We start from the raw sequence: 72,089 nt of genomic DNA on the forward strand, positions 1-72,089 counted from the left end.
ACTTGTTGAAAAGGGGCAATAACATTACTAAGTTGGAGTTCACACGAGGGAAAGGAGACCCAGAAGAAAAATTGTGGAAGGGACAGGGAAGAGACTTAAGGGCCTCGGATATAAGGTTACCAGGTTAATGTGCTAGTTCTATGAGATAAAATGGACTGACAAATCCGGAACCAGGGGGAGGGGACGCTGGATGGAGACTGGATTGTTTCACTCTCTTTATTGGACTATTAGGACTGTTTTATATATTTGATGAACGCTAGAAGGATGTTTGAAAGGAAATGATTTGGCTTTAGTATAAATGTTTATAGGATTAGGTAAGAATATAATGGATATGAGAAATTAGTAAAAATAAGTTTAAAGTTTTGAATTTTAAGGTTTTTCTTCTTTATGGAATAAGATAATGATGAAAATAGATTAAGACAATGAAAGATTAAGATAAGGAAAGTGGGAAAGGATTTGCTGAATCAACAAATGGAATTGGAATACAAAAAAGGGAGATGCGAGGAAGTCTGGGAAATAAGTAAATGAAAGTTAAGTGAAAGAAGGTGGAATTGTTTTTAATCACTGTTTTATTTTTGTATTTTGCTTTTTGTGTTTTTTCTTCCCCCCCCCTCTTTTTTCTTTTTACACTTTTGTAATTCTTTGAAAATTTCAATAAATATGTTTGGGGGGGGGGAAGCAAACAGTCTGTGAGCACCTAGAAAGGAATGCTGTGATCACCAATAGTCAGCATGGATTTCTGAAAAATAAGTCATGTCAGACTAACCTGATCTCGTTTTTTGACAGAATTACAAGCCTGGTAGATGAAGGGAACGCAGTGGATGTAGCCTACCTTGATTTCAGCAAGGCATTTGACAAGGTGCCCCATGATATTCTTGTAAAGAAGCTGGTAAAATGCAGTCTTGACTATGCTACCACTCAGTGGATTTGTAACTGGCTGACTGACCGAACCCAAAGGGTGCTCATCAATGGTTCCTCTTCATCCTGGAGAAGAGTGACTAGTGGGGTGCCACAGGGTTCTGTCTTGGGCCCGGTCTTATTCAACATCTTTATCAATGACTTGGATGATGGACTCAAGGGCATCCTGATCAAATTTGCAGATGACACCAAACTGGGAGGGGTGGCTAACACCCCAGAGGACAGGATCACACTTCAAAACGACCTTGACAGATTAGAGAACTGGGCCAAAACAAACAAGATGAATTTTAACAGGGAGAAATGTAAAGTATTGCACTTGGGCAAAAAAAATGAGAGGCACAAATACAAGATGGGTGACACCTGGCTTGAGAGCACTACATGTGAAAAGGATCTAGGAGTCTTGGTTGACCACAAACTTGACATGAGCCAACAGTGTGACGTGGCAGCTAAAAAAGCCAATGCAATTCTGGGCTGCATCAATAGGAGTATAGCATCTAGATCAAGGGAAGTAATAGTGCCACTGTATTCTGCTCTGGTCAGACCTCACCTGGAGTACTGTGTCCACTTCTGGGCACCACAGTTCAAGAAGGACACTGACAAACTGGAACGTGTCCAGAGGAGGGCAACCAAAATGGTCAAAGGCCTGGAAACGATGCCTTATGAGGAACAGCTAAGGGAGCTGGGCATGTTTAGCCTGGAGAAGAGGAGGTTAAGGGGTGATATGATAGCCATGTTCAAATATATAAAAGGATGTCACATATAGGAGGGAGAAAGGTTGTTTTCTGCTGCTCCAGAGAAGCGGACACAGAGCAATGGATCCAAACTACAAGAAAGAAGATTCCACCTAAACATTAGGAAGAACTTCCTGACAGTAAGAGCTGTTCGACAGTGGAATTTGCTGCCAAGGAGTGTGGTGGAGTCTCCTTCTTTGGAGGTCTTTAAGCAAAGGCTTGACAACCATATGTCAGGAGTGCTCTGATGGTGTTTCCTGCTTGGCAGGGGGTTGGACTCGATGTCCCTTGTGGTCTCTTCCAACTCTATGATTCTATGATTCTATGAACATCTCCAGTTAACAAGTGTGAATCGATGTGGACTGCTGACAAATGCATACTTATTACAACCACATCCTGGCCACAAACTCTAAATATCTTCAGCTGACAAATGTGAGTTGATCTGGACTGCTGACAGTTGTCTACTTATTACAACCACATCCTGACCACTAACAGGTGTAAACGAGTTCTATACTTGCTGAAGAGTACAAAGAAATTGTATTCCAGCTGCAGGCTGCCCTATCTATTGCGGTTATCTAACAGTTGAAGCATTTTGGCTTCTTGTAAAAAAGCAAAATTATCATTACTCACATACTATTTGATGAGACAGCCCCGGCAGAGACATAAAATCACAAGACATGCAGCATAGTAAAGTGTGGAAATATAGGCTGTTAGAGCTTTAAAATGTCCCCTTGTAAGTTCTTTCCAAAGCCACACAATTCTCTTAGCATGGAAAGAGACTGTTGGTGTAATTTGGAAAAATGGGTGAAATTGTGCTAAGTGCTTGGGGCATGTTTTGAATAGCCCATCCTCCATGTCTGGATTCTGCTTAGAGCTAGAGTTAGCATGCCAGCTGCACTGGGTGGCTCAGAAACAGTCCAAGACTAAATATCTGGAGCATGACTCATCCACCTTCCTTTTCTCTAAGGAATGTATGGAGGTGCAGAGGCAGCTATAAGGCCTGTCTCTTCTTATTATGGAGAGAGGCAGTCCTTGGGACGCTGTGGTCCTCAGCCGTTTAAGGCTTTATAGCTCGAAACCAGCACTTCGAATTGGGCCTGGAAACTAACTGGCAGCCAGTGCAGTCTGACAAGGATCCGTGTAATATGCTCAAACCATCTTGCCCCGATGAAGAACCCGATCACTTAAATTTGCACTAGCTAAAGTTTCCAAACCGTCTTCAGAGGCAGCCCTATGTATAACACATTGCAATAATCTAACCTAGAGGCTACCAAAGCATAGACAACAGGAGTTAGACTGTCCTGGCTCAGATAAGAGCGCAGCTGGGCCACCAGCCAAAGTTAATGGAAGGCACTCCATGCCACTAAGACCACCTGAGCTTTGAGTGACAGCAAAGGATCCAGGAGTACCCCAAAGCTATGTGCCTGCTTCTTCAAAGGGAGTGTGACCCCATCAAGAGCAGGCAACCTCCCAGCCATCAGGTTTAGAGAACCACCCACTAACAGTGCCTCAGTTCTTATATGGATTGAGCTTCAGTTTGTTGGCTCTCATCCAGTCCATTATTGGGGAAAGATGTGAAGTAGAATCAGAACTGTGTGTCATCAGCATATTGCTGACAATGTATCCAAACCTCTGGATCTAGTTTTAACAATGAGTCCGTAAGTGACTGTGGAGGCCAATTCTGGATCCACATGTCCTTCCACAGTGGGCACATTGGTTTCAGGGCGGGAGTTGAACACGGTGTGGATTTGCCAAGCATGCCTTCCTCTTAGCATATTTCTCCCTTTTGTCCTGTGTTTGAGCATCTTCAAAGCCCATGACACCTTTGGTAAAGGCTGTTCTCCAATTGGAGAGCTCACAGGCAAGTGTTTCCCAATTGTTGGTGTTTATACTACATTTTTAAAAATTTGCCTTGAGACAGTCTTTAAACCTCTTTTGTTGACCACCAGCATTACACTTTCCATTTTTAAGTTCAGAATAGAGCAGATGCTTTGGAAGACGATAATCAGGCATCTGCACAACATGACCAGTCCAGTGAAGTTGATGTTGAAGAATCATTGCTTCAACACTGAAGATCTTTGCTTCTTTCAGTACATTGGCATTAGTTTGCCTGTCTTCCCAAGTGATGTGTAAAAATTTTCAGAGTCACTGTTGATGGAATCTTTCGAGGAGTTGGAGATGGTGTTTATAAGTGGTCCATGTTTCCCAAGCATACAGTAAGGTTAGTAGTACAATAGCTTTGTAAACAAGCGTTTTGGTTTCCCTGCAAATGTTCCGGTCCTTCAATCAGGAGAAAGCTGCACTTGCAGAGCTCAGGTGATGCTGGATTTTGGTATCAATGTCGGCCCTTGTGGAAAGATAATGGCCCAGTAGGAGAAGTGATCGACATTTTCCAACGTTACACAATTGAGTTGGATGTGTGGTGCTGCAGAGGGGTTATGTTGGTGTCACACTTTGTTTTTTTGGATGTTGAGTGACAGGCCAAGCTTTATGTAAGCTTCTGTGAAGATATTTAGGATGGTTTTTAGGTCATCCTCTGAGTGTGCACACACTACATTGTCATCAGAATACTGAAGCTCTACGATAGAAGTTATAGTAATCTTACTCTTTGCTTTCAGCCTGCTCAGATTGAAGAGCTTTCTATCTGTTCTATATACAATTTCTACTCTGGTGGGGAGTTGCCCTTCGACAAAGTGTTGCTGTAATATTTTCATGGAGGAGCCGAATGATGTTCACAAATTTATCTGGCCAGCCAATTTTCAGAAGGACAATCCACAGGGCTTTACAATTTACAGTGTTGAAGGCCTTAGTCAGGTCAATAAACGCCATATACAAGGGTTGGTTTTGCTCTGTGCATTTTTCTTGAAGTTGTCAAGCAGTGAAAATCATGTCCACTGTCCCCCTAGAAGGCTGAAAACCATTTGGGAAGGGTCACCTCGGAAATTGTTAAGAAACTGTTGGCTAAGAATTTTGCTGGCCGCAGCTAATACAGAGATGTCTTGATAGTTTCCATAATCATGTCTGTCACCTTTTCTTAAAGAGATTGATAATCTTGGCATCCCTAAAGTCTGCTGGGATCTCTTTTCTCTTCCAGACTTTTTCAATAAGCTTGTGAAGTTGTTGTGTAAGTTCAATTCCACCCACTTTGAAGACTTTGGCAGGCATCCCATCAGGTCTGCTGGCTTTGTTGTTTTTCATCTGATTAATAGCTGTACACAACTCTCCCAGATATGGAGATACTGCAAGCTCATCTCTAACTTGGTTTTGCAGAATTTGTGAGAGGACCTCAGCAGCTATGGGGGAGTTGTTGGTAATATTCTTTCCAGTGTAATGCAATAGCTTCTTTATCTTTTAGAAGTATGGTACCGTCTGCTGAGCGTAGGGGGCATATGCCATGATTTATTGGCCCATAGATGGTCTTTGTGGCTTTAAAGAAACTCTGTGCATCATGAGTGTCAGCTAAGTGCTGGATCTCTTGAGCTTTTTTAATCTACCATGTGTTTTTTAGTTCTCTGGCTCTTCTTTGAACCTCAGCCTTAGCATTGGCATAGGTCTTTTTCTTAGTGGCACAGTTTCTATCTCATCATAGCTCTGATAAGGAGCACATCATAGCGATCTTTAGCACCGAATGGTTCCTCTTCATCCTGGAGAAGAGTGACTAGTGGGGTGCCACAGGGTTCTGTCTTGGGCCCGGTCTTATTCAACATCTTTATCAACAACTTGGATGATGGACTCAAGGGCATCCTGATCAAATTTGCAGATGACACCAAACTGGGAGGGGTGGCTAACACCCCAGAGGACAGGATCACACTTCAAAACGACCTTGACAGATTGGAGAACTGGGCCAAAACAAACAAGATGAATTTTAACAGGGAGAAATGTAAAGTATTGCACTTGGGCGAAAAAAATGAGAGGCACAAATACAAGATGGGTGACACCTGGCTTGAGAGCAGTACATGTGAAAAGGATCTAGGAGTCTTGGTTGACCACAAACTTGACATGAGCCAACAGTGTGACGCGGCAGCTAAAAAAGCCAATGCAATTCTGGGCTGCATCAATAGGAGTATAGCATCTAGATCAAGGGAAGTAATAGTGCCACTGTATTCTGCTCTGGTCAGACCTCACCGGGAGTACTGTGTCCAGTTCTGGGCGCCACAGTTCAAGAAGGACACTGACAAACTGGAACGTGTCCAGAGGAGGGCAACCAAAATGGTCAAAGGCCTGGAAACGATGCCTTATGAGGAATGGCTAAGGGAGCTGGGCATGTTTAGCCTGGAGAAAAGGAGGTTAAGGAGTGATATGATACCCATGTTCAAATATATAAAAGGATGTCACATAGAGGAGGGAGAAAGGTTGTTTTCTGCTGCTCCAGAGAAGCAGACACGGAGCAATGGATCCAAACTGCAGGAAAGAAGATTCCACCTAAACATTAGGAAGAACTTCCTGACAGTAAGAGCTGTTCGACAGTGGAATTTGCTACGAAGGAGTGTGGTGGAGTCTCCTTCTTTGGAGGTCTTTAAGCAGAGGCTTGACAACCATATGTCAGGAGTGCTCTGATGGCGTTTCCTGCTTGGCAGGGGGTTGGACTCGATGGCCCTTGTGGTCTCTTCCAACTCTATGATTCTATGATTCTATGTATGTGTTCTTATATCACAGTAGACATTCCTAAGGAGAGCGTAATATCCTCTGCCTATTCTTTTCTAAAACTGAGCAACTAGGCAGGACCCATGTCAGTCTGTCGAGGCAGCATTGAGCATCAGATAAATTTGTGGGAATGTAGTTATAACTTCTTTGATTACACGTGAAAAACCAGCCATTTGGAAGGGTTGAGAGTTGCTCATTAATGCCGGTAAGGACTTCACTCAGCAGTGGGGTTTAAAAGCATAGGGGATATAATTGAACCCTACGGAACCCCACAGTGAAGGCCCCATGGGACTGAATCACTCTCCAAGCAACACCCTCTGAGAACAACCATCCAAGTAGGACTGGAAGAACCACATAGTGGTGACACCCACACCTAACTTAGACAGCTGCTCTAGAAGGATACCAAGATCAATGGTATCAAAAGCCACCGAGAGGTCGAAGAAAATTAACAGGGACTCGTTTTTCCTGTCTCTCTACTGCCAGTGGTCATCATACAGGGCAACCTGTTGGATGTATCCATTGGTACAGTCAAATGCAACATTCCCTATTTCCCTAGAGTGGGCACAGGCAGGGGAATATCCAGTCAGTGTGACTTCCTGTTCCACTGACTGGATCATCCTCCCCCTGCATGTGACCTGGGAGATGGGCGTGGCTCTAGCTGACTCCACAAAAGAGCCGAGTCACGCAACCATTTTCTCACTTGCGCTTTTGTCTTGAAGTTGTCTTGTTCTATCTTTTGCTGCCATGCTGCTCTCCTGCAGCCATTTTGTTGTATTACTGTAATTTTGTTCTCTGCAGCTCTGCAGCTTTCAAAGAGGGAATCTTTCCCAGCCCTACCTTGAGTTACCCTACAGTGTGTTCATTTGACAACAGATACAGACTATCCCAGCACTGGTGCTGCAGGAAGTATCTACACCTGACCAGTGGCATTTTGGAAGGGTGTATAGCATGATCACCATCACCATTTCCTTCTTGATGTTCATTTGGGGCATGTGCACAGAAGAAAAAGCATGAAAAACATAATCAAGAGGAGGGTTTTCACATATTAAGTAGCCACCCCTAGGCTTGTGGATGGCAGGATCTAGAATCCGCCTACTTTGAAAGCAGTGTGTTGAGGACAAGCATGAAGAATTCTGGATTGAGGGGGGAAATATTAAATTAATAAAGTTTAAATAAAACATTGTTAGACCTCTGGGTCTTCTCTTGACCTCGGGTCCCTGGCAAATTTCCCCAACTTGCCACCCTCTGAAGTGGGACCTGGATATTCAATTAAGTTTTACTCAGAGTAGAACCATTGAAATTAATAGTCATGACTGACTTGGGGCCCTTAATTTGAATGGGCCATTTCTGAGTAAAACTTGCTTGTATACCACCCCATAAAACCATTTATAAAATCATACAGTTGTTATTGAGTAAAATGATAGGGTTACATGCATTAGCCTTTTTTCAATAAGGTGCCTAAATATCAAAATACTAGGTGCTTTTCTGATTTCGGCTGGCAACTTATTCCAGACGGCTGGAGCTGCGTTACTAAAAACCCAATTTCTATACATACTAAGTATAGAAAATGCACTGGTCAGGCAGGGAGATACGAAACTTGTAAGTTAAAACAGAAGTAAAGCTGTTGCTAGGGAGTGGGGAGAAGCATCTAGGAAGCCCCAATATTTCCTTTTCCTCTTCACTGCTTTACAGTGGCATTTTCCCCACCTACACAGGTAAAGCGGCTCAGGAGGAAGAGAAGCCTGGCTGACAGACTGCCCTTACATCCTGGAAAGAGATAACCATTCTCATCCACATGATACACAGGTCACGTGGAATCCACTGAGAAGTGGCACCAGAACTGGCCTTGCCACCAAGAGCCAATGCCAGGACCAAACTAGACATAGCAGCAGGCAGCTCCATCTCATGTTTCCCCTAACTATTCACAGGGATGGGAGAGCCTAACTCTCACGGAAATGGCATCCCAGGGGAAAGGCGAGACTTATGGCAGATTTCATTCTTTCTCTCTCTGCTTCTGCTTCGTTTTGGCAGGCCATGGTGTGTGTGAAAAGTCAGCAATGGCCTTATTCTGGAGGCATGTTAAAAGTCCTCCAAGCCCTTTGCAAAGAGGAAAGCAAAGAGGAGGTTAATAAAAATCAAGGAAAATCGTCTTCCTTTTGGTTTTGTAGTATCTTAAATCCATGCTTCAGTGAGCAATAAGGTACTATAGTACGTCATTTATTGCCAGAGACGTTGCCCTGTTAATCTTGCAGCATCAACAAAGAGCCTTGGGATACTTTAAAAATACAACACTTTCCTACGTTTGTTCTGAAAACGGTGTGTAAACCTGGGTGTAAGCATTACTTCTAAGAGCTACTGAATACAAAGGGAGGTGCACAGCGGATGTGGAAGTGGACAGTACCAGTGCAACCTCCAACCATCTGGTGTAGGAGTCCACCACTATGAAGAATGTTTTTCCCTGGAAAGGGCCAGCGAAGTCCACCTGCAGGCGTGACCATAGTTCCTGGGGGGACTCCCAGGACTGGGCTGGGGCCCTTGGGGAATCCAGGCGGGATTCTTGGCAGGTCTGGAAATGTTTGACCCAGGCCTGTATCTCTCCATCGATCCCCGGCCACCACACATAATTCCTGGCACAGGCCTTCATTCTCACTACCCCTGGGTGTGTCTCGTGTAGGGCTGTGAGGACTCTTTTGCAGAGGGGCTGGGGAATGACAATCCTGCTTCTCCATAACAGGAACCCCTTGTGGGCTGATAGTTCATGTTTGCAGGTTGTGTAGCCAGTGAATTCTGGCCTGGGGCTGCTGCTGGGCCATCCCCTCCACACACAGTCCAGGACCCAGGAGATGACCCTATCTTTCATGGAATGGTCTGCAACTTCTTGTGCCTGAATGGGGCGGTCAGGAAGCAGCTCCAGGCTCATAACCTCTTGCGCGGGCGCTGGGTCAGGGCCTGTTTCTGGTAGTGGTAGGCTGCTGAGGGCGTCTGCATGGCCAATCCCTTCCCAGGGTGGTGGATCAGGGCATACTGGTATCTGGTGAGGAAAATTGACCACCTGAGGATGCGGGGAGACAGCACTTGGGGGGGTCTGCTTCTTGGGGGCAAACAGGCCGAGCAATAGCTTGTGAAGAAGAGAAGAAGAGTTTGGATTTGATATCCCATCTTTCACTCCCCTTACGGAGTCTTAAAGTGGCCAACATTCTCCTTTCCCTTCCTCCCCCACAACAAACACTCTGTGAGGTGAGTGGTGGGGCTGAGAGACTTCAGAGAAGTGTGACTAGCCCAAGGTCACCCAGCAGCTGCATGTGGAGGAGCAGAGACGTGAACCCGGTACACCAGATTACAAGTCCACTGCTCTTAACCACTACACCACACTGGCTCATTACCATGGTTAGTCACCATGGTAAAGGTCAGTCCTGGTCAGTCACCATGGTAAAGGGTCGCTCATACAAGAAAGAAATCATGGATTTTTTTTACTCCCTTCACGTTTGCCAGACCCACCTTGTTGATTTGTGAGTAGTTCCACTCGGCTGCGGTGAGCATCTGGGAAAAGTATATACCGGCACCTCTCTTCCGTCCGGGAGTTGGTGTCCCAGGACAGTACTGATGCCTTAGGGTGAGGTGCCACATGCTAGCACCACCGGCAGCCTCTCGTTGAAGTGTGCCAAGACTGAGTTCAAGACGAGCAAGTCCTTGACTGCCTGGAAAACGGCCTCCTGGCACTAGCCCCACACCCAAGGGGCCCACTTGTCTAGGAGTCTGTGTAGAGGCTCCGCTACTGCCGCCTTATGAGGAAGGAAGGTGAGGTAAAAGTTCAATAGTCCCAAGAAGGCCTGAAGTTCAGTCTTGCCCTTGGGCGCTGGGTCATCATAAATGGCCCATACCTTGTCACTGGTTAGGTGGACCCCTTCTGCATCCACCGCAAATCCCAGAAAGTCCACCTGGGGCACTCCTAGTAGACACTTTTCCTGCTTCACCTTGAGGCCTGTCGTCCGGAAACGGTGCAGGACGGTGCGGAGGCAGTTCCCGAGCTCCTCTGGCGTGGGCCCGGCGATCAACAAATCATGAAAGAAGGGGGTGGCACCAGGAGTCCCTTTAAGGTGAGAGTCCATTACATTCTGGAATATGCCTGGCACCACACTGACGCCAAATTGCAGCCGCCTTACCCTGAATGCTCCTCTGTGCGTCACAATCGTCTGTGCCTCTGCTGTGGCCTCGTCCACCAGCAACTGTTGATAGGCTTGCCAAAAAAAATTGACCCAGCTTGCCAAAAAGTTTCACCCAGCCAGGTTGGTGAGGACCTGGCTGACTACTGGGACTGGGTATGCATGGGCCGTGAGGGCCTTGTTTATGGTACATTCGTAGTCTGCGCAGATGCGGACCCAACCATTAGGCTTGACAGGTGTATTGGTGTTTCCCAGGGGGCATTAGGCACCGGGTCCAGCACTCCTTGCTCCATAAGCCGGTCCAATTCCTTGTCTATACAGGGTTTCATGGCAAATAGGACCCAGTGGGCCTTGAGCCTGATGGGTCATACGGTGGGGTCTAGCTGTAGGGCATTGGGGGGGTATATTGTCCCAATGCCTCGTCAAAAAACCCCAGAAACACTTTGCATATGGCATCCACGTCCACTTGTAAGCTAGTGCGGGTCACCCCAGTGACGGCTTGCCCCAGCGGTCCAAACCATGCCAATCCTAGCAAGCTAATGTAGGGGCCACAAGAAAGTCCTCAATATTGCACCCTGAAGGTCCCCACCCCCATTGTGGGGACCTTACGTTTCTGGAAGTCCCAGAGGGTGAATGAGGCCGGCTTGAGTTTGGGACCCCCGCTAGGGCACAGTTCCCTTAAGGTTTATGCCGAGATTATGGATAGAGTTGAACCCGTGTCAAGCTCCATGCAGCACAGGGCCCCCTCTATCTGTAACTCTACATAAATTTTCTCTGTGTTGGAATGGGGCAACTGGTATACCTGGCAGTCCATGATCTCCGTCGAGTTGCCTTGGTGTGTTGGGCACCGGGACCTGGGCCTCTTGGGTCAGTTATCTGATGCCCCCACAAAGTCAATGGGCAAAGTTGAAGCCCTTCTTTGCAGGCACCTACTATCTTCAGTGTGAGAAGGCACCTATGATGACCCCAACCTGATTTTTTAAACCACAGGGGATCCATTCATGTCCCTCACTCTGTTTAATCAACATTGACCATCAGTTTGTTTGAAACATGCTGCTAAAACATGACCATAAATTATTTCTACGTTTACCTGCTTCAAATGGCAAAAATTCTTCTCTAGACCTAAAATTTCCATCCTTGTCCAAAAAGTGGCTTGGGTTGAACTCTTCAGGTTTTTCCATCGCGTGGGATCGACAAGAACAGAGTTCAGATCTGGAGCAACAAATGCCCCCTGAAAAGGAAAAACAGCTGTCTCAGAATGCATCTGGAACAGCAGAAAACAGTTTTGCCATTCACTGCCCCAAATCTTAACACATTTCTCACATACAGTGGTACCTTGGGTTACAGATGCTTCAGGTTATGTGTTTTCGGGTTGCGCACCGCGGTGCACCCGGAAATACTGGAACGGGTTACATCTGGGTTTCGGCACTCGCGCATGCACAGAAATGCTAAAACACGCTTTGTGCATGCGCAGAAGTGCCAAATCGCAACCCGCATGTGCGCAGGCGCAGCACTGCGGGTTGCAAATGTGCCTCCTGCACAGATCACGTTAGCAACCCAAGATTCCACTGTAGAGAGATAAAGTCAATAAGCACAATATTTCATTCAAATCTTGATTTGGTGCATCAGAAGATAGCATGTATTTCTCATAATAGAATTTATTAAGTTTCAGATTATTAATCTTCAGATTTCTTTTTGAGAGAGGGGAGATCCTTCTCCCTCAGATTTTGTGCTGCATATGTGCATTTAAAGTGCCACTCTCAAGTACTCTTTGCTCTCAAAATATACAACTGCTGCCTTATCTATATCCTGTACCTTTGGAACATGAAAACCATGCATTTCCAAATCCTTTGCATTTAGTCTGGGAATCCCAACTAATAAGGGATATTTTGCACACAAAATTTCATGCATCACCGCGTTGGTGTAAGGCAGTTTCTTTCGATCTTCATAGCAAATGGGAAGGGAGGAACCTAAAACATCTTCCATCTCCTTGTAGATTTTATCTGCAGTGAAAAGTGGGAAATGAAGCTTTATTTTAAAATAAGGTAAAGGTAAAGGTACCCCTGCCCGTACGGGCCAGTCTTGACAGACTCTGGGGTTGTGCGCCCATCTCACTTAAGAGGCCAGGGGCCAGCGCTGTCCGGAGACACTTCCAGGTCACGTGGCCAGCGTGACAAAGCTGCATCTGGCGAGCAAGCGCAGCACACGGAAACGCCGTTTACCTTCCCGCCAGTAAGCGGTCCCTATTTATCTACTTGCACCCGGGGGTGCTTTCGAACTGCTAGGTTGCAGGCGCTGGGACCGAGCAGCGGGAGCGCACCCTGCCGCGGGGATTCGAACCGCCGACCTTTTGATCGGCAAGCCCTAGGCACTGAGGCTTTTACCCACAGCGCCACCTGGTTTAAATCTGAGAAACTTCTGACAATCAAGCTGTATAGGGTGGGGTGAAAAGACCCTGGTATATTAAGTGAGGCTCATTGGTATATGCTGGCAGCACCCTGAAAATAAGAAGTTAACAATTAAATACCTTGAATGCAGCTGCATGTGGGAAAGGTCTATTGCTCTGTGGTAGAACATCTGCTTTGCATGCAGAAGGTCCGTGATTCAATTCCCAGAATCTCCAGGTAGGGCTGGGAATGTTCCTTCCCTGAAATCCCGGAGAGCTGATGGCAGCCAGTGTAGGCAATACTGAGCTGGATGGACCCTGGCCCTGACTCAGCAGCAGCCAGTTTCTCATGTTTCCACAAATTCATAGGGGAGTTCCTTACTCTCTGGGAAGACTATTTCACCAGGAGCCAGATCAAATGTTTCTTTCACCCACTCAGTTCTGCCCTTACTGAAACTCAGTGCCTGGCTTCTCTCCCACACAGAACAGGATTGCAGCCAGTGCATGGAGGCTAGTTAGCACAAATCTATGACTGGCCATTTCTCCCTGTCTTCCTCCTGGCAGAGTGGCCACAGTGGCGACCCACACTGTGCCCTGCTCAGCCATACCCCAAGGAAAACACCTCTGTGGTGAAATCTGCAAAGCAGGCACAAGCATGTGGCAGAGGAGGAGAGCTGGCGATGATGCTCCTGAGTCGGATTGAGGGCCAATCAACCCTCCTGCTGCTGCCATCTTTGGATGCAATGTAAAAAACGCCAAGGAGGTGGCAGGAGTAGCAGGGATTAAGCAGCTTGCCACAGCAGCAAAATGGCATTTGGCCACAACTAGAGCCCACAGATACTGTAGCACCCTGCTTGTGGTTAACGCTTAGCTGGAATGAAATATTCAACGCAGCAATAGAGAAATTAAAATAATAATTTATTTGTCAGACAAATAAATGAGAGGCACAGTGGTATATGGTTACCAAGCTCTGGCCTGGCCTCCTGCCATTATGGCCAGCACTTATATTTCCTTAACCCAGCCCCCTTGCTCCTCCTTTGGCTGCCTCTGTCCAATCAGCCTGGTTGAAATTCCTATTGGCTGTTTGCTAGAACCAATCATAAAAGATACACCCATTTTCTATTACCTTTTATGGGAGACAAAGAGCTATATTTCCTTCTATTTATAAATGGCAAACAAGTAGCCATACATCTCACATTAACCTCGACAAGGCACCTTAATTACCAGATCACCTTTGCCCCCTTCATTCTAAAATAGAGCAGATGGCTAAAATAGATGGTGGCTATTTTTATCTAACAGATCTTTTGTTCACCTTTTCACACACAGCATCAATGAAATAATAATCTAACATAAGAATCTAATATTTCTTACTTTCCTTTGCCTACTGCATTCAGACAACAGATACAATATCATAAAAACTTTTTAAAAGGAAAAGAAACCTTTGCAGAGTAAAAAGAGGAACTCAGTTTAAAAGGAAACGGCTTAAAAAAGGCTCCCCATATTACTCCCCCTCTTGCCAGCCAGATGCTTAGCCTTTTGACCTTTAGGCAAATATGGCTCTTTGTATGATGAGAGGCCAAATGGCATTACTTTCTATTAAACAATAAACCTTACTATTTACCAACTCTTAATCTAGCAGCTTTTACAGCTTAATTGCACTCTGCAACATGTAGGGTCAGTGACCTTGCTCTCAGCCTTTTTTTATGACTGCCATAAACCAGAGGGCCCCTCCGTCTCAGAGCTGGCAGCTGGTGTCCTGCCTGGCATGAAATATTTGTGAATTTAAGCTCATTTTAAAATACAACCTTGATCAAAAATACAGGCTTTGATCAGATGCCTCAATACTAAAGGAGGAATGAAGGTGCCCCACAGAGTCCTCTGGGGCCTCTCCTCACTTTTTTTTTACCTCAGGAATGTAACCAGCACCAGCCTGGTCACTCTGGCCTGCCTTTTCCTCTCAGTGCCTCAGAGAGACAGGGCAGGAAAGGGGAAAAGGATGGCTAACAGCCTAACAGCAGGACTGAGTGAAAATTAGTAGCACTCTTGGTTAATTGGGGGTTCATATCGGGGGGGGATTGCTTCCCAGTGGATGGAGTGTGAGGGGGGAAACAAGCATCTCCTTGTGGTGGTACTTAAAATGGTTGTTTGGAATTAAGTATAATGAGGGGATTCTAGAGAGTTCTGGCTCCCTATTCCTGGAGAACAGGCAAAGTCCCAGCAGACTGGAGGAGGGCAAATGTTGTCCCTATTTTCAAAAAGGGGAAAAGAGAGGACCCAAATAATTACTGCCCAGTCAGTCTGACATCAATACCAGGGAAGATTCTGGAGCAGATCATTAAGCAAACAGTCTGTGAGCACCTAGAAAGGAATGCTGTGATCACCAATAGTCAGCATGGATTTCTGAAAAATAAGTCATGTCAGACTAACCTGATCTCATTTTTTGACAGAATTACAAGCCTGGTAGATGAAGGGAACGCAGTGGATGTAGCCTACCTTGATTTCAGCAAGGCATTTGACAAGGTGCCCCATGATATTCTTGTAAAGAAGCTGGTAAAATGCGGTCTTGACTATGCTACCACTCAGTGGATTTGTAACTGGCTGACTGACCGAACCCAAAGGGTGCTCATCAATGGTTCCTCTTCATCCTGGAGAAGAGTGACTAGTGGGGTGCCACAGGGTTCTGTCTTGGGCCCGGTCTTATTCAACATCTTTATCAACAACTTGGATGATGGACTCAAGGGCATCCTGATCAAATTTGCAGATGACACCAAACTGGGAGGGGTGGCTAACACCCCAGAGGACAGGATCACACTTCAAAACGACCTTGACAGATTAGAGAACTGGGCCAAAACAAACAAGATGAATTTTAACAGGGAGAAATGTAAAGTATTGCACTTGGGCAAAAAAAATGAGAGGCACAAATACAAGATGGGTGACACCTGGCTTGAGAGCACTACATGTGAAAAGGATCTAGGAGTCTTGGTTGACCACAAACTTGACATGAGCCAACAGTGTGACGTGGCAGCTAAAAAAGCCAATGCAATTCTGGGCTGCATCAATAGGAGTATAGCATCTAGATCAAGGGAAGTAATAGTGCCACTGTATTCTGCTCTGGTCAGACCTCACCTGGAGTACTGTGTCCACTTCTGGGCACCACAGTTCAAGAAGGACACTGACAAACTGGAACGTGTCCAGAGGAGGGCAACCAAAATGGTCAAAGGCCTGGAAATGATGCCTTATGAGGAACGGCTAAGGGAGCTGGGCATGTTTAGCCTGGAGAAGAGGAGGTTAAGGGGTGATATGATAGCCATGTTCAAATATATAAAAGGATGTCACATAGAGGAGGGAGAAAGGTTGTTTTCTGCTGCTCCAGAGAAGCGGACACAGAGCAATGGATCCAAACTGCAGGAAAGAAGATTCCACCTAAACATTAGGAAGAACTTCCTGACAGTAAGAGCTGTTCGACAGTGGAATTTGCTGCCAAGGAGTGTGGTGGAGTCTCCTTCTTTGGAGGTCTTTCAGCAGAGGCTTGACAACCATATGTCAGGAGTGCTCTGATGGTGTTTCCTGCTTGGCAGGGGGTTGGATCCGATGGCCCTTGTGGTCTCTTCCAACTCTATGATTCTATGATTCTCCTGAGAGAGCAGCTGCCTCTTCCCTTCCTTCCTGAGGAGAAGAGTTAGTGGCTGACAAAGACCAAGCACTGAGGCGACCACAGAAGGGAAAGGAAGGGCAGCTCTGTGTTCCTCCTATCCTTAGCAGCTATCCCTTGAGGCAAGGACAAAATGGGGCCTTCCCCTCTTGGCAAAGCTGCCTATCCTCCCATTTCTGAGAGCGAAGCAGATGCTGCCCAAGAGCTGAAGCATATCTAGGAAGCAGACTAACCCTGAAATGAATTCAAGTCATTGACACCCCCTTCCCAAGTTTCTGAAGGGGTTCTTTTTATAGGGGTTTTGTGTATCATCAGCCTGTCAGCAAGACTGGGCAGAATCCCCTTTCCCTGAAGACAGGCCTCTCTTCTGGAGTCTGCTGGGATATAGAGGGGCCTAGAGGTTAAATGCCAAACAAAATCCCAAAATAAAAGCATTTTTATGCATTTTTTCCCACATAGAACTAGGAAATGGCACACTCTATACTTGTCTGTGAGGTAATCCTAGTGTTACTAGAAAATCTGGAATCAAACAACGTTCCCAGTTTTCTGGGAATGATCTCTTGATTACTGTGGAAATAGGTCACTGTTTGTTCTAAGCACTGGAGAACAAATGTTAGTCAAAACTAGAAGAAACAAGTCAGCAGATCTTGGTGACTGAGCAGAAGTAAACAACACCTAAGTTTGGAGTATTATGCCTAGCAGCATTTTACCTTTATAAGAAATAGTAAAACGTTTTGTTTGGAATCAGAAGTCCAGCAATCTTAAAACAAAACAATACAGTCACCACAAGGACAAGAAAACACATTCACAACAGAGAAACAGGTTTTGGGTGAGTTGCCGATTTCCATCATACTAACTACTAACTACTTTTATAAAAAAGGTTCAGAAAAAGGCAACACACAATGATTATGGGGCTGGAGTAACACCCCATGAGGAAGGTTTGTACCATTTGGGTGCAACTGTGAACAAATATCTGTCATCCACCCATTATGAAACCTTGGAAGAATTACAATCAGCTACTAAAAAGCAAATAAATCTAAGTTCTTCTTTACAGGGATCCAGGGAGATGCTTGCTTCCAGTGCAAAGTTCTCCCTCACCTTGAACATCTGGATAAGACACCATGAGGAGCAGTGCCCATTGCAGAGTAGCAGCAGTCATCTCTGTCCCTGCGATAAAGAGGTCAAGAACACACTCTGCTAGGTTGTCTTCATCAAAGGTAGGGTTGGGGTCATCCTTGCTCTGTTGATGATAATGGAAAAGGTGAAATGTTGGAATTAATTGCAGGCTACACAAAATCTCTCTGACCTTGGGGCGGGGGAGCTTCCTAGCGCAACACCTAGTACTTTGTTTTACAGGTGAATTTGCAGGAAGAGAGCCAGTGTGGTGTAGTTGTTAAGAGCGGTAGTCTTGTAATCTGGGAACCGGGTTTGCGTCTCCACTCCTCCACATGCAGCTGCTGGGTGACCTTGGGCCAGTCACACTTCTTTGACGTCTCACACCCCACTCACCTCACAGAGTGTTTGTTCTGGGGGAGGAGGGGAAAGGAGAATGTTGGCCGCTTTGAGACTCCTGAAGGGGAGTGAAAGGCGGGATATCAAATCCAAACTCTTCTTCTTCTTCACACAGTCATGGACTGGAGTAGTCATCTAAAATGCCCGTTGCTCACCACCCCAATCTCCAAGTGGTGCAAGATTCCAAGAGCTCCAGGCACTTACCCAGGGTTCGTGTTTCCTTTGGAACGAGGCACAACAGAGACTGTGGTGTCTTTATGATATATGTTTTACTTACACATATATACAGCCTGAGCCTACAATGGAGGAATTCACAGCACCAGCCCCCCAATATGGCCTTGTTTCCCCCATAGCCACAGCCTTGGATTCAAATCAAACATTGTTGTTTCTCTCGCTTCCCAGCTTGCTGCTTCTAGCATTCAAGCTCATCACTTCACTTTCCGCTCCCAATCCTGCCTTTGTCTTCCTAACAACTTGTGAGTTGGAGGAGGGCCCCCCACCCATTTCCCATCTTGCACAGACCCACTTCCTATGTTACCTTAACCACCCATTTTCTCAACAGGAAACTAGTCTGGCTATTCCAAAAATTATAAGCAGGGCCGAGGCATTAGAAGGGTATCGGCATTCAGTCTACTCCCCCTCAAACTCATAACATGGCATTGTAAAGGGTATAGGAAAGGATCCTCACTTGTTGGATCATCACCTTGTCGTGGTCAGTGGGCTTGCGCAATCCTATGACCCCTGTGAGTGAAGCCGTCGGGAGTCTCGTACTCCCAGCAGGGTCACCCAAGGCGGTAAGTTCAAAGGGGAGGAGCTAGACAAAAAATGATCCAAGAAGTCCTCAGTGGCAGAACAGGCGGATGATAACAAGCAGTATGTCACAATGGCTGTGAAGGCGGATGAAGGCTGCAGCAGATAAGAATTTACCTCTAGTCGTGACTACTCATGCCATTGGAACAGAGCCTTACTGCGAAGAATGTGTGTTGGTCAGCGTGCACTGATCTATACACATAAAACAAATTCATGCACAGGTGTCTTCCCAAAAACCCATCCCAAACCCAAACCCAAAAAAGTCCCACAGCCAGCAAATGGTAACAGTGGCAGGAAGCCCCTAATCATGAACATGGGCGGTGGATACAGATTACTTTGTTCTGACACAGGAAATGATACAGTTGCTGAGCAGCTCAGCAACTGTATCCATGACTAAGCAGCCCTACTTAGGATCCACTGTGTTCACCCTGAAAAGGGGGAGGGGCTAGAAAAAGTGCCCTAAACATAGTCTGCCTCCCTTTTTCCATGACTGGGTTACCACGCCCAATGGGGTCACCACCCAGCGGTCGTAAAAGACAATTGAACTTTGGAACATGGAATATACAGACTTTGTTGGATAGTACAGATAAGGAGCATCCCAAACGCAGAAGTGCCATCATTGCAAGAGAGATGTGACGTTTTAACATCGATATTGCAGCGCTTCAAGAAACTCAAAGAGAAGGTGAGGGACAACTGAAGGAAGAAAAAGGAGGCTGCACATTCTTCTGGAAACGTCTACCTGAACAAGAACGTTGAATACATGGAGTAGGCTTTGCTATCAAGAAGGATTTTGTGAAGCTCTTATCTTAATACCTACTGGTATTAATGAGTGACTTTCAACCCTTTGAATAAAACTTGCCCAAAACCAACAGGCTACTATTCTAAGTGCTTATGCACCAACACTGGATGCCGATGAAGACATTATCAGAGATTCCTAAGGAGGGTGATTTTAATGCTAGAGTTGGGCAAGATTTCGATCTGTGGCCTGAGACTACTGGTAAAGAAGGAATTGGTAACAGCAACCAGAACGGAATCTTACTTTTAATGATATGTGCAGTACACAACCCTGTTATTACCAACACACCCTTTCAACAGATAAATAACTTTAAAACTTCCTGGAGGCATCCTCCGTCAAACCACAGGCACCTCTTAGACTATGTAATTCTCTGAGCTGAAGATCACCATAATGTGCTCCTTACTAGAGGTATGACAAGTGCCAGTATCTGCTGGACAGAGCACTGGTTAATACTTTTCATGATGGCTATCAATCTTATACCTCAACGCAGGCTTCAAGGAAGGAAATGAAGGCACGAAATGAACACTCAAGCCCTTCAAGAGCCTATCAGGTGGGACTGCTTCCAAACGATTCTTAAGGACCACCTGCTTTTGGAATTCCCTGATAACATTGAGGAACACTGGACCAAGCTATAACATCCATTATTGAACCCTGTAAACAAACTATTAGATACCAAACCAAGAAACACCAGGACTGGTTTGATGAAAATGACAGCGAAATTGAACACATTATTAACAAACAAACAAACAAAAAAGGAAGGCCTTTCAGATATGGCAAAGAGATAAAAACTGTGCTACTAAGAAAAAGACCTATGCCAATGCTAAGGCTGAGGTTCAAAGAAGAGCCAGAGAACTAAAAAACACATGGTAGATTACAAAAGCTCAAGAGATCCAGCACTTAGCTGACACTCATGATGCACAGAGTTTCTTTAAAGCCACAAAGACCATCTATGGGCCAATTAATCATGGCATATGCCCCCTACGCTCAGCAGACGGTACCACACTTCTAATAGATAAAGAAGCTATTGCACTGCGCTGAAAAGAATATTACCAACTTCTCCTTAACCGCAACTCCCCTGTAGCTGCTGGGATCCTCCCACAAAATCCGCAAAAACAAGTTAGAGATGAGCTTGCAGTATCTCCAAATCAGGGAGAGTTGTGTACAGCTATTAGTCACATGAAAAATAACAAAGCCAGCAGACCTGATGGGATACCTGCCAAAGTCTTCAAAGTGTGTGGGATTGAACTTGTACAACAACTTCACAAGCTAATTGAAAAAATCCGGGAGAGAGAGGAGATCCCAGCAGATTTTAGGGCTGCCAAAATTATCAATCTCAAGGCTTTTCTTTATTAGCTGTAGCCAGCCAAATTATTGCAAGGATCTTAACAAACTGTCTCTTAACAATATCCCAGGCAACTCTTCCTGAATCCCAAAATGGTTTTCGGCCTTCTAGGAGGACAGTGGGCATGATTTTATTATTATTATTATTTAAATTTTTATTGGAAATTTTATTTACAACCTAACATAACCCCCCCCCCCACAGAAATCCACCCTCAATAAACGTGAACATAACATACAATGAGCATAACATACAACAATACAAACAACCAAATAAAAGACTTCCTGTATCCTGTATCTGGCCTCCTTATTTACTTCTTTTAAACTGTTTCCTTTATGAATAATTATTAAGATTTTTCTAGTTATAACTTAAATATCCACAAAGTCTCCTGCAGACATTAATCTTTTTTTAAAAAATAATCTTTATTGCATTTTAACAACAAAAACAAAAAAGACATATCAAAAAACAAACAAACCACCAACACAATACAAAAAAAGAAAAAAAAAAGAAAAAAACAAGAAAAAAGCATTTCAAAACACACTCTTTCTTTCTTTCACTTATTTCCTCGAATTCCTCTCACCTCCCTCCTTGTATTCCACTTCTATTTAGCTGATTTCAACAAATTATTTCCCTCTTTCTTTCTCTTAAATCTCAATTATACATAACATAATTTTCTTAACCTTATTTTAAGCTTAAAATTAAAACTTATAAGTACTTAACTTAATGACATTTCTACTAAATCCATAAAGTGTCAATCCTCCGTTTCTCTATCCCTCAAAATAAATTTTTTGTTAGTTTCATATATACCTTTAATTTAATATATACTTTAATAAGTCTGTTCCCTATATTCCTTCAATCTGGAAATCTAATGTCCGAGGCCCTTAAGTCCCCTCCAGGCCCCTTCTGCAGATTTTCTTCATAATCCTTAATGTCAAATAACAGATCCCAGAAGAATTCCATCCTGATGTTACGATCGTGTCCTCTGAGCACTCCAGCCAAATTTCCATGGCCAAAACTGAAGTCATATTTCAAATTATCTCCAAATTCAAGAGCCCCCAGACCTTCCACTCCCTCCAAATGCCAACAGCCTGTAAGTCCCTGTGTAATAAAGTCTTGCCAACTTTCCATCTTCACTCCAGGCCAGAATCCGGTTTTCAAAATCCGACTTTCCTCAGATTCAGTCTTGAACATCCTCAATTTGTAGTCCTCAGTTTGGGTTGTGGGTTTGAACTCAGTTTCAATTGTGGGTTTGAGCTCAGTTTGTTTCTGTGGGACTAAAATTCCCACTTGTGTTGTTTTAGGTTCTGTAGCAACAGCTACTGCCAAAGTAGGTTCCTGTGACAAGTTAACATTAGTGCTCATTTCTTGTCTGTACTCAGGAATTTCCTGTTCGCATTTGTCTGTTTTTAAATTCCTGTCATTAAACTTCTTATGTAGTTCTTCCAGTGTATTATTTATCTTAAACAATAAGTTCACAATTTCTTCAGTGAGCAACATTTTCGGTATTTCAAGGTCAATCTCTCGTTTCTCAGGAAACTTATCTTTCCAGCTGCTCACACTCCTGCAATAGTATCCTAGATTTCCCACTAGAGGGACACAGTTTCCATTTGTATCACTTAAAGTTACTTTTCTCCATCTTGAAAAACAGAAGGGGACGGAAGAAACTTTGTATTTTTACTAACTGTCAAGTCTATTCTGTCAAAAAGTCTTTTAAAATAATTCTCCAAATGTCAAAGGCAGCCTGTTCCCAGGCTCAGAGCTGAGGTCTTTTAATTTCATATAGCTTATTAAATTCAAAGTTTCCCCCCTACTTCTTCAAAAGGGGGGGGGTTTGCCTTTTAAACGATGAACATTAAAACTTTTAACAAAACCTTTCAGGATTTTAGTTTGTAGGGTCTTTGTTTCGGTCTATCTACAAAAGCGGAAGGCGGACTTCCTATTTGAGCCTCCCTGTGTAGTTGCCAAATTAATTCTTTCCTTTTTAATGTCCTCCAATTAAAATTAAAGTCCTTTTTAACCCTTTTTCTTTTAAAATCTTCCGTTTTGTTCTTACTCATGGGTAGTTGCTTTTAGGATCGAATTGTCCATAGGAAAAAGTCAGCGCTCTCCGGCAACGGCTGTGCGGCTTCACTCCGTGAAAGAAGCAGTCTGTTCGCAGCACCGCGCCACTCACCCTCTCTCGCTCTGGAGACCCGAAAAATCTAGGTCTCCCCGTGAGTAGGGGGGCACTAAAGGTGCCTGCCGAACCCCAAGTTCACAGGCTTCACCCGCCTGTGATTTCTGGAGGGTCCCCGCTTTCGCCGCAGCGCGGGACCCGATCTCATGGAGCTAGTTCCTCTGGAGATCAGAGGAGCTCCGCCATTTGCCGATGGCGCCAACCCGGAAGTCCTGCAGACATTAATCGAAACAAGTCCAGGTATGTATTTTAGGGCACTGTTTTGTGAAGTATTCTCTGCATTTTCCCCATGCTTTTTGAAACTCTTGTCTAGTGTGGTCTCTAATTGCCTCTGTTAATCTAGCCAGTTCAATATACACTAACAGTTTCTCTTGCCATTCCTTTTTTGTTGGCAGTTTCTTTTTTCCAGTTTTTAGCAATTAAGATCCTTGCTGCTCCTGTGGCATAGAGGAATATTTTCTGATCTTCTCTTGCTATACCTGTGTCCGTTATCCCTAGTAGAAAAGCTTCTGTATTTTTCATAAAGTTATACTTAAACATTTTTTTAAGCTTGTCATATACTATGTTCCAGAAGCTTTTGATTTTTTACAGGTCCACCAAACATGTATAAGTGTCCCCTCTGTTTTACCACACCTCCAGCACAGATTTGTTTTTGTCTTATACATTTTAGCTATTTTGGTAGGTGTTAAGTACCATTATAAAACATCTCGATTAGATTTTCCCTCAGTACTTCACAGGCTGTAAATTTCCAGTTCTTCTCCATAGTTCTTCCCATGCTGTTAAGTTAATGGTTTTCACAATATCTAAAGCCCACTTGATCATTACCTCCTTGACCTGTTAGTCTTTGACCACCCACTCCAATAATGTATCATACATTTTTGATATTACCTAGGTTTGGTTTTTGTAATAACACTTTTTCAGATAATGAAGGTTCATTTGAGAAACCTTTTTTCTTATCTGTCCTGAACACTTCATGCAATTGATGGTATTGGATCCAACCCGAAAGGTGTTGTTTAATTTCCTCATAATCTTTAATTACCAATTTATTATCTTTTTCCTTCATCAGATCTTTATATGTGGCCCATTCTAATTCCATTTTTTTCTTTTTTATTGTGATTGCTTCTAGAGATGATGCCCACCATGTTGTTTTCGGTTCTAGGAGATCCTTATATTTTGTCCATGTTTTGTATAATGATTTCCTTATGACATGGTTCATAAATCCCGTGTACTTTCCCTTTTTCATAAGCTAAATACGCATGCCAACCATAAGGATTGTTAAATCCTTCTAACAAATCACCATCTTTTAATACAATCCACTCTTTTAGCCAATTTAAACAGACAGCGTCGTGATATAAATTTAGGTCAGGTAGTTCCAGTCCACCTCTATTTTTTTATCTATTAGAAGTTTGTGTTTAATTCTTGGTTTTTTATAATGCCATATGAATTTGGATATCTCTTTTTGCCATAATCTAAGACTTCCCATTCCTCCAATTATCGGTATCATTTGGAATAGATACATCATTTTTGGCAATACGTTCATTTTAACCACCGATATTCTGCCAACAAGTGATAATCTTAACTTATTCCAGATTTCTAAATCCAGTGCGGGTTGATGAGCATCCAAGTGCATTAATAGTGGTTTGCATTGGCAGTTTGTGTACCCCAAATTACAATTTGAACTGGGGTGATCCCGGAAACATTAACATCTGTCCTTTTTTCTAGAAAAAGAGGTGCTCACCGTGAAGTTGTTACAGTAAGTGCCACCCTTTTTAACAACAAAAAAGAGGTGCCAGTACTGCAGACCCTTGAGTACCCCCTTTTAAAAAAAGCACTGGTTATCAGCGGCGCCCGCCCTGTGGAACGCCCTCCCATCAGATGTCAAAGAGATAAATAATTACCTGACATTCAGAAGACATCTTAAGGCAGCCCTGTTCAGGGAAGTTTTTAATATGTAACGCTGTACTGTTTTTAACACTGATTGGGAGCCGCCCAGAGTGGCTGGGGAAACTCAGCCAGATGGGCGGGGTATAAATAATAAATAATTATTATTATTATTATTATCATGTTTCTGAATCAGATCACGCCATAAACAAGGCATCTCAAAGTAGATCACAGACTTCCTACGCTTCTGAATGGCTCTGTAGCTTGGTTATCCAAAAATGCACATCTGTCTGGCCCCCACTCCCCGCCACCCAAAACAAATCAAGCTGACTGGGGATGAACCCACAGCCTGAGACTTTCCTGAAGAATCTCTTACATAGCTGTCAACTTACAGATTTGAAAATAAGGGACCAGCAGCCTCGAAAATAAGGAATCAGCAGCCAAAATAAGGGATTTTCCGGGCACAGGTATGTTCAGCTTCTGAGCCCCTCCAAGCCAAAAGCAGAAAGCCCAGCCAGTAGTCAAACGAAGCCTTAAGCGGTGGTTCTCACAGCGCAGCAACCCAGCAAAGGGGATGCAGCAAGGAAAACCACTGTCACCTCTCTGCTGGGAAGCGCTGAGCAAAGGGGAGTCCCCAGGCAACGCGGTCGATTTGATCAGAACAAGGCATGCAAGCTCCACCCCCCAATCGTTCTTAGACTCCTTATTGGGTGAGCAATGTAGCCAAGCAACCCAGTTGGAGCCTCCCTCCTCCCTGGCAGGCAGGGAGGGAGGGAGAGGAGCTGCTTCCTTTGAAACCTGGGAAATTTAAGGGACATCATCAATAAGGGACAGCAGCAGGACACAGCACTGGGATAAGGGAGTTTCCTGCCAAATAAGGTACGGTTGACAGCTATGATCTGTTATGCAAGCTGAGAATTGTAGCTCTTTGGGGTAAACTACAAGTCTCAGGATTCTTTAAATGTGTGGTGTGTATGCAACAACAATTCATATTAGCAGCTGACTTTAATATCAGAGGCCCAGAAATTTCTCTTAGTAACCCTGCAGATATCATTGCTCAATGCTAGCAGTGAATTCAGTGATTCCTTGGGTGAGCAACATTAGCAAACAAGGTAGATACTTAAACTACCAGCTGTGCCTGCTTTATGTTGCACCATAAAAAGAACATGGATGAGGCCAAGAATGTGTCTGAATGGTGCAGCAAGACTGTTTATATTGTTGGACCTAGCAGGGGTGGCTTCTCTTTTAGGCAAGAATGGACTTGCCATATTTGAGCATTATTTAGCTATTAATACATTCATCCCCCACATCCATATAAGACCAATAGCAGTTCACACCTGCACGTATTTGGATATATATAGGAACAATGTGGCTTTTTCATTCATCTCAGTAATTAAGTACCATGAGGGTATGTGTCAGCGCTGCCCAAGGTCCCAGCTCACACAAGACCAACGCTGCTTCTTCCTCAAGTAAAAAAGTCTTTATTGAAGTTCAGTTTCATTTCCAGACGCGCAGCGCGCAACGCTACGTCTATACCTTAGACCGTCGAAGTTCCATCTGAATCTCCTCCCCCCTGACACCAGTTTAAGATTCTAGCCTTACTCCACCTCTTCCTCTGTCCCTTCCTTCTCTGGGTCCTCCTGCTAGTCGGAGTCTCAGCCCTCCTAGACTCCTCTGACGCTGAGTCCCCTGACTCTTCTCCCTCCCTCCTTCGGGCTTTCGGACCTGGCTCCCAATCCGGGTTTTCTGCTGTCCCGCGCTCCTCCACATTTGAACTTGGCGCGCGCGCGCAGCCTCCCACTTTCCTTCTGACCGTTACACTTGTGTCACTGCTCCCTCTTTCGGGGAGGCTAGCTGGACCTGGCCTTCCCTCCGTTTCCCCACTTCCCGATGGGGGCGTGGTTACCCCTGACTCATCTTCTCTCCCCACTGGAGGAGAAGCTGGTCCTGACTCATGTGACTCTTCCCCCCCACTGTGCTCTGGTGGGGGAACTGGTCCTGATCCTCCGCTGCTCCCTTGGGAGTCCCCTCTGGTCCCTTGTTTATGGAGCGTCCCCCCTGGGACCCCCCTCGCCCTTACCATAGGCGCCCCCTTCTGGGAATCTTCTGATTCGCTGGAGAAGCTCATGGAATCTCTCGGGTCACTGTCATATTCCCCTACGCTCCCCTCTGATTCCTCTCCTCCGCTCTCTATTTGCTCTCTCCCCTGCTCTTCTGCTCCTGAGCCTCTGACAGTATGTTTCCAGATAGCTACATGCACACCCTTTAAAAAAAGCCCACACAAGATATGTGCAAAAGCACAGTCAGGAAATTGTAAATTTGGTCATTTTTCTGGCTTTGTGCAAATCTGAGGAATCAAAAGAGACATATAATCCTCTGTTCAGAAATATTTAGTCCTTGGGAAATATTTATGAGCACAGCCAGAAAAGAAGTTACAGTAAAGCATTCAGGACGTAGTGGGCATGGATGTGGGAGTAGCAGAAAGTGATTATTGATCCACCCAGCCAAAACAACCAAAATAAATAATCTGTAACCCCAGATGTTTGGAGCCCAATTTTCCCCAATTTATAATAGAATCTACTGTTGTAGAGCAGTACTATTCCTTCCTTTAATCTGGACACTATACTTCTGTTGTTGCAGCCTAGAATAACATTAGGGTTTTTTTGCTGCTGTATCACACTATTGAGTCATGTTAAGTTTGTGGTTTACTAAAACCCCCAGATCCTTTTCACATGTGTCTCCCATCTTATATTTGTTCATCTGGTTAGTCCTGCCTGTTGGCTGATTGCAGTTTAGTAGCGCAGAGAGCTTGCTGGGGAGACCATGCATTAAAAAATAAAGGACTCAAAAATAACTTAAACTAGGTTTTAATAAGAAAAACAAAAACTCCTTTTACACTAAGTACATTAACAACCAAACCAGACCCAACCACCAACCCATCCCCCAGGGTAATGGGAGAGCTAGGTGCTGCTCCTTATATACTACACCCAAATGCTGACACACCTTAATCAAATACAACTCAGCAGCACCTGCTACATTTCACAGCTGTAAAGCTGGGTCTCGTTATCTTACTCTGGCCCTTGCTCTGGCCCCTTAAAGACATACACATCAGGTGGAACAATGATGAACCTTTACATTTAAAGAAACCATTCAACATTTCCCCTGCGGTTCATCATTGTGGAACAAAAACATAAAGCATACTTTGTATATGTCTTTCATGTGTAACCTTTGGAAGTGCTTTAGTAAAAATGTCCGCAATTTGATTGTCACCTGGAACATATTCAAATACAATCATTTCGTCAGCAATTAGTTTCTTTACAAACTGTAAACGTAACCTTAAGACTCTAGTGCGCTGCGTATTGGTCTCTGAACACAGGATAGCAAGTCCGCTCTGGGAATCAAGGTAAACTTTTACTGGTAGTGTTACTTGCATCTGTAGGTCTGCAAATACTTGCAGATACCATTCTACATCACGAGTGGCCTGAACGCATGCACATAATTCACTCTCTGTTGTGGAGAGACAAATAATGGTTTGTGTCTGGGACTTCCATTCAAATGGACAACCGTTATAACAAAACACCATACCAGACACACCCCTGCAATTATTTTGTTCCACTGCATGAGATGCATCGCAGAAAATTTCAAAACCTTTGTCAATACATGTTGTAATCTGCAACCTATAATGTTTGGTGTGTTTAAGGTACATTACCACTCTCTTAAGAGCAGAGAAACATTGCATAGTGGACTCTTCCACATTGTGATGCATCTTTTAACAAAAGCTTAACTGTTTCATATGTTACGCTTGGTGAATAACACAAATCATAATCTTCGCCTGGAATTTGTTGAAAACCCCTAGCAACTAGTCTTGCTTTGTACCTTACAACTTCATTTTTGTCATTCATTTTAACTCTATAAACCCATTTTGAATCAATAAGTCTCATATCTGGGGTTTGTGGTACAAGAGACCAAGTGTTATGCTCTTTTAAAGAAGCTATCTCAGAGTTCATAGCTTTATACCAATTTGCAGCTTGTTGCTTAGGTAATTTCTGAACATCATTGTAGCTTTTTGGCTCAAAGACTGCCTTATTGGCATACACAGTATTAAAATGTTCATCTGCAAAACGTTGTGGCTTCTGTCTCTTTCTATCTGAACGTCTCAGTCCGGAAGGAGAGTCAGACTCCTCAGACTTAATGGGACTAAGTGAACCACTAGTTTCAGGTTGTAAATCATTGTCAGATTGAAGAGATGCCTGTAGGCTAAGCTCACGATCAGAAAACTCAAGAGAATCTAACCTCCCCTTGGGTGCCTGTGACTTTAAATCATCAAACAAATCAGATTCAACAGACTTTTTGTCTTTTTCCATTAATTCAGAAGCACCATTTCCTGCTGCTGCTGCTTCTTCCTCTTCTTCCTCAGTATTATCTATACCATCAGTATCTTGGAAGACAGCAACTCCATTCCAATTTACAGTTTGTATCATGCTTCTGGTAATATGAAATTTGCCAGTTGCTGGTATGTAAATTCTGTACGCCCCCTGCTGGTAGCCCATTAATTTTCCCTGGACACTACGTTCACCCAATTTCTGCTTAGCGGGATAATGCATAATTACATCTGAACCCCAAATGCGTAGGTATTTCAGATTAGGGCGTTTCTTAAACAGCTTCTCATAGGGGGTGACATCTAAACCAGAATGATAACTGCGATTTTTAACATAACAAAAAGCATTAAGCGCTTCAGCCCAAAAGTCTTTGGGCAGATTAGCATCGTGCAGATACGTTTTAACCCCTGCCTGTAGGTCACGCTGCACAACTTCAACAAGCTCATTTTGCCAGGGACTTCGGGGGCAAGATAACTCATGAGTAGTCCCCTGCGCTTCCAGGAATTTCTCAAAATCCTCAGAAACAAATTCCCCGCCCCGGTCAGAAAACAGGTTGTTAATTGGTTTGTTAAAGTGCGTTTTTACCCAGTTGCAAAAAACTTTGTACTTCTCAAATGCTTGGGACTTCTCAGCTATTGCATAAGTCCAACAATATCTACTATACTGGTCTATCAGAGTAAGCCAGTACTTAGAACCTCCTAATGATGGTGGGAGTGGCCCAACTAAATCACAATGTACACGCTCAAATGGCTCATTTACTTTCCTATCTGAGCATCTACCCTTGCGTGCAACCTTAATCTTATTCTTGCAACAGGATAGACATTGCATAAAGAATTTACATGGTTTTAAGTTGAGGCCATTAACAATATTCTTTGTCTTAATTACATCAGCAAAATTCAGGTGTCCCAGAATTCTGTGCGCCTCATGGACACACCCAGAATGTGGCCTTACATTCCTCAACCCCTGGCTTGACTGTGCTGCTCTGCAATTTATAGGCGATTGGGAGTAGGTGCGAAAATACAGTCTATATAAACCATCAGATTCCCGGGCATATAATAGACGTTTGTTCCCATCAAAAAACTCACACATTGACTTTAAGAAACGCACAGTTATGTCTTGACGAGCAAAACACCTTACTGACAATAAATTGTCCACTGACGGGCAGTAAATGCAGTTTGCTATCATAATGTTTAAAGAGTCAAGTTTAACAGTACCCCTGCCAAGCGACTGCAAGACTTGTGAATTGGCTAAATGTACATTACCAATTTCCTCTTCGAAAGAAATAAACAAGCTTCGATCGTTGCAAATATGCTGAGATGCTCCTGAGTCCACAACAAATGACTTCCACTTGGCACGTTTAAGTCTTTTACGATCTGTTGTCCTAGTATGGAAAACTCGCGGCTCGTTTCTGTCTCTACTATACGATGTCGGCTGCTGGGCTGACGACCGTGACTGACGAACAGAAACAGGCTTGGGAGTACTTTGCTTTCTTTTGGATCTGCAGTCCTTTGCAAAATGTCCTTGCTTATTGCAGAACCAACAACGCTTGGCAGCTTTAAATGCAGTCGTATCACCACAAGTTTGCATATGGCGTTCCTCATTACTTCTGGAAATAGGAGTGCTTATAGCACAAGCCTCCCATCTGTCCAACTCGCCCATTAATCTTGCCGTCACCCCTTCCACAGTTAATTGTGCTGGTGGAACGGCAGATATCTGGCTAGCTATACCATCGAAGTCCTCATTAAGGGAACAAAGAATGATAAAAACATACTGAATATCAGGTATGTCCATGTCCCTTCGAATTAATTCGCCGCGTATTGCCTCCAGACGTCTCAAGTGTGCTGCCAAATCACCACCAGGCTGCAACTTCGTCTGGTACAACTGCTTGAAAAACGTCAATGCAGATGCTGACTCTTTTCTAACATGCACTGCTGCAAGACTGTCCCACATTTCTTTGGCAGTTTTCTTATTTCTTATATAGACTACTTGCTGGTCGCTGACTGCCAAATTAATTATCGCCCTGGCTTTTGCATCTCCTTTCGACCAAGCATTAGTCACAGGGTCAGGAGGGTCATCAGTTACATAGGTCCATACTTCTCTAGAGGTCAAAAGCGCCTCCACCCGAAAAGACCATAAACTATAGTTCTCATCTGTTAGCTGTGGGAAGACCAGAGCCTTCTCAGCTTCAGGAACCTGGTCAACCATTCTGGAACTCTTCCAGACCCACACAAAATACACTAACAGGAGAAGGAGTTTTCAAACCTTTCTCAGAGTCCAAAAATATGCAGTCATCCACTCAGCAGCTGGGCCCATAACCAAAGATGTTGGATGTTTGCAGTTTAGTAGCGCAGAGAGCTTGCTGGGGAGACCATGCATTAAAAAATAAAGGACTCAAAAATAACTTAAACTAGGTTTTAATAAGAAAAACAAAAACTCCTTTTACACTAAGTACATTAACAACCAAACCAGACCCAACCACCAACCCATCCCCCAGGGTAATGGGAGAGCTAGGTGCTGCTCCTTATATACTACACCCAAATGCTGACACACCTTAATCAAATACAACTCAGCAGCACCTGCTACATTTCACAGCTGTAAAGCTGGGTCTCGTTATCTTACTCTGGCCCTTGCTCTGGCCCCTTAAAGACATACACATCAGGTGGAACAATGATGAACCTTTACATTTAAAGAAACCATTCAACACTGCCTAGGTGCAGAACCTTACATTTGCCCCTATTGAAATTCATGTTGCTAATTTCAGCCAAGTTCTCTGTTAAGGTCATTTGAATCCTAATTCTGTCTTCTGCAGCATTAGCTAAATTTGAATAATAATAATAATAATAATAATAATAATAATAATAATAATAATAATATTTTTTTATTTATACCCCGTCCTTCCCAGTTCAGAAAACTGGGCTCAGGGCTGCTAACAACAAATTTAAAACACTTAACTGATGCAACAAAAAACAGCATAAATACAGTATAAAACGTGAATAACAATAAATTCAGAATTCAAAAATCAATTTAGGGGGGAAATCCATCCAATAAACATTAGATGATCACCAGGGCTAGCTGGCTAAATTAGTCCTATTTGGGCCAGCGAGGAGACCAGGGGAGAATTAGCTGTGGGATCCCAGAGCGAGTAATCTTCATAAAAAGGGGAGGGGGAGGGAAGGAAGGGGAATAAAAGATCAGGCGAAGTTCAAATTGAAAGCCAAGCGGAATAGCTCTGTTTTACAGGCCCTGCGGAAGGAAGTTAAATCCTGCAGGGCCCTGCTCTCATGAGACAGAGCATTCCACCAGGTTGGAGCCATTACTGAGAAGGCCCTGGCTCTGGTGGAGGATAATCTGACTTCCTTAGGGCCCGGGACCTCTAAACTATGATTATTAATGGACCTTCAGATCCTCTGCGGGGCATACCAGGAGAGGCGGTCCCGTAAATGCGAAGGCCCTAAGCCATTTAGCTAAATTAGCTAAATCATCAAATTATCCCTGTATCAGGTACACCCAAATTTACAGAGGGAAAGAATCAAGACAGGTGCTGTTTGAGGGTAACTTCATCTGGACTACACAAAGTAAGTGGGAACTCAGACACAAACACACATTGTAGTGTGGACAGGCCCCAAGTGCCTGGAGTTGACAGTGGATGCTTACTTTCTCCATCTGAAGTAGATAGAAATCAATGAAATCCTGTGGCTCATCCTTTCGTTGCTCTTTATGCCTTTCTAACTCCTCCTTTGCAAATGAAAGTACCAAGTCTGCAGAGGCAAATAACTTCCTATGAGGCCCTGGGAAATGTTTCATGAGCCATGGGAAGACTTCATACAGCTGCAGAGGAGGAGAAAGCAAAAGCCACAAGTCACTACCACAAAATGGTTTGGTAACAAGGTCTATCAACAAACTCATTTGGACTGGCACTTCAGCATCATGGCCTGAATTATTATTGAGGCTGTGGCTAAATGTCTGTGGGCGCTCTCTGACCCAGAGTTACTCCTGGGTGGCAGGTGGCAGAGTGCTTTTACATCACTTCAGCTGGCAGTGAATTGGGCATACTAAATAGGACCGCACTAGAAGACAGGTTGGGATGTTTAACCAGTACAAAAATGCAGCTGCAGCAGAAAGTTCATATAACATTCATTTTACACCATTCTTACTGTTACGTATTTTAAAGCCCTTCATGACCCAGGACCAGGGTCCCCAAAGCTGTATTCTCCTTTCATAACCACAACTTCCGTCTCTGAGCCCTGCTCTGGGTCCCATCACCATTAGAAATTTAGCAGCTGGCAGAAATCTTGGAGAATTTCCCATAGTGGCAGCAAAAACATGAAATACCCTTTCTAGGTAGTTCCTCCAAACTTTTCTGTTTAAGTGAATTAACATGGGTCTGAAGAGGATCTGTTGATGGATAGATGCTGCTGTGTTCTGAACTTAACTAACCTGTCTGTTCTGATTCTGCTACATATTATTTTAATAAGTTTTTAATAGGTGTTGCAGTTATGATTATATTGCTTCTGAAGCTTTGTGGGGGTTTTTTTTGTTCATTCCTGGTTTCTCTTTAGCCTCTTTGAATACTTCAGAGAAAAGTGAGGTCGATATGTATTAAATTTATGTGAACTGTCAAAGCTTAAGGACACAGTGCTAAGGTGAATTATTCTCACATTTTGGCTCATTTTTGTTGCAAAGAGTTTAGTGCAACATTCATTCATTCAGCAGTCGGTCTGTGAGCACTTAGTAAAGGATGCTGTGATTACTAAGATTACATGATTACTAAGACTACATGATTACTAAGACTACATGATGCTGTGATTACTAAGATTACATGGGTTTCTCAAAAGTAAGCCATGCCAAATGAATCTCATTTCTCTTTTTGATGGAATTACAAGCTTGGTGAATCAGGGGAATGCTGTGGTTATAGCGTATCTTGATTTCAGTAAGGCTTTTGACAAAGTCACCCATGATATTCTTGCGACAAAACTCATAAAATATGGGTTGAATGAGGTAACAGGTGGATTTGTAGCTGTCACAAAGAAAATGGAGCTAGCTTGTTTTCTCCTATATAAATAATAATAATCAGGGCTTCCTTTTCAGCTGAAACTCACCAGAACTCAGTTCTGGCACCTCTCAGCTTGGCACCATTGCCATTATAAGAGAACAAGGGAGGCGTTAATGGTGAGTTGTGGCACCTTTTTTTCTAGAAAAATAACGATGATGATGATGATTATACCCTGCTGCAAAGGGTAGGACTTGAACCAAGGGCTTCAATTTTCAAGAAAGGAGATTCTGACTGAATATCATCAAGAACTTTCTGACAGCAAGAGCTGTTTAACAGTGGAATGGACGCCCTCAGGAGGTTGTGGACTTTCCTTCCTTGGTATCAGCTTGGCTGCAGAAGTTGCTGGAAGGAGGCATACAAGACGGGCCATCCAACCCGGATTTAAATCCACATATCCCTCCAATGAATGGAGTACTCTGAGGGCTCAAGCACACTTCTGCTTGTGCCCTGCTTTCTAGACACAGATCCAAATGGTTTTTCATTTTCCTGCCACTTTCCCCAGGAAAACCCACTGTTTATCACTGAATTGGAACATCAACTCACAGAAAAAGCAAATGACATTTGTTCCAATTCAGCTGTGAACAGCAGGTTTTCCAGGGGGAGAAACCTGCAGGACAAATGGAAGTGTAGATGAGCCCTAAGATTTAGGAGTACTGCCATAATGTTCTGCGAATGCTTATTTGAGTTAGGGACTCTGGGAATCAAAAGTCTACTCACCATGTGAAGTAAGTTATTTGAATCTTTCAAGATGCAATCAATGGCATCGATCAATTTTTGGAATTTTTCATCTTCAAGAGAAAATCGGTATCCAAAAGCCAAAACACATATCAAGCTGGACACTGCATTATTGATGGGGAGTGAAAAATCATGTGGCTGCCCTGCAAATGAAATCATTTACATTTATATCTTGGAAAGATGCTAGGATCAATTGCTATTTTAAAAATATTTGAATAAAAGTGAAAATGTATAAAATTCCATTCCAAAATGTGCAGAGATTGTGCATAAAGATCTCTGCAAACTGGGATATGTATTAGCATCATTACTTACCATATTTACCCGAATGTAATGTGCACCTTTTTAGGCCAAATTACATTGTGAAAATTAGGGTACACATTAGATTTGATGGTGCATTTGCATTTGCCAGCAAATACTTTGTTGGTTTCAAGGTTTTGAAAACTGAGGTGTTCATTAGATTGGAGGGTGCATTGGATTCATGTAAATACGGTAATATCACATACCTTTTGCACATGCAAAGACCTCCACAAGACGATGGGCTTCCTCTTGTATTTGGAACTCCATGCCTTTCTTCCGCAGACCCAGATTCCGCATAGTAATGACACTGAACCGTCTCTCCTGCTTCCAGGTGTGACCATTTGAAAAGACCAAACCTAAAACAGGTTTGCCCAATAATAAATGTTGGAAATGTAAGGAAACCGAAGGTACATTCTTTCACCTTTGGTGGACGTGCCCTAAGATTAAGGCTTTCTGGGAAATGATATATAATGAATTGAAAAAGGTATTTAAATATACCTTCTTGAAGAAACCAGAGGCCTTTCTCTTGGGCATGGTCGGCCAGTTGGTGTCAAAAAAGGATAGAACTTTTTTTATGTATGCTACAACAGCAGCAAGAGTACTTATTGCAAAGTATTGGAAGACGCAAGATTTACCCACTCTGGAAGAATGGCAGATGAAGATGATTGACTGTATGGGATTGGCAGAAATGACTGGCAGAATCCGTGATCAGGGAGAAGAGTCGGCGGAAGAAGATTGGAAGAAATTTAAGGACTATTTACAGAAATATTGTAAAATTAAAGAATGTTGAATGATGTTGGATTGAAATTAAGGGGTTTCCAGCTGTAATGATTCGAGATAAGGATTTGCTGAGTAAATAATTTGAATTGGAATACAAGAAGGGGAGGTATGAGGAGGTCAGGGAAATATGTCATTTAAAATTAAGTATTGAGAACTGTATGTGTTTTTTCTTTTTCTTTTTTCTTTTTGCTTTTTGTTTGTACAAAATTGGAAACTTAATAAATATCTTTATAAAACAAAAACAAAAATCACAGGCGGGTGAAGCCTGTGAACTTGGGGTTCGGCGGGCACCATTTGCGCCCCCCCCTACTCGCGGGGAGACCTCAATTTTTCGGGTCTCTGGAGCGAGATAGGGCGAGCGGCGCGGTGCTGCGAACAGACTGCTTCTTTCACGGAGTGAAGCTGCACAGCCGTTGCCGGAGAGCGCTGACTTTTTCGTATGGACAATTTGATCCTAAAAGCAACTACCCGTGAGTAGAACAAATTGGAAGATTTTAAAAGAAAATAGGGTCAAAAAGGATTTTAATTTGAATTGGAGGATATAAAAGAATTAATCTGGCAGCTACGCGGGAAGGCTCAAATAGGAAGTCCGCCTTCCGCTTTTTGTATATAGATCGAAACAAAGACCCTACAAGCTAAAATCCTGAAAGGTTTTGATAAAGGTTTTAATATTCATCGTTTTAAAATGCAAACCCCCCTTTTGAAGAAGTAGGGGGCAAACTTTGAATTTAACAAACTCTATAAAATCAAAAAGCCACAGCTCTGAGCCTGGGAACGGGCTGCCTTTGACACTTGGAGATTTATTTTAAAAGATTTTTTTTGTTAGAATGGACTTGACAGTCAGTAAAAATATAAAGTTTCTTCCATCCTCCTCTGTTTTTCAAGATGGAGAAAAATAACTTAAATCAAAACAAATGGAAACTGTGTCCCTCTAGTGGGAGAACTTTGATACTGTTGCAGGAGTGAGTGCCAGCTGGAAAGATAACACTCTGGGAAACTAGAGACTGACCTTGAAATATTTAAAATGTTGCTTACTGAAGAAATTGTGAACTCATTGTTCAAGATAAATTACTCACTGGAAGAACTACATAAGAAGTTCAATGACAGGATTTTAAAAACTGACAATTGGGAACAGGAAACTCCTGAGCACAGACAAGAAATGAGCACGAATACTAATTTGTCACAGGAATCTACTTTGGCTGCAGCTGCTGCTACAGAGTCCGAAACATTACAAGTGAGAATCTCAGTCCCACAGGAACAAATTGAGGACTATGAATTGAGGATGCTTAAGACTGAATTTGGTGAGAGTCCGATTTTGAAAATTGGATCCTGGTCTGGCGTGAAGATGGAAAGTTGGCAAGATTTTACTACATAAGAACTTGCAGACTGTTGGCGTCCGGAGGAAGTAGGGGATCTGGGGGCTCTTGGACTTGGAGACATTTTGAAATATGACTTTGGTTTTGGCCATGAAGGTTTGGCTGGATTGCTCAAAAGATGTGATTGCAACATCAGGATGGAATTTTCCTGGGATCTGTTATTTGACATCAAGGAACATGAAGAAAACTCGCAGAAGGGGCCTGGAGGGGACTTAAGAGCCTCGGACATTAGATTTCCTGATTGAAGGACTACAGGGAATTGACGGATAGGACTGGCAGTGTCTGAAACCAGGGGGAGAGCTGAGGGAAGAAGATTGGAAATTTAAAGTTCTTATTAAAGTATATATTAAGTTGAAGGTTTATATGAAACTAACAAAAATTCCTTTTGAGGGATAGAAAAACGGAGGATTGACACTTCATGGATTTAGCAGAAATGTTATCAGAAGTTAAGTACTTTTAAGCTTTAGCTTTAAGGTTAAAATAAGGTTAAGAAAACTATGTTATGTATAATTAAGATTTAAGAGAAAGAAAGAGGGAAAGGATTTGTTGAAACTAACTAAATAGAAGTGGAATACAAGGAGGGAGGTGTGAGGAAGTCGAGGAAATAAGTGATGGAAAGTAAGGTTGTGTTATTGAAATCTTTTTTCTTTTTTTCTGTATTGTGTTTGTGGTTTGTTTTCTTTTTTGCTGTGTTTTCTGTTTGTGTTGTTAAAATGCAATAAAGATTATTTTTTTAAAAAAAGAATACCATGGTCAATGGTATCAATAGCTGCTGAGAGGTTAAGCAGAATTAATATGGAAACATTACCCCTGTCTCTCTCCTGACAGAGGTTATCATACTGGATAACTAAAGCTGTTTATGTGCCAAAACTGGATCTGAAACAACACTGATTGAAATGATCTAGAAAATTGGTGAGTTGTTTTTTTCAGGAGAGCCCAGATCTGATCCACAACCATCTGCTCAAGAACCTTGCCCATTTATTAAAAAAGAAGAAGAACCTTGCCCAAGAAAGGGAGATTAGCAGCTGTCTGGTAATTAGATTTTCTGAATCCAGGGAGGGTTTGTTATAGCCAGTGGCAGAGCTTCATGCTCCGACACCGGGGAGCGGAGAGCAGGCGGGGGTGGGGCTGGTGCGCGTCCTGGGGGCATGGTGCCCAACACAGGCGAGGGGCAGCCAGGATGGCACCCCACTGGAATCGCGCTGCTGGGGGCAGTGTGCTCCCCCCGCACTCCTCTTCCTCCGCCAGTGCTTATAGCCCTTATAATTCTTTATATATTACTTAATACGGATCATTTTGTTTGATGGGAGACATTTTACCCCAAATACATATATAGAATATCACATTGTATAGACAAATATAAAGACATTCCATATGTAAAAAAAGAACAAAACTCATTCTCTCTCTCTCTCTCTCTCTATATATATATATGAAATTGCAGCCAAGATAAGGTATACATAAAGTTTTTCTTTCTTTTCTTTTCTTTTCTTTTCTTTTCTTTTCTTTTCTTATGTATCCCTGAATAATGTATATGTGTTTGTCCCACAAGATTATGGGAGACATTAAATACAGGGCTAATCATACAGCCAATCAATTTGGTATTATATGTAAAAATGATTACTGGTGATGTAAACAAGCCAGATAAGATTTGTTATGATGAGAAAATTGAAACACTTAATTGAACTTATTATGTGTACGGGAGCCACCAGGTGGCGCATTGGAAGATGGCCGACAATAACATCTCTCCGACCTACACGAGGTAATTAAGAGGCTGCTATGGGAAGTATGCAGCCTTCCCGACCCCCCAAGGAGATGGGGGGGACAGTCTTGCCAGCGGTGGCCATAATGCACCCCCGGAATAGAGAGAAGGGGGTGACGGTCACTTGGCACAGCTCTCGGTGAAGTCGGCTCTTCCCGGACGCCGTCTCCAATCTGCGCGTGCTGGTTCGTTTCAACTCGGAAACATAATTGGAAATATAATTGGAAAGATATAATTGGAAAGGAGCTGAAGCACATACATCTAGCAACGTTCGAGAGATAAGGCTGCTGATTAATGGATCTCTGGGATCAGAGCGGTGGGAGAGGACAAATAAATCAAGTGATGAAGCGCCATTAAGAGATTGGTATGTTTGGAGAAGGGGGGTGAAGGAAAAACTTTTCTTTTCATTATCCTATGTGAGCATTAATAATAACCCTCCACCCCAAAGAAAGAAGAAAGAAGAACCACTGTATTTTATTTATCATAAGCAGGAATTCAAAAACTGTGTGGGATGAATTAATAATGAATGAAGAGAGGATTGGTAAATATCGGAGAATGGAAAATTCTATGACGCAGTTTAAAATGGTGTCTCGCAAGACAGGCTTGTTTAAGAAAGACGGGGGGAGGAGAACCAGGACTCACTGGAATGTGAATGATGACTGAACTTGATTGTAACCTGGCAGAGCCCTCTATGAGATATTTTACAAGCCTGGGGAAACTAAAGGGCAGACCGAAGATAAATCTTTGAAGGAGGAGGGGAACGGCGGCTGTCCCAAGATATGACTTGTGGAGTGTGTAAAACCTACACAGACGATGTTTGCTCTAACCTGCTTGTGAAGATTATCAGAGATCGCAAAGAAAGGAATATATGACAACAATAAGAAGACGAAGAAAGTAATAAAGAGACTATCTGGATTGAACTGGATAAAACTGTTTAATTAAAGCAGTAATAGAAGTGATGTTTGGATCCTCGTTCGGAGCTTGATGTATGGGTACCCGCAACAAAATTGAAAAATTTGGCTGTATAATTTGGAACTAATGTGAATTGAAATAATGTGATATGATTGGCCTGTTAATAAAAAATATGTTTTTTTAAAAAGAACTTATTATGTGTACATGTAAAGTTGCTATAGTAGGCAGAGTAGGGACAAAGGTGGCGCTGTAGTCTAAAACACCGAGACTCTTGCTGATCGAAGGTCAGCAGTTTGAATCCACACGATGGGCTGATTTCCCATTGCTTTGCCCCAGCTCCTGCCAACCTTGCAGTTTGAAAGCATACCAGCACAAGTAGATATATAGGTACCACTGTGGCTGGAAGGTAAACAGCATTTCTGTGCGTTCTGGCTTCCATCATGGTGTCCCATTGTGCCAGAAGCAGTTTAGTCATGCTGGCCACACGACCAAGAAAACTGTCTGTGAACAAATGCTGGCTCCCTCGGCCTGAAAGCGGAGATGAGTGCCACACCCCATAGTTGAATTCAACTGGACTTAACTGTTCAGGGGTCCTTTACCTTTTACCGTTACCTTTAGTATGCAGAATATCTGTAGAACAAACTGCAGTTTTGATGAACAAATATTTAACTAACAATTTCCATTAAGCCAATTGTCAAATTGCACTGAATGTCACACTTCCATTTTCCAGGAGGTTTTACCAACACAACACTTTACTCCTCAGTCGCTCTAAAAATAAAATAATCTGCAGTTCTATTAAACCAGCTTCTTACTCAACTAGTGGATGTACCTTCAGGAAAATGTCTTGTGAAAGTATTCTCCCAATCTGCCACAGGCCTCCAATGACAGGAAGTGGGAAAGGTCCAGGAGGGTAGCGCCTGTGTGTCCAAAGCTGTCTCAGGAAGTGCAGAACCAGAAAAGACACCAGCACAAAAACCAAAATTTCCAAGATCCCAGCCATTCTCCTGTTGTTATCTTTTCTCTGCCAATTTATTTTGCTAGTACAGCTGCATGCACTGGAACTTAGTTTTCCCAATAGAATGTTGCTTCCCTTCTCTGTTCATTCACCAACAGCCTATTATATAGCCCACACTGAAGATGGGTGTGACAATTGCACCAAACAGAATTTAATTAGTTCTCGGGATGTATTTCATTTTGTACGGATTGCAATAATACTTGCATTCCTTAAGAATGTTAAATATACTGTTTCAATCCAGCAGCTAAAAGAACTGGATTTGTCCCCAACTCGTCCCCAAGGGAATAAACAATCTACTGTCAAGTTACTTGAGGGCTGAGGTGAACTTGCCCAGCCCTGAACAAGATGGGGGAAAGCATGCTAGAAAGCAAAAACCCCAGCGTCCATGGAAACACAAGCAAAGGCAGTGCCTGCCTTTTACAGGGATAGTGACATCCCTTATCGCAACTCGGGCACGGGGGGAGCCAATGCAGTGATGTTAAGGGGGACACCCCCAGTAACACTTTGGCCCTCCCTGCACACAGACAATGCACCTTCCACTCAGCAAGTTCCCCAGCCACTGTTACAAAACCTGCTTGTACATTTCACATACAGTGGTACCTCGCAAGACGAATGCCTCGCAAGACGAAAAACTCGCAAGACGAAAGAGTTTTCTGTTTTTTGAGTCGTTCCGCAAGACGAATTTCCCTATGGGCTTGTTTCGCAAGACGAGTTTGTTTCCTTTTTCTTAAAGCTGCTAAGCCGTTAATAGCCGCTAAGCCGCTAAGCCGTTAATAGCCGTGCTTCGCAAGACGAAAAATCCGGAAGACGAAGAAACTCACAGAACGAATTAATTTAGTCTTCTGAGGCACCACTGTACCTAACATGTATTTATCACAGAAAAGTTAATTTGGCAGATTGCCCCAGGGATTTTTGCTAGGGGAAAACTGCATGCTACATATAGGATTGGATGCCTGTCCCAACCTCATTACTGAGGCCGCTTGACTCTTCTGTTCTGCAGCTTTGTTTTGCAGCCCCGTTTTCACCTTCATGTCCCCTGCCCATGCCTTGTCCTTTTGTGCACCACCAACCCTGCACTCAAACCACTCGCACAGTGGAGCTGCTCCACTGGAATGGATAGCCCTGCAGACTGTCCCACCACATATTCTGTGAACCGCCCTGAGAACTTATGATGAAGGGCGGTATAGATATATAATTAATAATAAGAATTAGAATAATATTGAAGCAGCACCTGTGTTTCATGGCAATGGCTTTCAACCAACACGTCATATTTTATAGCCCTTTAGCCAGTCTATCTTGTGGATATACAGTGGTACCTTGGTTCTCAAACGCCTTGGCACTCAGATAACTTGGAAGCCAAACACTGCAAACCCGGAAGTGTTCCGGTTTGCGAACTTTTTTCGGAAGCTGAACGTGCTCCATTTTGAGTGCCACACTTCTGTTTTGAGTGTTCTGCTGAGTTCTGTCTGTTTTTGCTATTCATTTTGCGTTTTTGTTTTTACAGCTCTTTTTGTTTTGTTTTTGTGACTGTATGGAACCCAGTTCAGCTACCGATTGATTGATTGATTGATTGATTGATTGATTGTGTGACTGCAGTACATTATTTATTGCTTTCATTTTATGGATCAATGGTCTCATTCGATAGTAAAGTTCATGTTAAATTGCAGGATAAAGTTGTGGCCAAATTTATGCCAAAAACCCTAAACAAAAATTTATGAGTGATGTGTGAGTTATTGGGGTAGGGGTGTTTTGGGGGACCTCAGCACGCAAAAAGCAGAATACAGTGGTACCTTGTGTTACAGACAGGATCCGTTCTGGAGGCCTGCCCGTAACGTGAAATGCCTGCAACTCGAAGTGCTGTGTCTGCGCATGCGCTCAGCGTGATTTGCTGCTTCTGCACATGCGCGAGCGGCAGAACCCGGAAGTAACCCATTCCAGTACTTCCGGGTTTTGGCAGGACGTAACGCAAAAAGACTAACATGAAGTGGACGCAACACGAGGTATGACTGTATAAGCCTTGTTTGTTACTACATGAACCAGGAAGCTGGAATCAATAAATAATCCCATTTCAGAGTCCTCCAACTCAGCATAGTTTTTTTCAGCACACTACATGATTCATTGGGATGTGTGTTTATAAATACACAGGAAGTTTTGTAATACTATGAAAAATGTACGACTTTAGTAAAAAGGCTGCAATCCTATACAATGGGAGCAGGTAAAATTTCTGTTTATATCAGATGGAGGAGGATGATAGTCTTCTTAGGGATATAACAGAGCACCGACAGAACAGAACACCGACCAGAAGCAGCACCTCAACACCTTCCACATACACTGTGCCAGGAAGATTTAGGGCATCATATGACAGCACAGAGTCTCAAACAAAGATGTTCTCTTCCAAGCCCATAAAATTACAAGCTTTACTCTCTTCCCTTGGATGTGGAAGATTGCTGAAGGGAAGAGAAGCTGTGATATCTTCCATATTATCATAATCCCGAATTAATCCAGAGTAAATGGATTAGGTTCTCCGTATGTTCACTAGACATCCATGAAGATATGTTGGGTTGCTGATGGTACTGCCCAAAGGCAATGGGAATCCTGTAGATATAATTGCTTTTATATGTTATTAATAAATATAATTTGCATGTTTTGGGAATGCCACAAATACCAGTGTTCCCACAACTACTATAGTACCAGAAATATGGGAGAGAGTGATTTGTTCAGCTGTCAAATTTTCATTTACAATTTCTACTAGAGTAAACTGGTGGATATGGGAATCAGAAAAAGGTGTTTCACTCACTGAGCTCCAAGATACCGGGATGCCAGCACGTTAGGAGAGGCTGATCTCAACCATGATACCAAATAGGCGTCCAAAAGAAGTTGGGTCATGGAACATGTTACTTGGCTTCTTCATGGTAATTACTGGTTTTTGTTTTTACTTCCCTTGAAGGTCTATGAAATGTTCCCTTGAGTCATGAAGCATCTTCCAGGGCCACACAGAAGGCGCTGTCCTCTAGGGAGTTTGTGCTTTTATTTGCAAAGGAGGAGATAAAGAAGCATAAAGAACATCATCTGCTATGTGAACCACAGGATTTCACTGATTTCTATCTACTTCAGATGGAGAAACTAAGTATCTGTTTTGTATGTGAACATGGTTAATTCAAAGAGTCATGACATTCCCTGCAAGGATTTTAGGGCCACCATCAGGATTTTGTGGGTTGCTGATAATATTTGCATTCAGTGCCCCCTCAACAGCACTTCCCAGAGATTATTGTTAACTAGTAAAGTGGATTACAAAACCCACATGTGCCTGCATTGAAAATAATGAAAAAACAAATGTTTTCATAAATTTGATGGCAAATATGATTGAATGGCCAAGGGTTCAAAATGGCACCTAATGTGTTTTAAAGGATATTCTTGGTGTAATTATTAGTGTAAGGTTTGATCTCTATTCCAAACTGGAACATCTTACACTACTCAGTGGCGGAGGAAGGGGGCAAGGGGGTGGTCTGCCCCGGGTGCCATCTCTGAGGAGGGGTAACAAGAAGGCACCCTGTGGGCTGCTTGCCCCATCGCTTCTGGGCGCGGTGGCACAAGCCGCCGCCATTGCGCTGCCGCAGCTGCATGCGGAAGATCCTCCACTCATGCCTGCATCCTCCTCTACCGTCCATACAGCGCTCGAGCGGTGCCACCGGCAAACCACCCAGTGGCGCATGCGCAGCACTACCCAAGTGCCGTACGGCGTACCTTAACCCCCTGCCTCCGCTGCAGTCACGAGCGAAGGATCCCTCCGATGATGATGCCACTGCAGCTGCAAGCAGAGGACCCCACCACCATACATACAGCGTGCGTGCATGTGCGATACGTAGCGGTGCACGCGCTTGTGCTGGCAGGCGATTTGCCCCGCCCCCGACACCCCGCCCCGGGTGCCGGTTATCCTTCCTTCGCCACTGACACTACTTGTAATTTATCTAGCTCAGGAAGCCAGGAATTTATCCAGAGAGCCTTCGATGAGCAGAAGGCTTACCTCCAAAGACTTACCTGGAGTCTGTAGACCCCCTGCCCCTGGATGGAGAATACATAAGCTTACTTATCCCAAGCATGAAGAGTGAAGTTGTGCTCATGGTCTTCTTGTGGGCTTCCCCTAGACATCTGCTTGATCTAATCCAGCGGGGCTCTTCTTATTTTACTCTATTTAGCAAGTGTGTCTGGGTGATGTGATATTAAAATGTATGTTTTGATAATATTCCAGTGTTGCAGCATCTCTTGCTCAATTTCTAACTGATACACCCAGAAAGGTTATTAGTAGTCCCTGCAACAGAATGACTTTTTCACACTATATATATTTTTAATTAGTCCCTGCAGTAGAGTACATATCTGTTTTATCTACGTTGTGGGTCTCAGTGAATAGGTTGTTCCATCTCTTCCCTCATTGGTTTCATCAGTATCCAAAGACTAAAATTCTCACTGTCATCAGTTGAAGGAGTTTGAATTAAACAGAAGCCTGAACATTTAACCTTCTCTCTCCTGCCCATTGTTTCCCTGGAACTAAATGCCAGACACTTTAATCATTTACCAGGGAGAAACAATTATCATGGAAAAAGTCTTCTCCTCTACCTTTTGCTGTATGATAAGTAGGCATGGTTATTTATCAAATGCTAAATATGTCAATAAAATTATTATTGTTCAAATCACAAAATATTTAAATTATTTAAATGATATAAAGGTTTACTAAGTTTATGCTTTTTATCCCCTTCATGGATCACTGCCTTGCCGTGGCAAAGGGGCTTGAAGAACTCAGAGAAGCTATGAACTACCGTATTTTTTGCACCATAACACTCACTTTTTTCCTCCTAGAAAGTAAGGGGAAATGTCTGTGCGTGTTATGGAGCGAATGCCTGCGGGTGGCGGGGGGATCTGCTGCAGTCGTGAGCAGAGGATCCATGGTTCCCCTTCCTTTCCTCCTCCGTGGTTACAAAGCATGGATCCACATGGATCCTCAGGATTTTTGCATTGGGCTACTCCAAACTCACTGTCAGATCACATGTCTGTGGCCACAGCATGAACCACAAAAATCACATATCCACTATTTCGTTTAGAATATTTTTTTCTTGTTTTCCTCCTCTAAAAACTATGTGCGTGTTATGGTCTGGTGCGTGTTATAGAGCGAAAAATACGGTACGCCGAGCAGGGCACACAAGATGAATAGGTCATAGTGGAGAGTTTTGGCCAAACGTGATCCACCTGGAGGAGGAACCGGCAAGCCACTCCAGTATCCTTGCCAAGAAAACTCCATGGACAAAGACAACAGGCATATAAAAGTTATGACGCTGGAAGATGAGCCCCTCAGGTCGGAAGGCGTCCAACATGCTACTGAGGAAGAGCGGAGGGCAAGTACAAGTAGATCCAGAGCTGATGAAGCGGCTGGGCCAAAGCCGAAAGGACGCTCAGTTGCGGATATGCCTGGAAGCGAAAGGAAGTCCAATGCTGTAAAGAAAAATATTGCATAGGAACCTGGAATGTAAGAACCATGAACCTGGGTAAGTTGGAGGTGGTCAAAAATGAGATGGCAAGAATAAATATTGACATCCTGAGCATCAGTGAACTAAAATGGACGGGAATGGGCGAATTCAGTTCGGATGACCATCACATCTACTACTGTGGGCAAGAAACCCGTAAAAGAAATGGAGTGGCCCTCATAGTCAACAAAAGAGTGGCGAAAGCTGTACTGGGATGCAATCTCAAAAACGATAGAATGATCTCGATACGAATCCAAGGCAGACCTTTTAACATCACAGTAATCCAAGTTTATGCACCAACTACTGGTGCTGAAGAAACTGAAATTGACCAATTCTATGAAGACTTACAACACCTTATAGAAGTGACACCAAAGAAGGATGTTCTTCTCATTATAGGGGATTGGAATGCTAAAGTAGGGAGGCAAGATATAAAAGGAACAACTGGCAAGTTTGGCCTTGGAGATCAAAACGAAGCAGGGCAAAGGCTAATAGAGTTCTGTCAAGAGAACAAGCTGGTCATCACAAACACGCTTTTCCAACAACACAAGAGACGACTCTACACATGGACATCACCAGATGGGCATCATCGAAACCAGATTGATTATATTCTCTGCAGCCAAAGATGGAGAAGCTCTATACAATCAGCAAAAACAAGACCTGGAGCTGACTGTGGCTCAGATCATCAGCTTCTTATAGCAAAATTCAAGCTTAAACTGAAGAAAGTAGGAAAAACCACTGGGCCGTTAAGATACAATCTAAGTCAAATCCCTTATGAATACACAGTGGAAGTGAGGAACAGCTGTAAGGATTTAGATTTGGTGGACAGAGTGCCTGAAGAACTATGGATGGAGGCTCGTAACATTGTACAGGAGGCAGCAACGAAAATCATCCCAATGAAAAGGAAATGCAAGAAAGCAAAGTGGCTGTCCAATGAGGCCTTACAAATAGCGGGGGAGAGAAGGCAAGCAAAATGCGAGGGAGATAGTGAAAGATACAGGAAATTGAATGCAGATTTCCAAAGAATAGCAAGGAGAGACAAGAAGGCCTTCTTAAACGAGCAATGCAAACAAATAGAGGAAAACAACAGAATGGGAAGAACCAGAGATCTGTTCAAGAAAATTGGAGATATGAAAGGAACATTTCATACAAAGATTACCATAATAAAGGACAAAAGTGGTAAGGACCTAACAGAAGCAGAAGACATCAAGAAGAGGTGGCAAGAATACACAGAGGAATTATACCAGAAAGATATGGATGTCTCGTGCACCCCAGGTAGTGTGGTTGCTGACCTTGAGCCAGACATCCTGGAAAGTGAAGTCAAATGGGCCTTAGAAAGCACTGCAAATATCAAAGCCATCAGAAACAGCAAGCTGGGAAGCGAGAGAAACAACAATGTTTGACTTGAATCCAAGGCTGTGGCTATGGGGGAAACAAGGCCATATTGGGGGGCTGGTGCTGTGAACTCCTCCATTGTAGGCTCAGGCTGTATATATGTGTTAGTAAAACATATATCATAAAGACACCACAGTCTCTGTTGTGCCTCGTTTCTCTTTCTCTGTTGTTTATTCTTTCTCTGTTGTGCCTCTGTTGTGCCACGGGCATTTTAGATGACTACTCCAGTCCATGACTGTGTGCAAGTATCTTCCTGCAAATTCACCTGTAAAACAAAGTATTAGGTGTTGCGCTAGGAAGCTCCCCCCCCCCAGTCAGATAGATTTCATGTGTCCTGCAATTCATTCCAACATTTCACCTTTTCCATTATCGTCAATAGAGCAAGGATGACCCCAACTCTACCTTTGATGAAGACAACCTGGCAGTTTGTGTTCTTGACCTCTTTATCGCAGGGACAGAGACGACTGCTGCTACTCTGCAATGCGCACTGCTCCTCATGGTGTCTTATCCAGATGTTCAAGGTGAGGGAGAACTTTGCAATGGAAGCAAGCACCTCCCTGGATCCCTGTAGAGAAGAGCTTAGATTTATTTGCATTCTAGTAGCTGATTGTAATACTGCCAAGGTTTCATAATGGATGGGTGACAGAAATTTGTTCACAGCTGCACCCAAATGGTACAACCTTTCCTCATGGGGTGTTACTCCAGCCCCATAATCATGTGTGTTGCATTTTCTGAACCTTTTTTATAAAAGTAGTTAGTATGATGGAAATAGGCAACTCACCCAAAACCACTTTCTCTGTTGTGAATGTGTTTTCTTGTCTTTGTGGTGACTGTATTGTTTTGTTTTAAGATTGTGGGCCTTCTGATTCCAAACAAAACGTTTTACTATTTCTTATAAAGGTAAAATGCTGCTAGGCATAATACTCCAAACTTAGGTGTTGTTTACTTCTGCTCAGTCACCAAGATCTGCTGACTTGTTTCTTCTAGTTTTGACTAACATTTGTTCTCCAGTGCTTAGAACAAACAGTGACCTATTTCTACAGTAATCAAGAGATCATTCCCAGAAAACTGGGGACGTTGTTTGATTCCAGATTTTCTAGTAACACTAGGATTTCCACACAGACAAGTAGAGAGTGTGTCATTTCCTAGTTCTATGTGGGGGGAAAATGCATTAAAATGCTTTTATTTTGGAATTTTGTTGGGTATTTAACCTCTAGGCCCCTCTATATCCCAGCAGACTCCAGAAGAGAGGCCTGTCATGAGGGAAAGGGGATTCTGCCCAGTCTTGCTGACAGGCTGATGATACACAAAACCCCTAAAAAAGAACCCCTTCAAAAACTTGGGAAGGGGATGTCAGTGACTTGAATTCATTTCAGGGTTGGTCTGCTTCCAAGATATGCTTCAGCTCCTGGGTAGCATCTGCTTCACTCTCAGAAATGGGAGGACAGGCAGCTTTGCCAAGAGGGGAGGCCCCCATTTTGTCCTTGCCTCAAGGGATAGCTGCTAAGGATAGGAGGAACACAGAGCTGCCCTTCCTTTCCCTTCTGTGGTCGCCTCAGTACTTGGTCTTTGTCAGCCACTAACTCTTCTCCTCAGGAGGGAAGGGAAGAGGCAGCTGCTCTCTCAGGAGAATAGGGAGCCAGAGCTCTTTAGAATCCCCTCATTATACTTAATTCCTAACAACCATTTTAAGTACCACCACAAGGAGATGCTTGTTTTCCCCCTCACACTCCATCCACTGGGAAGCAACCCCCCCCCATATGAACCCCCAATTAACCAAGAGTGCTACTAATTTTCACTCAGTCCGGCTGTTAGGCTGTTAGCCATCCTTTTCCCCTTTCCTGCCCTGTCTCTCTGAGGCACTGAGAGGAAAAGGCAGGCCAGAGTGACCAGGCTGGTGCTGGTTACATTCCTGAGGTAAAAAAAAAAGTGAGGAGAGGCCCCAGAGGACTCTGTGGGGCACCTTCACTCCTCCTTTAGTATCTGTGGGCTCTAGTTGTGGCCAAATGCCATTTTGCTGCTGTGGCAAGCTGCTTAATCCCTGCTACTCCTGCCACCTCCTTGGCGTTTTTACATTGCATCCAAAGATGGCAGCAGCAGGAGGGTTGATTGGCCCTCAATCCGACTCAGGAGCATCATCGCCAGCTCTCCTCCTCTGCCACATGCTTGTGCCTGCTTTGCAGATTTCACCACAGAGGTGTTTTCCTTGGGGTATGGCTGAGCAGGGCACAGTGTGGGTCGCCACTGTGGCCACTCTGCCAGGAGGAAGACAGGGAGAAATGGCCAGCCACAGATTTGTGCTAACTAGCCTCCATGCACTGGCTGCAATCCTGTTCTGTGTGGGAGAGAAGCCAGGCACTGAGTTTCAGTAAGGGCAGAACTGAGTGGGTGAAAGAAACATTTGATCTGGCTCCTGGTGAAATAGTCTTCCCAGAGAGTAAGGAACTCCTCTCTGAATTTGTGGAAACATGAGAAACTGGCTGCTGCTGAGTCAGGGCCAGGGTCCATCCAGCTCAGTATTGCCTACAATGGCTGCCATCAGCTCTCCGGGGTTTCAGGGAGGGAACATTCCCAGCCCTACCTGGAGATTCTGGGAATTGAATCATGGACCTTCTGCATGCAAAGCAGATGTTCTACCACAGAGCAATAGACCTTTCCCACATGCAGCTGCATTCAAGGTATTTAATTGTTAACTTCTTATTTTCAGGGTGCTGCCAGCATATACCAATGAGCCTCACTTAATATACCAGGGTCTTTTCACCCCACCCTATACAGCTTGATTGTCAGAAGTTTCTCAGATTTAAACCAGGGTATTTTAAAATAAAGCTTCATTTCCCACTTTTCACCGCAGATAAAATCTACAAGGAGATGGAAGATGTTTTTGGTTCCTCCCTTCCCATTTGCTATGAAGATTGAAAGAAACTGCCTTACACCAACGTGGTGATGCATGAAATTTTGCATGCAAAATATCCCTTATTAATTGGGATTCCCAGACTAAATGCAAAGGATTTGGAAATGCATGGTTTTCATGTTCCAAAGGTACAGGATATAGATAAGGCAGCAGTTGTATATTTTGAGAGCAAAGAGTACTTGAGAGTGGCACTTTAAATGCACATATGCAGCACAAAATCTGAGGGAGAAGGATCTCCCCTCTCTTGAAAAGAAATCTGAAGATTAATAACCTGAAAGTTAATAAATTCTATTATGAGAAATACATGCTATCTTCTGATGCACCAAATCAGGATTTGAATCAAATATTGTGCTTATTGACTGCATCTCTATACAGTGGAATCTTGGGTTGCTAACATGATCCATGTGGGAGGCACATTCGCAACCCCCAGTGCCGTGCCTGCGCACGCGCGGGTTGCGATTTGGCACTTCTGCACATGCACAAAGCGCGATTTAGTATTTCTGCGCATGCGCGAGCGCCGAAACCCAGATGTAACCCGTTCCAGTATTTCTGGGTTCGGCGTGGTACGCAACCCGAAAACTCATAACCTGAAGCGTCTGTAACCCGAGGTACCACTGTATGTGAGAAATGTGTTAAGATTTGGGGCAGTGAATGGCAAAACTGTTTTCTGCTGTTCCAGATGCATTCTGAGACAGCTGTTTCTTCTTTTCAGGGGGCATTTGTTGCTCCAGATCTGAACTCTGTTCTTGTCGATCCCACGCGATGGGAAAAACCTGAAGAGTTCAACCCAAGCCACTTTTTGGACAAGGATGGAAATTTTAGGTCTAGAGAAGAATTTTTGCCATTTGGAGCAGGTAAACGTAGAAATAATTTATGGTCATGTTTAGCAGCTTGTTTCAAACAAACTGATGGTCAATGTTGATTAAACAGAGTGAGGGACATGAATGGATCCCCTGTGGTTTAAAAAATCAGGTTGGGGTCATCATAGGTGCCTTCTCACACTGAAGATAGTAGGTGCCTGCAAAGAAGGGCTTCAACTTTGCCCACTGACTTTGTGGGGGCCCAGCCCCACAAATACATTATTGTGAGTGCTGAAGCATCCCTTGCCTCCTGGAGTTAGCTCCAGTGGGGGTCATAGTGCTGAGAGAGCAATGGATTTAGCAGTTTTCTTCCACGCCATTCTTCCAATCTGAATTCTCCCGCCTTATAGTAGGAGTAACTATCCAGATGTTGTTGGGCATACAACCGTTAACTCTGCTGCAAATCACATCCATAATATTTTTGTCTGTATGGCTACTGCAGGAGGTGATCCCAGAACAAGCAGTTGCTCCAGCTTCTTCCCTCTCTCTTTTCATCTCTCTCTCCATTTTTTTCTTTTTGTTGTAGCTTCTGTTATCTCCATCACTGCTGGACTTGGTAGCTGCCACTATTGGCCACCAGGTGTCTTCTCTGAGATTCACACACAGGCAATGTGTGATGGAATGCACTTTGATTATTCCTTCTCTTCTGCCCTTCTGGCAGTAGTTAGACCTGCTCCCCCAAAGTACTACATATAGTGATACAGCACTAGGGTTCAGAAGGAAACAGCATGACCTGTATGCTCCATATCCAAATGCTCACGCTGCTTTCAAGCATAGTCTTCCTTTGGGAACTGCAAGGTCAGCTTCCAGTATTTCCTGAAGCAAAGCCAGGACCCACAGAGGATTAAAGGGAGATACTTTGGGAGTAGCTAGTACACCCAGGGGTAGTAAGAATGAAGGCCCTTGCCAGGAGTTATGTGTGGTGGCCGGGGATCGACGGAGAGATAGAGGCCTGGGTCAAACACTGCCAGGCCTGCCAAGAATCCCGCCCAGATCCCCCAAGGGCCCCAGTCCAGTCCTGGGAGTCCGCCCGAGCACCATGGTCACGCCTGCATGTGGACTTCGCTGGCCTCTTTCAGGGGAAAACATTCTTCATAGTGGTGGACTCCTACACCAAATGGCTGGAAGTCGCACTGGTACCGTCCACTTCTACGTCCGCAGCCATCCGGGTACTACGCAGGCTGTTTGCAACCCACGGGCTCCCTGACACTCTCGTCTCAGACTGCATTCACGTCAGGAGAATTCCAAAGCTTCACAGCGCAGAACGCCATCAGCCACATCCGTTTGGCGCCATTCCACCCTGCCACCAATGGCCAAGCAGAACGCATGGTGCGGACCACCAAGGACACCCTTTGCCGCATGACACAAGGGGATTGGGAGTACCACCTTGCCACATTCCTTCTAGCACAGCACAGCACCCCCAGCTCAACGACTGGCCGGAGCCCCGCTGAACTACTAATGGGTCGGCGCCTTGCAATCAGATTGGACCGCCTTCACCCTGATAGAGCTCAGGATGAGGTAGTGGTGGGGGAAGGCAAGAACCCCCGGACCTTCATGGCCCAGGACCCAGTGTACGCAAAGAATTTTGGGGCAGGCCCAGCATGGGTACCCGCCACAGTCACCAGGGTCACTGGCCCCGTGTCGTACGAGGTGCTAACAGACGGGGGGCAATGCTGGCGCCGCCACTGCGACCAGATACGGCGACGATTCCCGGGAGAAAACCAGGAGGAGGAAAGGGCAAAGGAGTCCCAAGGGAACAGAGGGGCAGTGAGGCCCATAGAGCACGAGGGGCCAGCAGGAGAGGCAGAATCAGTAAATACAGAGAGGACCTGCGAGGCCGAAAGGACACTGGAACCAGAACCACGACTGAGCGAGCCGGTTGCGCCAGACCAAACAGCCCCATCACAGCCAGCATCCTTGGAACACGAGCCAGAACCTGAACCCCGGACCAGGGAACACCCCAGGCCGCAACGCACACGTAGGCCGCCGGCGTACCTTGAGGACTATGAATGCGACCTCCCGGGCAGAACTGGAACTTAGAGGGGAAGGGTGTTATGTACTGAGTTGAATAGGATCCAAAAGGCAGCAGTCTGATTGGTCCTAGAACAATAGGATCCAAAAGGCAGCAGTCTGATTGGTCCTAGAACAATAGGATTCAGAATGCAGCAGTCTGATTGGTCCTAGAACAATGCAGCAGTATGATTGGTTGGCAGGAACTACCCAATCATGCTCCAGATAGAAGTGAATCCACAACCTGATTGGCTTACAGTAGAATTCCAGAATTAGCCAATCATGTGCAGCCCATTGTGTAAATAATGTATATAAAGCAGATACTTTGAGGGGACATTCATTCATTCCTCCTCACCACTATGAGCTGAATAAAGAGCATGAAATCACTTTGCGACTCTGAGTATATTTCACCATTATTAGCAGTCTGTCCTGTTGTTCAGAATGCACAGGAACAGAGAGCCCATGAATCATTGCCCTTCGCAGTTTTTAAACAATTGAAGCGAAGTGTGACAGAAAATGGCTTGCATGGTATTCTTGATGGGCTAAGAGGAGCCAGTACTTTAATTCCCAAACTTGAAGACTCTGAAGTTTCAATGAAACAATTGGCTTATGAAAATGAAAATGCTGATTGCAAGACTGCTCTTAAAGCAAGTTATCAGAACCCAGAAACAGAGATTGCTCAAATGAGTAAGCCTTGCCAGAATATTGACACTGAGACTCACAAATTTGCCCTCCTAGCAGCAGCTTTGTCTCCTTCAGTGCATCCTGCTAAAGACAGGCAATGCCAGGAAAGGTGGCCTTCCAGCCTGAGTTTAAATGGGAGAACAAAGACTGTTGTGCCAGCTGATTGTCAGGATTTTACTAAATTAGCAGAGCCAGCTATCTCTTCTAACACAGTTGCTTTTAACACACTGTCTCCTGTGGCAAATCTGTGCCATGCCACTAAGGGCAGTGCTGGTTTGAATCTACTGACAGCAGAACTTGCTACTTTTCAGTTCCAGTGCCCTATGGTGGTTTATAAAATTAAGACATAGCATACAGGTCTGATTCCACCTCAGACAGTGAGACTCATTCTTCATCGCTTATTTGCAGACTGTTTTTTCTCCTTTCCTCCCTGAACTTAAAAATCCTAATGAATTTACCTTACAGCAGTTGCAGAGTTTTAGAGTCACTTCATATGCATGATTCTCCTTAATACAATGTTTTCACTTGTAGGACTACTTTTCCCCCCAGACGCTGCTGACAGAATAGGGATTTTAAGGTGGCTACACTCTAAATTGCCTAACACTGGATTTGATATTGCTGTTTGTTATTTGCTTTTTTTTCTAAAACAGGAGTACAAGTCCTTAATGAGTTCTTCTCTTTCCTATCAGTTTGCATTTACTGACTAACTTGGGATAGTTTATTTTAACCCTCCTAAAGATTCACGCCTAGTTTTAATTCAACAGGTACCCTGAAAATTGGTTTCTGTCCAAAAACAAGTTCCTATTCAACCCTCTAGAGTGTTTTAACGTATAAGGATTCTGAAAATAAGTGGCATATTTCTTTGCAGCTAATCAGGAAACTGACAGAGACCAGCCTACACTTACATTGCATTTTGTGATTTTTGTGTGAAGTGGGATATCTTTTTATCACATTGGCTAATTCCTATCTTTCTCCTATGCTAGATTTTAATCTACTCTCTTTGTTCTTGACACCGAAATATCTCTTAACACATAGAACTATGCCTTTCTATGCTGCTCGCATTTTGCTCCCATACAGGATCCAAAGATATAATTTCAGAAGGAAATCAACATGCTGATTCTGCTCTGAAATCTTTCTGTCCGTTATTTTCTAATGTAATTGACAGCCATGCATTTTTTCATCAGGGAACTATGCAGCTGAGAGAATAATTTTTCCATTCCTTTGACAAAGGCAAACTGCGGGAGGTAGTGGAGGACAGGGGTGCCTGGCGTTCTCTGGTCCATGGGGTCACGAAGAGTCGGACACGACTAAACGACTAAACAACAACAAACAACAACAACAAGGATATTGTTGATGGATGTCCTTCCTGCGCTTTAACTCCTGTTCTCTTTACCTTAAATCAATTAACTGTTTCCTTTCTTAATAAATTTTCTCCTATAAAATACCATTGTAGGGAAGAGGTATCTCTGGAACGACCTCTGAAACACCCTCTAGTGACGTACCAGCAGCTCCCCAACCCGCAGTGAGAGGGACCTGTTCCTTTGATTACCTGTTCCTTTAATTACCTAGGGGCAGGATGCCCTACTGTTCTTACTTCCTCAGGTCCTTTGTGGATTCCAGGTCACTGTATATTCCAGGTCACTGTATCCCTATAGGCCAAGACATGCGCTGGCACTAAGGCCTGCAGAATCCCATTCTGGACTTTGCAAGGATCATGACCCTGATTCTGCCTCTACAGGCTCAGCAGCCCTGTGCAAAAGTCCATCGTGTCCATCCTCATCCTCGAAAAGGCTGAGGGATGCCCAAAGGTGACATGGGGAATGCTGAGACCTTGACCAGGGGAATGCCAGGACACGATTTTAGCATCATGATGTTCCAGAAGCACCAGAGACTTTTTAGTAGTGTGATAGGAATTTTATGGTCTTAGATATATGGTAATGTTCATAACTGCACATACATAGATCAACACAGGAAGACCAACCTGGAACCATTTTGATTCCTAACTGACCAAATCCTTTCTCTGCAAGGTTAAACTGGAAAAGCCTCCCCATTGTCTCTTTCCTCACAAATCCTGTCTCAAGGATATGTCTGTTTGAATAAGGTGTGAGCCTGTGACCTGGCCCAGGAAATAAGTATTTTACCACTACAAAAGAATGGCCAGGCTCCCCAGGCAATCCAATCAAGTAACTTGCCAGACAGGAGATAAACTGTGACAGGAGAAAAACAACATTTAAATTTCTGTGATGTAGGTGGGATGTATCTGAGGGGTGGTCTTAGGTTACACCCCTTCTGTGATGTATGTGTAATGTTTCTGGGGGTGGTCTTGATCTAGAGGATGGGAATTTCAAAAGTCTTTATAAGGTCTTGCACACCTTGGTTCTGGGTCCTCCTCCTTTCCTGCGTGTGAGGGGAGCACCCTGTTGCAACAGATCAATAAAGATCAGGCTTACTAGCTGCTTTGCTTCTCAATATTCTCTGGTTGGCCTCTGTTATTTTCTCCTACCAATAGGGAACCTATGTAAGGACTCTATATGGGCTCTTGGATACCCCATAAGGGAAAAGGGCATATTGTTTATTTACAACAGTAGCCTTAATTACTCAGCTACATATGAACTCTATGCTGATTTTATCATGTATATTATTTGTTTTCTTGATACCTAGTACTCAATGTATCTATCTTCCTCCTGACACTTCTTCTAGTCATAGGTATAATATGTGGATGAGTTTAGCTAAAGTTTCTACTGTTTCTCATTTTTCTCTGAGTGAAACATATGACATGCACACTGCCTTAGGAAATTGTATAATCCCAGTTTGTACACAGCTTTTCACATGGCACATGCCACACACATGGGAAATGGTTTTCTAAATGGATTCCTGAAGGTATCATTATTTATACCAATGAAATATACTCAGAGTCGCGAAGTGATTTCATGCTCTTTATTCAGCTCATAGTGGTGAGGAGGAATGAATGAAAGTCCCCTCAAAGTATCTGCTTTATATACATTATTTACACAATGGGCTGCACATGATTGGCTAATTCCGGAATTCTATTGTAAGCCAATCAGGTTGTGGATTCACTTCTATCTGGAGCATGATTGGGTAGTTCCTGCCAACCAATCATACTGCTGCATTGTTCTAGGACCAATCAGACTGCTGCATTCTGAATCCTATTGTTCTAGGACCAATCAGACTGCTGCAGTTTGGATCCTATTCAACTCAGTACATAACACCCCTCCCCTCTAAGTTCCAGTCCTGCCCGGGAGGTCGCATTCATAGTCCTCGAGGTACGCTGGCAGCCTACGTGTGCGTTGCGGCCTGGGGTGTTCCCTGGTCCGGGGTTCAGGTTCTGGCTCGTGTTCCAAGGATGCTGGCTGTGATGGGGCTATTTGGTCTGGCGCAACCGGCTCGCTCAGTCGTGGTTCTGGTTCCAGTGTCCTTTCGGCCTCGCAGGTCCTCTCTGTATTTACTGATTCTGCCTCTCCTGCTGGCCCCTCGTGCTCTATGGGCCTCACTGCCCCTCTGTTCCCTTGGGACTCCTCTGACCTTTCCTCCTCCTGGTTTTCTCCCGGGAATCGTCGCCGTATCTGGTCGCAGTGGCGGCGCCAGCATTGCCCCCCATCTGTTAGCACCTCGTACGACACGGGGCCAGTGACCCTGGTGACTGTGGCGGGTACCCATGCTGGGCCTGCCCCAAAATTCTTTGCGTACACTGGGTCCTGGGCCTCGAAGGTCCGGGGGTTCCTGCCTTCCCCCACCACTACCTCATCCTGAGCTCTATCGGGGTGAATGCGGTCCAATCTGATTGCAAGGCGCCGACCCATTAGTAGTTCAGCGGGGCTCCGGCCAGTCGTTGAGCTGGGGGTGCTGTGCTGTGCTAGAAGGAATGTGGCAAGGCGGTACTCCCAATCCCCTTGCGTCATGCGGCGAAGGGTGTCCTTGGTGGTCCGCACCATGCGTTCTGCTTGGCCATTGGTGGCAGGATGGAATGGTGCCGAACGGATGTGGCAGATGGCATTCTGCGCTGTGAAGGTTTGGAATTCTCCTGACGTAAATGCAGTACCGTTGTCTGAGACGAGAGTGTCAGGGAGCCCATGGGTTGCAAACAGCCTGCGTAGTACCCGGATGGCTGCGGACGTAGAAGTGGACGGTACCAGTGCGACTTCCAGCCATTTGGTGTAGGAGTCCACCACTATGAAGAATGTTTTCCCCTGAAAGGGGCCAGCGAAGTCCACATGCAGGCGTGACCATGGTGCTCGGGCGGACTCCCAGGACTGGACTGGGGCCCTTGGGGGATCTGGGCGGGATTCTTGGCAGGCCTGGCAGTGTTTGACCCAGGCCTCTATCTCTCCGTCGATCCCCGGCCACCACACATAACTCCTGGCAAGGGCCTTCATTCTTACTACCCCTGGGTGTGTCTCGTGTAGGGCTGTGAGGACCCTTTTGCGGAGGGGCTGGGGAACAACGACCCTACTTCCCCATAACAGGCACCCCTTGTGGGCCGACAGTTCATGTTTGCGGGTTGTGTAGCCGGCGAATTCTGGCCCGGGGCTGCTGCTGGGCCATCCCCTCCACACCCAGTCCAGGACCCGGGAGATGACCCTATCTTTCTTGGAATGGTGTGCAACTTCTTGTGCCTGAATGGGGCGGTCGGGAAGCAGCTCCAGGCTCATAACCTCTTGTGCAGGTGCTGGGTCGGGGCCTGTTTCCGGTAGTGGTAGCCTGCTGAGGGCATCTGCATGGCCCATCGCCTTCCCCGGACGGTGAATCAGTGCATACTGGTAGCTGGCAAGGAAAATTGACCACCTGAGGACGCTAGGAGACAGCACTTGGGGGGTCTGCTTTTCAGGGGCAAATAAGCCAAGCAACGGCTTGTGGTCAGTCACCACGGTGAAGGGCCGCCCGTACAAGAAATCATGGAATTTTTTTACTCCCTTCACGATTGCCAGACCCTCCTTGTCGATTTGCGAGTAGTTCCGCTCGGTTGCGTTGAGTGTCTGGGAAAAGTATGCCACCGGTACCTCTCTTCCATCCGGGAGTTGGTGTCCCAGGACAGCGCCAATTCCATAGGGCGAGGCATCGCATGCTAGCACCACCGGCAGCCTCTCGTCGAAGTGTGCCAAGACCGAGTTTGAGACAAGCAAGTCCTTGACTGCCTGGAATGCGGCCTCCTGGCGCTGGCCCCACACCCAAGGGGCCCGCTTGTCCAGGAGTCTGTGTAGGGGCTCTGCTACCGCCGCCTTGTGGGGAAGGAAGGAATGGTAAAAGTTCAATAGTCCCAAGAAGGCCTGAAGTTCAGTCTTGTTCTTGGGCGCTGGGGCATCACAAATGGCCCGTACCTTGTCCCCAGTCGGGTGGACCCCTTCTGCGTCCACCATAAATCCCAGAAAGTCCACCTGAGGCACTCCTAGTAGACATTTTTCCCACTTCACCTTGAGACCCGCCGTCTGGAAACGGTGCAGAACGGTGCGGAGGCGGTCCTCAAACTCCTCTGGTGTGGGCCCGGCAATCAACACATCATCGAAGAAGGGGGTGACGCCAGGAATCCCTTTAAGTAGAGAGTCCATTAGATTCTGGAATATGCCTGGTGCCACGCTGACACCGAATTGCAGCCGCTTTACCCTGAATGCTCCCCTGTGTGTCACAATCGTCTGTGCCTCTGCTGTGGCCTCATCTACTGGCAGCTGTTGATATGCTTGGGCCAAGTCCAGCTTGCCAAAAATTTTCGACCCAGCCAGGGTGGCAAGAACATGGCTGACCACTGGCACTGGGTATGCATGGGCCGTGAGGGCCTTGTTTATGGTACATTTGTAGTCTGCGCAGATGCGGACTGAACCATTAGGCTTGACGGGCGTGACGATTGGGGTTTCCCAGGGGGCATTAGGCACCGGCTCCAGCACTCCTTGCTCCACGAGCCGGTCCAATTCCTCGTCTATACGGGGTTTCAGGGCGAACGGGACCCGGCGGGCCTTGAGCCTGACCGGTCGTACTGCGGGGTCAAGCTGTAGAGCAATGGGGGGGCCCGTATACTGTCCCAATTTCCCATCGAAAACCCCCGGAAATTCCTTGCATATGGCGTCCACGTCCACTTGTAAGCTAGTGTGGTTCACCCCGGTGACGGCTAGCCCCAGTGGTCCAAACCATGCCAATCCCAGTAAGCTAATGTAGGGGCCCTTGACCACAAGCAAGTCCAGTTGCCGCGTCCGCCCTCGGTATTGCACCCTGAAGGTCCCCACCCCCATTGTGGGGACCTTACGTTTTTGGAAGTCCCGGAGGGTGAATGGGGCCGGCCTGAGTTTGGGACCCCCAGTAGGACACAGTTTCCTTAAGGTCCTTGCCGAGATTATGGATAGAGTTGAACCCGTGTCAAGCTCCATGCGGCATGGGGCCCCCTCTATCTGTACCTCTACATAAATTTTCTCTACGTTGGGGTGGGGCAACTGGTATACCTGGAAGTCCGTGAGCTCTGTCGAGTTGCCTTGGTGCGTTGGGCCCCGGGACCTGGGGCTCTTGGATTGGTCATCTGATGCCTGGCGTCGGGTGGGCCGAGCCCGACACACCCGGGCGATGTGTCCCAATTTTCTGCACTGCCTGCACTCTGCGTTGCGGAAACGGCAGGTCCTCCTCTCGTGACTTTCTCCACAGCTTGCGCAGTTCCCTCCTTCTCGTCGAGGCAGCTGTGGTATGTGCTTGAGTGTGCTGCTGTACTCGGTGCACCTCCTCCCTGTCGGATCCTGAGTCGTCGGTGAGGTCTTCGTGGTGGACCCTCGGTTGGGACAGCTGGCTCGGCCGTGCCTCTTGCGTCGACCTCTCGGCAGCTTCCGTTGCCAGGGCCTCCTCCAGAGCGACCTGGAACGTTAGGTCCTTCTTAGCGTAGAGGCGTCGTTGCAGCTTCTCATCCTTCAGGCCACCGACGAGGCGGTCACGAAGCATGTTCTCCAGCTCTGAGAAGTTGCAGAACCGGGCGGCTTGGCGGAGAGAGGTCACAAACCCAGATATGGTTTCCCCAGGGGCTTGCCGCTTTGCGTAGAAGGCATTTCGACGAGCCACCACTGAGGGCTGCGGCGAAAAGTGCCCCTTCAGCTGTTCCATTATTGTTTTGTATGGAACAGTAGCGACGTCTTCAGGCGCAAGGAGAGCCCGGGCGATTTCAAACGTCTCCTCTCCGCAGACGCTGAAGAATATCGCCCTCTTCTTGGCGTCTTCTTCGTCGGTGACCCCTTTGGCTTCTAGGAGGAAGGTGAAACGGGAGGCGTACGCTTCCCAGTCTCCAGATGCTGGGTTGAATGGCGAGAAGCTGTTGTCGGTTGCCATTCTGAGTTCCTTGTGTCCCGGAGCTGAAGCCTGAAACACGGTGCGAGGCAGCGGTGTGGCAGGTGGCGGTGCTGCGGTGCTGTGTGTGGCAGTCAGCTCAGCGGGATCCCACCTTCGTCGCCAGTGAAATATACTCAGAGTCGCGAAGTGATTTCATGCTCTTTATTCAGCTCATAGTGGTGAGGAGGAATGAATGAAAGTCCCCTCAAAGTATCTGCTTTATATACATTATTTACACAATGGGCTGCACATGATTGGCTAATTCCGGAATTCTATTGTAAGCCAATCAGGTTGTGGATTCACTTCTATCTGGAGCATGATTGGGTAGTTCCTGCCAACCAATCATACTGCTGCATTGTTCTAGGACCAATCAGACTGCTGCATTCTGAATCCTATTGTTCTAGGACCAATCAGACTGCTGCAGTTTGGATCCTATTCAACTCAGTACATAACAACCAATCTCCATGACTGGGAAACAGTGACACAAAAATTACCCCTGGACGCAATCTCGTTATAAACACCTAGAGTTGCAGCACCACCAGACACCTCTTGTGCTCAGATTGTGAATTGCAGTGAGAAAGCAACTCGCTGTCTGGACACAGGAAGGTCAACTTGGAATTGTTCACGTGTTCAGCAGATTGCTTTTAATTATGCTCATGTTAGTTTACCAGATGGCTGGTTTTTCACGTGTAATCAAAGAAGTTATAACTACATTCCCACAAATTTATCTGATGCTCAATGCTGCCTCGACAGACTGACATGGGTCCTGCCTAGTTGCTCAGTTTTAGAAAAGAATAGGCAGAGGATATTACGCTCTCCTTAGGAATGTCTACTGTGATATAAGAACACATACATAGAATCATAGAATCATAGAGTTGGAAGAGACCACAAGGGCCATCGAGTCCAACCCCCTGCCAAGCAGGAAACACCATCAGAGCACTCCTGACATATGGTTGTCAAGCCTTTGCTTAAAGACCTCCAAAGAAGGAGACTCCACCACACTCCTTGGCAGCAAATTCCACTGTCGAACAGCTCTTACTGTCAGGAAGTTCTTCCTAATGTTTAGGTGGAATCTTCTTTCTTGTAGTTTGGATCCATTGCTCTGTGTCCGCTTCTCTGGAGCAGCAGAAAACAACCTTTCTCCCTCCTCTATGTGACATCCTTTTATATATTTGAACATGGCTATCATATCACCCCTTAACCTCCTCTTCTCCAGGCTAAACATGCCCAGCTCCCTTAGCCGTTCCTCATAAGGCATCGTTTCCAGGCCTTTAACCATTTTGGTTGCCCTCCTCTGGACATGTTCCAGTTTGTCAGTGTCCTTCTTGAACTGTGGTGCCCAGAACTGGACACAGTACTCCAGGTGAGGTCTGACCAGAGCAGAATACAGTGGCACTATTACTTCCCTTGATCTAGATGCTATACTCCTATTGATGCAGCCCAGAATTGCATTGGCTTTTTTAGCTGCCGCGTCACACTGTTGGCTCATGTCAAGTTTGTGGTCAACCAAGACTCCTAGATCCCTTTCACATGTAGTGCTCTCAAGCCAGGTGTCACCCATCTTGTATTTGTGCCTCTCATTTTTTTCGCCCAAGTGCAATACTTTACATTTCTCCCTGTTAAAATTCATCTTGTTTGTTTTGGCCCAGTTCTCTAATCTGTCAAGGTCGTTTTGAAGTGTGATCCTGTCCTCTGGGGTGTTAGCCACCCCTCCCAGTTTGGTGTCATCTGCAAATTTGATCAGGATGCCCTTGAGTCCATCATCCAAGTTGTTGATAAAGATGTTGAATAAGACCGGGCCCAAGACAGAACCCTGTGGCACCCCACTAGTCACTCTTCTCCAGGATGAAGAGGAACCATTCGGTGCTAAAGATCGCCATGATGTGCTCCTTATCAGAGCTATGATGAGATAGAAACTTATGCCACTAAGAAAAACACCTATGCCAATGCTAAGGCTGAGGTTCAAAGAAGAGCCAGAGAACTAAAAAACACATGGTAGATTAAAAAAGCTCAAGAGATCCAGCACTTAGCTGACACTCATGATGCACAGAGTTTCTTTAAAGCCACAAAGACCATCTATGGGCCAATAAATCATGGCATATGCCCCCTACGCTCAGCAGACGGTACCATACTTCTAAAAGATAAAGAAGCTATTGCATTACACTGGAAAGAATATTACCAACAACTCCCCCATAGCTGCTGAGGTCCTCTCACAAATTCTGCAAAACCAAGTTAGAGATGAGCTTGCAGTATCTCCATATCTGGGAGAGTTGTGTACAGCTATTAATCAGATGAAAAACAACAAAGCCAGCAGACCTGATGGGATGCCTGCCAAAGTCTTCAAAGTGGGTGGAATTGAACTTACACAACAACTTCACAAGCTTATTGAAAAAGTCTGGGGAAGTCGTTGTGGTGATCACACAGGGCCCCTGGACGTTTCACGGTCTATTGACCTTGTGACACCACTGCGATAGCTTTCTTTGCTGCCACCCCGCTTCTCACGGGGTGACACGGAGTCCAGACAGTTGTTAACATAAACAAATAATCAATAAACAAATAATAAATGCAGGAATAAGCGTATGGTTTCAGTTCATTTTTCTCTTGTCAGTTTCCTAATCTTAGTTCCTAACAACTTCAAACTGAATTGTTCCCAACTATCTATCTGACTCAACCTAACAAATCCTCTCACTCTCTCACAATACAACTCAACCAACCTACTGCGCATTCCACCCTCTTCCTTCTCCAACACCCAAACCTCAACTGCCAACTGACAAATCTCAACTGCCAACTCCCAAACCTCAACTGCCAACTCCCAAACCTCAACTGACTTTCAAAACCTCCCACTCTATCTTTTACTCCCCCCTTGCATTCTCACTGGCCAATCACATAACACCCATTTTAACCCTTTCTTTGACCCATCCTAGGAGGCAAATGCCACAGTCGTGCTCCCACCAACCGAATGTCTGGCTGCGCGGCACTTCTCTCCCCGCCCCCCCCCCCCCCGCCATGCAACTATTTGTGTATTGGACGACCCCAGTTTTTTCACATGATTCTTGAGTCAAAAAACCTCGCCCAATGCACGGGGAAATACGATATGTCCCCACTGTGAAAGGACGTGTGGATCCAGAATAGGCCTCCACAGTCATTTACAGACTCACTATTTTTTGTTGTTTTTTTTAAAATATATTTTTGTTAAGTTTTAAGGATCACTTTGAGTTCCAACAGTTTTCGAGGAAGTTTAAGTCTCCTGTGACAGCTTTATCTGTCCTTTTTGAATGTTTGGCAATCTGCTCTAGGAGGACATCATCCAAGTCTTCAGTCTGACTCCACAGTCTATAGCAGACACCCACAATAAGGTCACTGTTATTTCTCTCTTCTACAATTTTTGCCTAGATTGATCTTTGATTGATTCTTCCTTGTTCAATCTATCACTCATGTCATGTCATGGTTACAGAATCCCTGCTGCCTGCGGATTAAATGAAAAGGAGATTTGCAGCTATGACAGCATACTAAAAACATTGTATTTACTGTAAGATCCTCTGGGTGACTATGTACAAAGGCTTCATGTGAATATGAATCAGCAAAGAAGAAGAAGAAGAAGAAGAAGAAGAAGAAGAAGAAGAAGAAGAAGAAGAAGAAGAAGAAGTAAAGGTAAAGGTAAAGGTAAAGGTACCCCTGCCCTTTTGGGCCAGTCGTGTCCGACTCTGGGGTTGTGTGCTCATCTCGCTTAAGAGGCCGGGAGTCAGCACTGTCCGGAGACACTTCCGGGTCACATGGCCAGCGTGACGAAGCTGCTCTGGCGAGCCAGCACCAGCGCAGCGCACGGAAACGCCGTTACCTTCCCGCTATAAAGCGGTCCCTATTTATCTACTTGCACTTAGGGTGCTTTCGAACTACTAGGTGGGCAGGAGCAGGGACTGAACGACGAGAGCTCACCCCACCGCGGGGATTTGAACCGCCAACCATACGATTGGCAAGTCCTAGGCACTGAGGTTTTACCCACAGCGCCACCCGCATCCCAATAACAATAACAATATAATAATAATAATAGTAATAATAATAATAATAATAATAATAATAATAATAATAATAATAATATAATAATAATAATAATAATAATAATAATAATAATAATAATGATAATTTATTATTTATACCCCGCCCATCTGGCTGAGCTTCCCCAGCCACTCTGGGCGGCTCCCAATCAAGTATTAAAAACAATACAGCGTTAAATATTAAAAACTTCCCTGAATTCCCAGAGATTAATGAGGGTTTCAATGGCATAGCTGAATACGTCAGCCAGGCACTTACAAGGGTAGGTCTTAGCTACCCATTCCCATGTAAATCAGCTTGGGCTTGAAGATGGCCTTAGAACCTCCAAGGCTTAGATGTTCTGCTCTCTTGTCTACACCACTAAGGTCAATCAGATTCATGAGTTTCAGTGACAAATGACCTTTTCAGTGGTGGCCCTCCACTTGAACGCTGCTTGACTTACTTTCTTGCTACCCTTAAACAGTCCTTGAAAACTGTTTTATCCCAGTAATCTTTAATAATAATAATAATTTATTTGTACCCTACCCATCTGGCTGGGTTTCCCCAGCCACTCTGGGAGGCTTCCAACGAAGATTAAAAATACATTAAAATGCCAGACATTAAAAGCTTCTCTAAACAGGGCTGCCTTCAGATGTCTTCTAAATGTCAGGTAGTTGTTTATCTCTTTGACATCTGATGGGAGGACGTCCCACAGGTCGGGCGCCACTACTGAGAAGGCCCTCTGCCTGGTTCCCTGTAACTTCACTTCTCACAGTGAGGGAACAGCCAGAAGGCCCTTGGTGCTGGACCTCAGTGTCCACGCAGAACGATGAGGGTGGAGATGCTCCTTCAGGTATAATCAGTTTCATTCTCTTTATATTGTTTTATTTGATGCTGCTCTTCAATTTGTGTTTCTTCACTTGTTTTATTTTCAACGTTTTTAGAGGCTGCCCAGAATCAGAAACTCTATCAAGGTTCCTGATTGCAAGTGTTAGGACATTTTTCTGGGTGCTGAAACAGAGCAGATCCACTTATAGTGTGGAAATTACATACAAGTTAATGAAAGCATTAGAACACACATAATTAAAAGAGAAGATAAAAGACAATTACACTTTTAACAATTACAGTTATAGCTTATTCCTTTCAAGAAAATTCCAGTCCTTCAGGTTTTCTTCAAGCCTTCTTCTTTCTCCTTGTTGCACACCCCCAGTCACAGTTCTGCATTCCAGCAACTTACACAGTCCCCACCCATTGTAGGATGTAAGTGTGGAGAGAATCAGAACTCACAGGGTTAAGAAGTTCTGAGTGACGTCTCACATTCTGAGGCGTGGTTTAGAATACTGAGGGGAGTGTTTTACTGTGTCTCTCTCAGTGTGTGTGTTTTTTTTTGCTCCGTTGCGAGAGGAGCAAGGATGTGTGCTTTGTCACCAGGAGAGTTATGATGTTTGTTTTGCTACGAGAATAAAGACTTTTCCAAGCAGGGCAACGTGATGTTACTGGAGGCAAGACCTTCCTTGCTGTCTTTCCAACGCCAATAAACACAATGGGTGGAAGGATGAAAAAAGTTTATTTGATCCTGTAGAATACAGACTTGATAGGATGTTTCTCAAAGACTGAGTGCTGACCTTTAAAGCCCTAAACAGCTTTGGTCCTGTATACCTGAAGGTGCGTCTCCACTCCCACCGTTCTACCCGGACACTGAGGTCCAGCACTGAGGGCCTTCTGGCAGTTCCTTCACTGCGAGAAGTGAAGTTACAGGGAACCAAGCAGAGGGCCTTCTCAGTAGTGGTGCCCACCCTGTGGAATGCCCTCCCATCAGATGTCAAAGAAATAAACAACTATATGACATTTAGAAGACATCTGAAGGCAGCCCTGTTTAGGGAAGTTTTTAATGACTGATGTTTTAATGTAATTTTAAGCTTCTGTTGGAAGCCCCCCAGAGTGGCTGGGGAAACCCAGCCAGAAGGGTGGGGTAGAAATAATAAATTATAATATTATTATTATGAACACACAAAATACAAAAGCATTTATACTATCCTAGCAAGTACACAAAAGCATAGTTTCTTCTGTTGGAACAGTGTTGAAGCAATGATTCTTCGACATAAACTTTGTTGGACTGGTCATGTTGCGCAGATGCTAAAACCCTGTTTTGGAAGACAATCTTACTTGGCTACGAGGCGGCGCCAATGGCAATGGCAGTCTCCTTCTAACTACGAGGGAGAAGCTCCGCAGAAATCGGGTCTATCCGCTACGGCGCAGCGGAGACCCCTTAAAAAACCGCAGGCGGGGGAAGCCTGCGGCTGTGGGACTCGGCGGGTGCCAAAAGCCCCCCCCAATTGGCAAAGGTACCCCGCAAGGGGCTCCAGAGCGGAACAGGGGTGGTGCGGCACTGAGAGTCGATCGCTACTTCTGTGGAGTGAAGCCGCTGCAGCTGTTGCCGGAGAGCGCTGTCCTTTCTTCTTTGAAATTCGGCTTTTAAACTACAACCCGTGAGTAAGATCTTCTAAAGTTAGAAAGATCAAAGGATTTGTTCCTTTGATCGGAATAAAAGAACTTGAATTTGGCTCTGAAGCGGGGAAGACGTAAAAAGGGAGTCCGTCTTCCGATTTTATAGACAGTATTAAAGCAAAGACTATTGGAACTAAGAACTGTGAAAGTTGAATTAAGAAGACTAAATTTTAATGTCAGATCTAAGAACCCCCTTCAGAGTGGGGGGGGGAGAAGAATGTACTTTTGAAGGGAAAAGTGGAAGGAAAGAAGAGACCACCACTTAATCCCTGATTTTGGTCTGCCAGAAAAGTGGAAAGTATTGCACCGTTTAGTGACATTGTAACTTTATGTGTTTAATCTGCATTTGAACTGAATTTGAAGGACTCTCTTTGCAATTGTTGCCATTCTATGGGAGAATTGGAAAGTAAGAGATACTGCTGCCTTTAGACAAAAGTTGCTTTGAAAAGAACATTGTTGCTATTGTGCTCCCCTAGAGGAGGATTGGGATACAACTGGGGAATTTCCACTGCAGCTGGCTTGGAGACTTTCTCATAACAAAACAAGTTAAGTTGTGAGAATTGTCGGAATCAAGCCTTAGTCAGAGGAATTTGCCACTCTCCAGGCACCCGGCTTGAGTTCCTTGTTGACCTCCCCGTCTGCGACTCCCGGCAAGATCAGGCGAGATCTCAATCGGCGATCCTCCTCTAACGTGAGAAGAACACACCACTCCTCCCCTGCCATCCCCAGGGAGGGGAAAGAGACAGACAGAAATGTGTTTACATGCCTTTATTTCTGTTCTTCCAGCAGTACAGAGAAAATGTGTCTGCACTCTCTTAACACCAACAGCAGAGAGAGAATAACTCCTCCCATGTACTTCCGGTACAGGTCAGGTGACACTCTGAGCTAACATCCGGTGCTCAGTGGTGTGAATAGACTGTTCCTTTGTTCCCACGGAACAGTCCCAAACATCAACATCCTGTTTGGCTTTCCAGCCATCTGGAGCACTCTGCTGCATTGCTCCTTTTTCATAACATTGTAACTTTATGTGTTTAATCTGCATTTGAACTGAATTTGAAAGACTCTCTTTGCAACTGTTGCCATTCTATGGGAGAATTGGAAAGTAAGAGATACTGCTGCCTTTAGACAAAAGTTGCTTTGAAAAGAACATTGTTGCCATTGTGCTCCCCTAGAGGAGGATTGGGATACAACTGGGGAATTTCCACTGCAGCTGGCTTGGAGACTTTCTCATAACAAAACAAGTTAAGTTGTGAGAACGACCTTGGGACTTTAAGATAGAGCTATGGATCAAGATAAACCCCAGGAAAAATCTACAAGGATAAAAACTAGGCAGCAGCAACGAAGACAGTCGATACCAGCTCCATCTCTCCCAGAAAAAGAGGACACTGGGCAGACAGGAATAAAGGGAGTAGGCCCTGATGAGACATTAAATGCATCACTTGACAAAATATTTGGAGCCTTGGAAAAGTTGTCAGCTAAAATTGATTTAAACACTACAACCATCAGCTCCAATACACAGGCTATTGACCGGCTGCTCCAGGAATCTAAAGAGACAAGGAAAATTGCTGAAGAAGCGAAAGAGAAGGTGACGGAGATAGAGGGAAAGATACCTCCAATTAATAAGCAACTGGAAGATCACAAGGCCCAACTATCTCTAATTGAACTTAGAGACAAACAGAACAATTTAAGAATTAGGGCAGTACCGGACGTGGAAGGTGGCAACTTGTGTGACTTTCTTACACAGGAGTTTGAGGAATTTTGGGAACTTGAGCCAGATAAAGATTTGAAGATAGTGAGTGCCTTCAGAATTGGCAAAGGGGGAAGAAAGAATAAAGTGAGAGACTGCTTGATTTCACTTAGATCCAAGGAAGAGAGAGACAAACTATTGAGCCTTCATTATAAGAATCCATTGGAGATACGAGATTTGAGAATTGAAATTTTCAAAGACATTCCAAAGTATTTACTGGATTTGAGAGCTAACTACGGTGACTTAGTCCAACTGTTAAGAAGAAACAGTATCATTTTCAGGTGGGAGTTCCCTCAGGGTTTGACCTTCAATTATAAAGGGGAAAAAGTGAAGATAAGATCAGAGGAGGACAAAGTGAGATTTTTGAACCATCACGAGGAAGACCTACAGAAAGAGACAGAAAAAGAGCTGAAGATATCAAGACCAGGAGACCTGGACATAGGGAACCTAACATCAGGCGTGGAAAAAACAGAGAAAGCATTACCACCCACTGATCAAGAACAACTGACGGGAGCAGTTGGAGGGTCTACAGAATAATAACACAATGTCTCTGCAAGCACTAAGTTGGAACATCCGGGGCCTGAATTCCCCTGACAAGAGGAAAACAATCTTTCATTTGTTGAAAAAAGAAAATTTGGACTTGATTTGTCTGCAAGAAACCCTGGTATCTGAAGAAGTGTGCATGCACACGAAAGCTCATACCAAGAACTAACTTAGTTGGTCTTTAAGGTGCTACTGGAAGGAAAAAAAATTTTTTGTTTTGATCCTAGATCTTGAAGGTTATGATAATGTATTCAGGTGGCATGCATATTTGTGGTATGGCAAGGTTAAAGCACATAAAGCATTCAAAAACCATATTGTCAGGAAAGCACTATTTAATGTCTGGACAAGATATAAAGATTTTTTGGAGAACAAAACCCCAAGGTGTTTATCACCTATGGAAGCGAAAGCTATGAAAAAACTTAATATGGAGGCAAAATGGCCAAGGTATTGTGAAATTTTGGAACAGGAAGGTGACAAGCTGAAATTGCAGAGTTATGAGAAGCTCAAAGGGAAGGTGCGAGACTGGTTACATTATTTTCAAATAAGAGAGGTTTACAATCAAGATAAAAAAATTGGTTTTCAGGTGGAAAAATCAAAGTTGGAAACAGAATTGTTAGAACCCAATGCTAAGGTATTATCAAGAATGTATAATTTGCTGTTGAAATGGAGTACTGAGGAAGAAACGGTAAAATCTGCTATGATTAAATGGGCACAAGATATTGGTCACAATATTTTGTTTGCTGACTGGGAGCAGTTGTGGACCACTGGGATTAAATTTACAGCATGCAATGCCTTAAGAGAGAATATTATGAAAATGATGTATAGGTGGTACATGACCCCAGTCAAGCTTGCAAAAATATACCATTTGCCTGATAATAAATGTTGGAAATGTAAAGAAATTGAAGGTACATTTTTTCACCTTTGGTGGACGTGCCCAAGGATTAAGACTTTCTGGGAGACGATTTATAATGAAATAAAAAAAGTACTTAGATACACTTTTGTGAAGAAACCAGAGGCCTTTCTCCTGGGCATAGTTGGCCAATTGGTGTTAAAGAAGGATAGAACTTTCTTTATGTACGCTACAGCAGCAGCAAGAATACTTATTGCAAAGTATTGGAAGACACAAGAATTACCCACCTTGGAAGAATGGCAGATGCAAGTAATTGACTATATGGAAATGGCTGAGATGACTGGCAGAATCCGAGACCAGGGAGAAGAGTTGGTGGAAGAAGATTGGAGGAAATTTAAAATTTATTTACAG

General features: G+C 44.5%; 1 protein-coding gene across 1 annotated transcript; it reads right to left on the reverse strand.

Annotated features, from left to right (window-relative positions):
• Positions 1-9,209: 9,209 nt before the first annotated feature.
• Positions 9,210-35,769, reverse strand: LOC128413477 (cytochrome P450 2J4-like). Its single transcript, XM_053387476.1, has 8 exons — positions 35,679-35,769; positions 35,158-35,279; positions 33,042-33,215; positions 17,593-17,734; positions 12,272-12,459; positions 11,547-11,687; positions 10,038-10,408; positions 9,210-9,345 (listed from the first exon to the last, which is right to left on the reverse strand). Exons 1-8 carry the CDS (start codon positions 35,767-35,769, stop codon positions 9,210-9,212), a joined length of 1,365 nt encoding a protein of 454 aa, XP_053243451.1.
• Positions 35,770-72,089: the final 36,320 nt, after the last annotated feature.

The sequence above is a fragment of the Podarcis raffonei genome, chromosome 5, assembly GCF_027172205.1.
Source record: "Podarcis raffonei isolate rPodRaf1 chromosome 5, rPodRaf1.pri, whole genome shotgun sequence".
NCBI lineage: Eukaryota > Metazoa > Chordata > Lepidosauria > Squamata > Lacertidae > Podarcis > Podarcis raffonei.

Excerpts from the sequence above, each read along its gene's own strand:
- LOC128413477 (XM_053387476.1), bottom strand. The coding sequence starts at position 35,769 with ATGCGGAATCTGGGTCTGCGGAAGAAAGGCATGGAGTTCCAAATACAA. Across the intron at positions 33,216-35,157 it reads CAAATAACTTACTTCACATG|CTGTATGAAGTCTTCCCATG; the intron begins GTGAGTAGACTT and ends CCTCCTCTGCAG. Across the intron at positions 10,409-11,546 it reads ATTTTTGCCATTTGAAGCAG|AATGTAATGGACTCTCACCT; the intron begins GTAAACGTAGAA and ends GGCATATTCCAG.